Here is a 70,227-nt window from a genome sequence, read left to right as displayed (position 1 = left end):
GTTATATGTGGGAACGCAACATGGATTGCAACGGTCTAATCAATCTGATCTAGAAACGTTGATACTGTAAAAATACATTGACGATTAGTTCATACATGTCATTTTACAAGTTATTACACCTATATGAACAAATATCTACTTACCAGATTTGATGATGATTGAAGAATCAAAACACCTGCCGATGAAATCTCCATAGCATGGCCGACGAACATCTCCCGCCTCTTCACGCTCTAGGAGATCTCGCGATAATTGTTTGTATGCTAACCTTACTGGTTCAGCAAAAGTTTTTAAGTTGAGTCGACACATACTCTAGTTCAGTCAACTTGAGACTAGTTGAGGCAGTGAAAACTTAGCATGTTCAGTTATATCAACAAATAAAAAAACTGCAAGTTGTGTCAACTTACAAAATTATGTTGAGAAAACTAAAATGCGGAATCATTTTTTACAGTGCATGTTTAGAAAGAGTTTTTTAGCTTTAATTTGCAGACTATCAACTATAACTGTTAACTGGGTTATATGTGGGAACGCAACATGGATTGCAACGGTCTAATCAATCTGATCTAGAAACGTTGATACTGTAAAAATACATTGACGATTAGTTCATACATGTCATTTTACAAGTTATTACACCTATATGAACAAATATCTACTTACCAGATTTGATGATGATTGAAGAATCAAAACACCTGCCGATGAAATCTCCATATCATGGCCGATGAACGTCTCCCGCCTCTTCACGCTCTAGGAGATCTCGCGATAATTGTTTGTATGCTAACCTTACTGGTTCAGCAAAAGTTTTTAAGTTGAGTCGACACATACTCTAGTTCAGTCAACTTGAGACTAGTTGAGGCAGTGAAAACTTAGCATGTTCAGTTATATCAACAAATAAAAAAACTGCAAGTTGTGTCAACTTACAAAATTATGTTGAGAAAACTAAAATGCGGAATCATTTTTTACAGTGTAGGGACAACAAAAAGCATAAGCGCAGTAAAACTGGTCTTATATAGCCTACCACAGTATACAAAGCTAAGGTTTTTTTTATATAAGGATAGAAAGAGTAGAAAAGAGAAAGAAGTCAAAACTGATCAGTCAGGTGCTGACGGAAGAGATGTGTTTTCAACCGATTCTTAAAGATGGCTACAGCTGCTGATCTTGTAGCAGCGGGCAGATCATTCCATAAATGTGGCACAGATCCAGAGAAGGTACGTGAGATGTGACTTTTTGGAATGGCACTACAAGACGTCGTTTGGTTGCAGAGCGTAGGGATCTGGCGTGTACATACGTCTGTATTAGCGAGTGAAGATATGGGGGTGCCGAACCAGTGGCGGTCTTGCAGGCCAAGAGCAGAGCTTTGAATTTGATGCGAGCGACTATAGGGAGCCAATGTAACTTAATGAAGAGAGGAGTGACGTGTGCTCTCTTCGGTTCATTGAAGACCAATTAGTTTTCAGTGTTAGTTCATGTTAGTTGATGTATTTACTAATGTTAACAAATACAATGTTATTGTAAAGTGTTACCAATGCTTGTCGCAAAATTTCTTTGCGACATTATGCCCAAACGACTTACTCAAATCAAACCACATGTACATTTATGCAGGTATATTAGTGTAAAAGAGTAGGGGGGGCAGGTTTAGGACATAACTCAGGCCAGAATTGAACACAGGCCCAGATGAGGCAGGTCAGGCAACAATTACATATTAAAGAATGTTATTATATGTTAACCACATGCACACCCACCATACCACAACTTAAACACAAGTGGTACGTTAGGTATTGTGTTCGTTGCCTACTTTAGGTTTAATGTAAAATCTGAGTTCTAATGTTTTAAACATTCATTTTTCATCAGTAAATAGAGAAGAGAACTGGTGGGAAAACAGACCTGTTGCTCTTAATGACATATTGTGTATTTGTTTCTATAACAGAGGTAATTGCTAAGTGCTAAAACGTGTGGGCAGCAACACTTGTTGTAATTTTTCCACGCGACAGATTGCTGAGTGATTTCTGCACAGCCTCTTAAGTTGGGTTTTGATGTAAAGCCTATCAAGTCTGTGAAGCATCAGGTGTGTATTTTTCTCTTAAGGCAAGCTCACAACTACACAACTTCTAGTTAAATTAGCTGTCTAAGCTCTGCAACAAACAAATCAAATCACTTTTACGGTCAGTGAAAAGCTTGGGAGCGTGCCCCAGACAGAATACAATTGACATTTAACAAATAACATACACGTTTACAATACATGTTTAACAAATAACATTATACACATTTATACATTTTACAAATAACAGTATACTTTCATATACAGTATACTAAAATAAAACAAAAAATATACAACATAATACACAATGCACAAGTGGTTGTAGATGTAATGGTTGGGAACGCCTCAAATCATGACCAAATTGGTACTTGTTGCTGTAGACCATGCTTGGTATGTTAAAGGCATATTTCATCCAAAATGGAAATTCTTTCATAGTTTACTCATACCATTTCAAACCTGTAACTTTCTTTCTTCTGCATAGCACAAAAGAAGATATTTTGATTAATGTTGGTAACTAAAGAAAATTAACCCTTGTTGACTTCCATTGTATAGACAAAACCATTGAGACATTCATACCTTATGTGTAGATATTAAAGAAATATTACTCGCACACAGCTCAATTTGTAATTGCCTGCATATACTGTTGTGTAATAAATAAATATAAATACGCACAATTTGCCTTCAGTGTATTATGCACTTTTCATAACACCATCTGCACAAGCCAAAAGATAAACAAGTAACTTATAAATTAAAAATATAATGCCTGTCTAATAATCCTCTCTATATTGAATATTCTATCTCTCCCTCCCTATCTCAGTCTGTCTTTGCTCTAGTCCTTTGGTAAACTGCCATTTAAGTCCTGGCATCATCCCTTCCAATTTAGTGTCCCGCTAAGATAGACATGTTTGCTTTTTTGCAGCTGACAGCTTTTTGCCTCAGAGTAAACTGGCAATTAACTAAACTTTCTATCCTCAGGTTACTTTGAAACTCAATAGTTTTGGGCAGCTATAGTTCTACAGTAACAATACATGTACGTAGTTGATCTGGATGACTCGAGTTTGAGAAATTGGGGCACATCTGAATCATAAAACATCAGAATTCATGCACGTTTGAGGCTTTTTCCTATGTTATTTTAAGTATGATGAATACCTAACTAAACTAGACTTTACCCATCTTTAAATAATGTCATGTGCGATTTTGCGTTTTCTTTCTTGGCCACTGGCAGATATATTCTGTATGTGATATGAATGAACAGAAAAAAAAGGCTAAAACAGAGGAATATAAAAGATCTGTGAACGCAAATATTTTGATAAATGGCCCCTGGCCATATGCTTCCTTCCGAAGGTAACTTGCGAATTATCAAAACCATTAATCTTGCCAAATACTAAGAATTCCCTTTACAGTTCTCTGGTACCTTTTAGATGAACTTTTAACCCACTTACAATAGTAGACCATAGCAGACTTTTTCTCCAAAAACAAATAGGAAAGAAAAATGACATGAATGAATTTCTTATACAATATTATATCTTAAAATTAGGGATGCACCGATATATACATTTTGGCCGATAACGATAACCGGTAATTCTTTAACATTGGAAGACGATAACCGACATATTGGCCGATAAACAGTATCTAAATATTAATATAAAATTCCCTAAGACTGAAACAAAGGGCAAAAAGTGGACAACAGCTTTTATTTAAAAACATTGACTGCAGAAAACAAGGTAACCATTAGTTCTCTTTTTTCCCCTGAAAATCATGTACCAACCCTACTTTACACTAGTTAATAATTCTTTAACCTTCAAACTTTTCTGGTATATATTTTTTTATAAAATAAACAAATTGAAGATGTTCTCCCAGAGCAACCCAGAAAAATGTTCTTCAGCCATGTCACATGTACCTACATCAACAATATTTTAATAAGTGAATGATCATGACAAAAAGATAGTACTGTACTGAGTGAGTTAGAAGTTGTTCAACCAGAGGAAGTGCTTTATGATTTATCAGCTAAAATATATCGGCCTAAATTGTATTATCTATTATTGCTGTAAACAGATAAGTAGGCCTGGTTGTAAGATATGAAAATAAGATATGAATATATTTTAAGTAGGGATGCACGATAAATTATCGCATTTTTAATGTAATCGTTATCGACCGATACCGATATGGCCGATAATTTATCGTGCATCCCTACTTAAAATATATTCATATCTTGTTTTCATATCTTACAGCCAGGCCTATCTGTTTACAGCAATTGCAAAAAAAACCTCTATCATCATTAATTGAACCACATGTTGTTCATATACTGTGTCTATATGAGTTTATTTTCTCGAAAGAACACAAGAAAATGTAATGCAAATGTATTTTCTTGTGACGAACAGAAGAAAGTAAATCAAAATCAAATACCAAATTTTTGATGGTGAGTAAATGGTGACTGAGTTTTCAGTTTTGTATGAACAAACATTTTTGGGCAATTCCATCTTTATGGATGTGACATTCTCAGTCACAACTTGAAATGTTACCACTATATTGAGTCATCGGTTTATATTTTTACTAAACCCCTATTGTTAGAGTCAAGACATCAGAAAGATATCATTCTATGTGAGAATAGAAAAAGAGAGATTTAAAAAGAGAGAAAAACACATGCGTTACGGATGTGACAAAAAGGATGCAGTAACATACTTTGTAGGATTTATGTGAATTTTATTGTCATTTTCATGTGCCCATTTACTGTATAAGGAATATGGACTGTTATGGATGTGACAACTCAATTGACTGACTATGGGAAACTATGCTTTAAAAACTTTGAGATGTATTTAAACAAAATATTGACATCTGACCTAAAGTATAATATTTTTTAAGTACAATCAAATTGGTTTTACATTTTTAACTTACAATTTTTTTATGTTTTCCATTCCAATACACTTAAACTTATCAAAGTATGTTCATTTCAACCTTTTTTAAGTTACGGCAATTCACCACTGGCCAAAATCTAGAATAATAAGTTAAAATGACTCATAAATGTAAGCGTACGTTAAACATGCAAGTGACTTCTAAAGGAAACTTCATTGTAGCTAAAAAGTGTATGTTATCTTGCTGAATGCTAATAAAACGGACACAGAAACAAAACAAAAGTGAGACAACATGATGTGTTTGTGCACACAACAGCTCGAGCACTTTTACACGTTTGTTAGACGAGCACGTCACGGTCCGTCTCATCTCTAGCCGAGCTTGACCGTAGAGTCGTACCCCACTGACAGGCCTCACTGCTGGGTGGCAGTCAGCAGCATTAGCCCCGTTCGGCTCGACTCATCTCAACACTTGCTGCCCTGTGGGAGTCTGCAGCACAACCCAACATTCCAACTCTTCATTACGCATTCATGTGGCTTATTGTGGCAGCCAGAAATGGGAGAGGATAAGAGCAAACAAAACAAGCACTTCCCTCTTCTCCTTGCACCATCTCTCCCTACCTTCCCATCAGTGCCCCAACAAAAAGCACTTAGACTAGTAGTGACGGCCCCAACAAGCTACAGATCAGCACATGCTGGTGTGAATTACTCCGTTGCCTTAGAGGGTTCACGGCCAGGCACATTGCAGCCAAACGCGAGCTTATTTTCCCCACAACCTGCTTTCACGACTCTGCTAGGCTTTGGGGACTTTGATGATAGGCAAATGAGAACAGGAGGTCCATTAATAGCGTTGGCAATGGAGAAAACAGTAAAACGGCTCTGGTGGGATCGAATTCTAAGAAATGGTATTCCAGGGAGGTATGTCACAAAGAATCTTAAATATATTCAGGATTTCTTTTTAGATAACAGGCTTAAGTGAACCGCAGTTTCCAATCCTTACGCTCAGCTCTATGACATTACAAATGCCCTTGAGCAAAGGAACAGCAAAGCGACTGCAAAGCTATGAGGCTCAGAGCAAATTTTCTGAGGACAGAATCCAGAATGCCGCTTCGAATAATGTATAATGTTGCCATGAAACTGTTTGTCATACAAAGTGATGGCTTGTCGTGGTTAGTCTCGCAAAGCCAGACCTTCAGACTGACAGCAGAAGGTCTGGACTGCCTAGCAGTTTTCGTTGGCCAAGCACCACCCAAGTGGATGTCAGACTGACATGTAAAGCAAATCACAGTTTGGCACTGATTCCAGCAATACACGGCTCCTGGTATGTTGCACGTATGCATGAGATGGCATAAATTGTTTTTATCACGGTAATTCCTGGAACTTTTTTACGGTAAACGTATATTGCAGTTTTGAAATTTGATACAAGAACAGGCTCAAAAACTTCAGTGTTGTCCTCTTAATAACAAGAGTCTTGAATATTTAAATATAACAATTATATATTTTTAATAAAAATGTATAACGTAATGATTCAAAGGCAAAAGAACACAACTGTAAAAAACAATAATAAAGTACATTTTAACCAACATTTTCTGGGCTGATATGTTTCAGTTTAAATAAAATATTTGACTTCTGTTTTACTATAAATCCATCTTATTATGCCTTAGTCACTCTCATGTAATGTCTGTTTCATTTACTTGAAGCCAGAAGCATTGCCATATAACCTTGTATACACAGCACACCCACAGTGTTGTAAATTTGAACTGGCTGATAAAAAAGCAGCCATTTTGTGTTCTCAAACTATAAACAACATATACTCGGATTAATAAACTGTACCCACGAGTTTCCAATCCGTGCTCTCGGTTTTGTAAACCGTCCCCTCAGTTTTTTTAAATCTGTACCCACAAATTCATAATCTGTGCCCACGCTTTCGCAATCCGTTCGCACAGTTTTGCAAACTGTAGCCTACTTGCGGAATTGAAGCCTCTGTCAACAGAACAAGCTCCTTCCTTCAGGAATATTAATGAATATTGTATACTGTTTTATTTTAGATTATATTATAAATTGTCTTAATGTGTTTACACACGAGCGCATGGCGCATATAAAGCATGCGTTCATTGGCATGTTTCACTGGCATGAAGTTGGTTTGACATTAAACTTTCGATATTTGTGAATTTAGGGACCATCTCTAAAGTTACATACACATTAAAATACCTTTTTCCAACTTCAAAAGCATTTAAAGGGATTGTTTTATAGCCACAAAACTAACTGTACAGTGTTCATGTGTGTCAGATATAATGCACACTTTTTAGATTATTTATATTTATTATAATAAACCATTAAATCAAATGCAAATATTCCTATGTGTTTCACTGCTGTATGGGTTCATACATAAATATACAAATTTTAAATCTCAATAGCATTTAAAGGGAATGACTTCCCGGACTATCTGTAAAGTGTTCATGTGTGTGTCATCTGTTATGCACAACTTTTAGATTATTGAGTAATAAAATAAACCATCAAATCATATGCACATATTCCTATACGTATATTGAGCTTTAAATAATGGTATATTTGTGCATGAGACCATTATATAGGAATGTTTGCATGTGATTTGACGGTTTATTTTAATACACATCAATAATCTAAAAGGTGTACGTGTTTTTGTGTACGGCAGAACAGCTGTGTTTCTTTAAGAGGTTAGATGTTTAGTACTTTGATTAAAGTCCTTGAAATAGAACAAAATTGAACTGTAATTTGTCACTCACTTCATTGTTACAAGGACTCCACTATCCAATTAACTCAACATCCTCTCTAATCAAGTAATTAAGTAATTTCGATGCAAATCTGAGTCTGTAATTGGGTTTGGGAAGAGGGGTGGTAAATTAACAGATGCAACTTAAAGCAACTCGTCTCTTATCTCGCTTGCTTACATCTGCATCAACGGACGAACGAAAGCCCGGTAACAAACACTGTCTGGGGCATAACAAACCATGAAAGATTTAGTTGATCTCATAAGCCAATGAGTGAAGTGACTTACGATGATCATTCAGATATTGTTAATCGTGCTATACTGGATTAGTTTTTGTTTAAGTTAATCAACAGAAAATGTTAATCTACAAGAAGGATACTGGTGCACTTTTCCCAGTTTTGGGAGTGAGAGATCAAGCCTATTGGAATTTCTGACTTTTAAAAACACTTCTGGCAAAAATGCTGGGATTCTGTCAAGTTTGTAATTCAAATAATTTTATAGCAGGTTGCTTTTTACATGCTTTTGAAAATGGACGCAAAAAGGAAACGTTCCGGTGTTGCCTGGGTTACATTTACAAAATGGAAAAGAGATTTTTTAATCATTCAAATCTCAGACTTGTAGCAAACCTGGCGAGCCCACAGTGCCACACACGGTAAAATGATGTTCTTTAAAGAAGTATGGATTAAAAGACCCTTTAAAGCAGACACTGTACAAAAGTACTTAATAGGCTAATTTGGTGTTCACGACTACACGACTGTTGAAGTATAATTCAATGACTGTGATTATTCTAAAGCCGGGCTATTCAATTGGCGGACCGTGGGCCGAACCCGGCCCTCGATGTAATTTGTTCTGGCCCTTCAAGTAGCACAGTGTGAAAAAGAATCTATAAAATTAAGTTCAGTCGGGAACGGACTGACGCGCGTCTGTTCCGCACGAGCTGCAGCAGCACAGAGCAGGAGTCACGTGACGTTAGGCGAGAGGCGCGACTCGCAAGCAGCCTCTCCTGTGAGACGCGGTAAACAGGACGATGACGGACTAACTTTTATTAGTTTCATTTCTGACATTTTGCTAGCACGAATAGGACCACCATTTCAAAAATACAGAGGCAAGGGCGGAGAATAGCGCGTCGGAGAACAGCGTCTCTGTAGGTTAACATTGTTTCACTGAATTTCTCTTTGTTTGTTATGCAGTTTAAAATACAACATCAGCACGTTTAAATGTAGAAAAAAAACTGTGGGTATCTTATGGGGCAAAAATACAACATACGGACTCCCATAGTTAACTTAGGACCCTATGATTGAATCGCGGAATCCAGGCATTGCTGTATAATGCGGAATGGCACAGAATATGGCAAATGTATTATTTCAAAAAGTAGCACCGAACAGCTAACACAATTCAAATTGTGCATGAGTAACTTTAGAAATATTCAGATGGTGTGTACATATGTAATCTGCAATTGTTTTGCTTGTGCTCGTGGAGCTTTAAGAGAACGCATGCACATGACCTATTTCTGTGAGAAAAGCAACTGTCAAACCAAACACCCTTTGCGGCGACCCGTCAAAATAAAAGTCCGGTTAACTTGAACAAGTTATAACACACCCACATTTTACCACACCCTCCCTCTTGATTTTTTTATAGTTTAACCGCATAATAACATTGCACATTTCTGTGTATGATGCCTTTCTGTCTACAAGTCACAGAAACACAGAAATATTCACCAAGGTCAAATTGATGTAATTTATCACTGCGAGTAATATATCTGCATCTGATTTAGATCGCAATGCACACAAAACTGCACAAGACTTTTTATTTCAATTATTCACTTTGCTTGGAGGTTACACTCATCAAAACCGAAGAAAATCTAAAAGAAACCACGGCTCAAAAGTGCTATGTGCCTGCAGGTGTCAGTATAATGGCAAGGAAAATCCCCTAGGAGTGTATAGAAGGTAGAGCATCATTTCCATTGTGATTTAAAGCAGAGGCTCTGGTCTGATGGATAAAAACTGAGCTGATGTTATTCATCAGAACATAACGGTAAAAAAATCCTATTCATACATTAGAGTAGAACAACGTAAAAGAGCTCATAAAAACTGCCAAAGAAGACCAAAGAAGCTGTTCTGTGTGAAGGTGCGATAGCTAACAGAGTATTTTTACACATTCGACTGGTGATAGGGGGATAATTCAGGAAGAGCGCTGCAGATTTTTTGCAGGCAACATCAGTACGTGTCGAATAGTGTGTGTGAGACAAGAAGAAAGAGAAAAAAGACAGCAACGACTGTGTCTCCAGAAACCTCATTCTGTTAGTGTGTACGTGTACTGTATACAGTAAGTGAGTGTGTGTGTGTGGCAGAGAGACAGCTCCACCCAGTGGCCATCAAAGTGTCCTCTGAACTTCCTTTGGCATCCCTGCCATCGAATGAGCAACGGAGAGACAGACATTTTTGCTTCTAATTATCTAAACTCTCAAAGCGATAACAGCAGGCAATTGTGTATCCTGACCACCAGAGCAAAGCAGATCGGACCGCTAAGTTTCTGGGCCCTGCTGTTTACAGTGTTGCAATACATAACAACAAAACCATGAGATGATCACAGTCAAGCATATAAAGCATGCTGTGAGAAGCTGTCTTTGAAAGAATATAGAATATATGCACGCACATTTGATACTGCCTGGTTCATTTTATCCATGTCTACGAGCAGGTCTAAACACACAAAAAAGCGCACTCGACAACAAGCCATTCAACCGAATAAGAGCTGATATTCAGGTACTGTAAACATTGCTTTCAAGATTAAAGTGATAGTGATTAGTAGAAAGCTCTAAATGTTCTCAATTATAAATAGCTTTAATGAAAGTTGGAAGTAAAAGGATGTTCCATCAAGCTACATCAAGGTTTCCTGTTCTTAACAGCGGCTACATCTGTACAAATGATGTAGCCTGTCAACAAATATAACCTCAGCGTATTCTCCCACAAAGAACACATGTACAAGTTAAGAAAGTACTTCCTTTGTATTGTTAAAGAGTTTTCTCTTTAAACAGTTTTAAAGGAACAGGTAAATAATTCACTGCGAACCTTCTTGTATTGTGGTGAAAGTGAAAAAATGAGGGGCACAGTGTGAACACTAAAGTCATCTTACTATGGTAAACCAACGCAATGCACGGGGGCTAGTGTAAACTAGTAAATAACGTCTTAGATTTCTTTAATAACAAATCACTCGATTATGTCCTCATTTAAAAGGTGTACAAATAAAGAGCACTAAAATAAAAAATAAAGATCAGGGTGTGCAAGCCACAAAAACATATTATACTGAATAAGTATGTCCATGAACTTGTTGTTAACGGAGCATTTCGCTTACATTTCTACCTGTTTTCCCTGAATATGTTTGGCAATGTTGAGAGTCCTTATGAAATTATCAAAGATGTGTGAACGTAAGGTGAACCTTGGTTGTTATCCAATAAGTGATTAAAACAGACAATTGGAGAGCCCTTGTTGGAACACCAATTCTTGGCATGTCTATGATAATGTTTTTTTTCCTAACAAGTAGGGAAATATTTGCCAAGCATGTCTTTGCACTTCTTTCAAGGTTGTGTTTTAATGAATTACTTTAGTAAAAGAAGCATGCCTATAGTGCACTGCAGATGTAAATAAGGTAAGCTGATAACACACCTGGGTTGCTTAAGAATATTGACTCTGAAGAGACCGGCGAACAGATTTGACCTTCACTCTTTCATGCAATCCAACAAAAGATGAATGCGAGTCAATCCAAAGGCAACTGTTATGGCTGCATTGCTAGACGCTAAGTACACGTCAATGTTACGTCAATGTACTGTTAATCAACGTGTTAACATACACTGACAAAAATTGCTAGTGTGATATTGCTTTAATAAACGACAGTTCAACGGACATTGTGTTAAAGGACAAAACGAAGAAAATGGTCTGAAACGGTTACAGTTATGTTTCCACGTGAGCTTGGTTCGACACGGCACGATTACAAACTGTTCTCGGATCGGAATTTTCTGCACAGTTGTCTAACCGAATGTCTAATAGAATGCGTGCAGAGACGTTATGGCCAAAGTCTGTTTACGGAAGTCATGTTTGCAACGCCTCTGGGCATCTATTTACTTCATAGCAAGTCCACAGTCCTTCTACTTGAATGGGGCAAGGCAGATTAAACAGCATATTTCCGATCAATAATTGAAAATATGACACGAACTGTATTGCTTGCTAAACTTAAATTGCGATAAAAATCACCATTTTCGATTTCGCCTCATCTACTGCACCCGCGCACAGGCTGGCACGAGAGCCCCGTCCCAGAGAATCGTCAGTCTTTATTGATTGACGACTGGCACGTTTTACTGGAAGGCGGGATTTCCTTCGCTAGAGCGGCCATATTGAGCGTTGCATTCCTCGCCATTCATTGTAACGGCAGTGGCGCATCTTGTTAATATTAATATCTTTGTTATAGCTCAGTCTCTTGTGTTACCAAGGCAACACGTGACACGTATGTGTTTACATTCTAAACATTTCCGTTATCAGCCCTGCGGTGGAAAATGAAACCATTTATGTACCGGTTTGAATTTATCATTCAGTGTTTACTTTGGTGGACTGATACCAACAGAGGATATCCCAACAGGCACCGCCCACGAATACCCAACAACGTCCCAGTGCTACGGTTTGGTCCATATCTATGGTTTGGTCATTGTTGTATAAATAAACAGTGTAGGCTATATGTATAAATCAATAACAAAGTGGCCTGGACAAAGCACCAGGGTTCATTTAATCGCTCTTTGTTATGCTAGTGATAAATATAGCTAAATAAATAAATGTAACAAATTATACATGATACGTGTACATTATTGAACGCATGCATTGAGGGTAAAATAAAATCTATATTAATGAAAAAGGATTCATTTTTATAGAGGTACCACGGATCTCAGTTAACAGAATCAGTTAAAAGGCAGAATATGAGAAAACTGAGAAAATTGAATCTGACACATTCCTTTCACTTTTAGTAAAGCATGTTTCATTTAAAGTTTTGCCACAGCCACTTATACTGTATATGAAATCAGAACTGGTATATAATTCCAAATGGCTTCTCTCTTTTTTATTGTTTTAAAGACAATGTGGCGTCTTTTTTATACAAGTACACTAGTATCATTTAATTTAGTAATACATAATAATTTTATGGCGTATATCCACAACACTAAAATACAATAATAAAACACAATCAATAATATATAGCCTGATATGACTAAAGCAGAGGGGCTGTTTATCAGAAGAATGGCTCAATTGTTGGTCTGTTCCTTATACAAGCTTGTGTATGGCTTCAGAAGGTGCTTTTGTCATTTTAGAGCCACGTGTCAGGTCCTCATATTAAAATAAAAACAAGACTCAAAATTCACCTCTTCCTAAAATTGTCATCCTTACCTTTGCTGTTATCAACTGTATTTTCTTACCAATACTGTTCACGATTCCTGACAGACTACATACTGTAACTCGCCTGTGTGTGAAGTAAAGTGTCGACTGCCACTGTGTAGCTAAACCAGTGACAGAATGGACTACAGGGTTTGGGCTTGGCAACAGTTGGAGCTCAAATTTATTGACATTCCCTTCAACTCCCTCAACATTATTGCCTGAATTATTTAGTAAAACAAGTCAGATTGCCTGAGCCAGGATTAAATATGCAAATAAATGTAATACATTGCCGTCCCACAGGTGGATCAGCCCAGCAGGAACACACAGCTCCAGATGGCCAGTCTGCTATACTGTCCCCATTGTCATTTTCAGTGTAAGTCTGTTCGTGACGTTAGTTGATCTTTGTTCATTGTAGCATGTTATGACACCTGCTGAGATTATCACAAAAATGCTTCATATAGTTTATCTACCCTCGTTACCCTCCGACGAGCAGTGTCAAATAAATACAGAGTGAAACTGGCTGAAAATCCTTGCATGTAAAATATGAAGAGCGGCATTATACTACGCGCATTCAGAATGGGTATAACACGTTGGCATCGATTATTAGCTTAGATGCAGTGGTATTATTACATTAAAAACCTCTTAAGATACTAAAAAAGCTTTCGAACAGAGAATGGGTGCACAAGAGATTGCCTCATACATCATGTCAGTTTCTCTCCTGCGCTGCCTCCATTCAGATCTTCTCACAGAGGCTGAGAGCATTTGGTAAGAGTTTAAAATACTTGGAATTCTGGTTGAAAAATAAAACTGTTAACAAAAAAACTGTATTTCCTCGGCCAGTGTCATCTGAGGGGAAATATGCACAAGCTGCTCTTGACAACATCTGCATTTTCATGAATGAATTTGATGTGCCAGAACAATGTTGGAAATGAACAGAGTGGTGTAAAAACATCCTGATGATACTTAAACATATCTACAGTACATGTACATGCATGGTATGTAATTTGACAACCAATGATAAACATGCATTTTGTAGAACAGCTTTGACATTTTGAATTAACCCCTTTATTTCTTTTCAAACAGTTCACGTGACAATTTAATTCCTCACCTCTATTCAATTAATAGTTTAACCATAGACATCTTTCGTCAGAATCCTTTAGATCCATCTGATATATTACGCTGAGATAATGCTGAGACCATAAGTAGATAACAGTATGGAGATGATCTCTATATTGATGCACTGCACATACAGAACACTATTCTAAACTCTGTGAGGAGGAATGAATATAAATTTAAATTTGTTTTGAGACGCTTGCTGAATGTATAATCCAATCACGTTTGTTGCCAGTTCCTTCACGCAAGAATTTCCATCGAAGGATTTCCACAAACATTTAAACACACGTGGCATTACAATTTGCACGCATCAGTAGTCAGAACAACCCACAATGAGCAAGGTTTTACCCTTCTTTTCATTCCCATTCCGGTTTATTTATTCCCACTCGTTTCTTGTTTACAGATACACAACCATGTGATTTGAAAAATGTCCTGCTTCTTTGAACATCCTCACCTCTCCGATAATAGAATGCATGATTTTTCCCGGATTGGAAATGCTAAACAATTGCAGACAACAAAGTGGTTTGTAAAATTGATTCTAGTCTCTCTATTGAAGTATCACTAAGGTTGGGTTCTGTATGCCTGCTCACAAGCGAACACACAAACACGCACATACACAATACACTTGAGTGTGGATGATTATATCCTAAGTCTAAATGTGAAGAGAACACGAAGAGATAATAGCACAGATGCTATAAAACATGACACTACACATGCTACCTGGACTTCAAAGGCCACGGCAAATGTTTCCCGATCAAAATCGCATGGAATGCTGGATATGTTACAAAAGAGGAAAATATTCATCGTGTACCGTCTTGATTTCACCTTTGCAGCCAGCAAGGCAATAGAAAATATATACATAAACACAACCAAGTCATTCTTGCTGCATTTTGATATGACATGCACATCAAGTGCAAAGCGGACGAACAGAATAAAGTCTTCAAATGCATCAGTCATTGTAAATTGAAATACCAAGTTAGACTACAGAGGCAGGGGGTAAAAATGATATTTCAGGTGTCTAGAGACTTCTGCGACACGAAGATGCTATTGAGAAAATGAGCGATGGGACATTTTTTCTCCCTGATACCTTGTCTCCCCGTTTTCTTCGTGTTTACTAAAAAACAGTCCTGACATTTCAATATAGGCAAAAATGCCTTGGGGGGAAATAAAGAGCAGAAAGTGAGATGAGATATTTTGCGTTGTCCAAAACTGAGGTGATATTTCTTGATATTAACCTGCGTTGTGGGTGGAGGTCAAGGGCCACTGAGAGAGAGATTGGTAGAAGAAGGGGGAGTTGGAAAAGGGGTCTTAAAGTCTCTTTGTCTAACACAGGTTTTTTGAAACACAGTGTGAGACGAGACCGAGCCAGCACGACATTGGTTAAATTCAACTTAGATTTGACAGGATGCATTTAGAACGAATGCAGGGGGCCCGAGTCTGACTTGTTTCGACTGGCGGGTCGTCACGTCCGTCATGGCTGCCCCAGAGTGAGATAATCGGTTTCTCTCAGCGCAATGCCACCCGGGGTGGTAGACGCCATTTTCGCAACAATTTTACACCGGCTTCGCTTTAGTGGACTGGACGGCATGAGACAATCCATATTTCCTCTATGAATAATTTCAATTATAGCGACCCATGCGGGCACTATGATCTACATCGCAGGTGGAAAAGGTGTTTAATCTGGCATTAAAAAATGCAAAACATCTTGGCCGTTTACCAACATTGAGCACAAATAGACTTGACTAAGGATTCGATGATTGACGTGAATGCTTTTTTCTGACAAGCAGCGGAAATCAGATTTTCATACCTGACATTTTTGTTTTTGGAGAAAAAAAAGAAAGGGGGAGTTACTGTATGTCATTATAAAAATTGAATGTTAAAGTAGTGTAAACAGCCTATGAATTTAACAAAGTTAGCGAAATGGTATTGTATTAAAATACATGCTATTTCAATACAACAGGCCCTGAGATGTTAGCATGCCTCTCAATAAACTATATAACATGTCTCTTTTGATGGCTGTTGTTCGCGGCACAATTCAAGAGCCAAGATATACGGACGTACATAACATAGCATAGGCTTGTGTTGCAACCACTATTCAAATTCAGACACATTTATGATCTCAGGTCAGCGGGGAAGCACTGATGGGCCGAGCAATAGCAGAAGTTTCCGGACAAGTCTCCCACAATCTTATCAGTCCTGAGACTGACAAACAGTCCCTGTCAAAACGTTAGCAGTTAATGTGACTCCAGGTGGCAGATATACTAGCGAGGCAGTCTCGTGTGTGCGAGTTAAGTTGTGTTTTAGTAAGACTGGTCATCTTGAACAGGACACCGAGGATCAATCTTCTTTATGTGGAAGACGCACGCCCGTTTAACAGGCTTGAAACTGACCCCCAAAGCTCCAATGGAGATGTTATCTGACAACATACATTGATGTGACAATAGTGTTGGGCAAGTTACTTGGAAAAAGTAATTAATTACTAGATACTAATTACATATTCAATAGTGTAATTAGATTACTGTACAAATTACTCTCTCCAAAAAGTATTTAATTACTTATTACTAGTTACTTTCTATATCCTACATCAACCTTGATTAGTTAAGTGATTGAAGGATAGACATGAAACGGCTCTTTTAATTCATTCAAATAAATAATATAAAACTACATAAAGTAGTATTATTAACTGACCAAAATATTACAAATGTGAGGATTATACATTAAAGCACGGATTTTGAAGTTAAACTTTGAATTTTGATGTCAATTCCACTACTGCACACACATATATTACACAAAAGTATTTCATTTAATTACTTCAGAAGTAACTGTAATTAAATTACAGAAAAATTAGAGTAATCCCTTACTTAACTTTTTCAAGGGAAAGGTAATTTAAATTTAAATTACAGTAACTAATTACACCCAACACTGTGTGACAATCTGTAAAATGTGACCCTGGATCACAAAACCAGTCTTAAGTAGCACGGGAACATTTTTAGTAAAAGACAAAAACACATTGTGTGGGTCAAAATTATCGATTTTTCTTTTATGCCAAAAATCATTAGGATATTAAGTAAAGATCATGTTCCATGAAGATATTTTGTAAATTTCCTACCTTAAATATATAAAAACTTTATTTTTGTGAGTGGATGGTCTGCCACAGTGCCCCTGATTAACAACTTCAAAGGCAATTTTCTCTATATTTTATATCTATAGAAAGTTTATTTATTCAGCTTTCAGATTATGTAACAATCTCAATTTCGAAAAATTGACCCATAAGACTGGTTTTGTTGTCCAGGGTCACTAAAATGGGGAATGGGCTTTAAAAGGTCTCCATTTATGAGACTGTACATGATCCTACTGTATAACTGTTACGATTCACACATAAGGAGGTTAGTACATTGTTTTACACAAATAGGTGGAATTGTATTAAAACCCTGTCATTCCAAACATGAATATGACTCCTTCTTCTGTGGAATACAATAAATGATATTTAAAGAAATGTCTCAGTGGTTTTGTGTCCGTAAAATGGAAGTCAATGGGGTTCAATGTCCAAAAATATTTTGTGTTTGCAGAAAAAAGAAAGCCATACGTGTTTGGAAAAATATGAAAATAATTTTCACTCCCTTTGAGAGGCTTAATGCCACTCTTTAAATATTAAGATTATTTTGTATTAATCTTTATTAATGTATTAATGTTAACACTTACAGCACAGAAATGAAATGAAATCACATGCTGTTCAAATAAGAAAATGTAACTTCCGGCAATAAACACAAACCCAAAATCCAAATAAAATAAAATAAAATCCTAATAAATAAAATAAAATAAAATCCCCAAAAATGTAATCCTAAAAAGTAAAGTAAAGTTTAGTTAAGTAAACATTACATTACATTACATTATTTAAAAGAGACAAAATTAAAGAAAACGACTAAACAAACCAACAGACCAAACAAACAAGAACAGCTGGAAAGACCCATTTTGAAGACCTGAAACAAAAATGAAATCTACTGTAAAATTGTGGTATCTGGTTGCCATCGGTTCAAAGAAATACATTAGGTGTAGTCTAGACATGTGCAAAGCAAGAGTTTAGGACTGGTAAAGAAAATAAATTGTGACGTTTCAGATTAGTGCTATATGCTTTATGGCCACAAGTCGAATTTGCCAAAGATTGAGCAAGAGACGAAATTTGTTCTTTGTGCTTTATGGCAAGAGGGAAGGATGGTGGGTGGAAGGAGAGAGACAAATAGATCGAGCGAAATGCCTTGAGGGAGAGATGGGATGCAAACGTCTCTCTAGGTGGGTTTAATGGTTTATGTAGCAGCAGTTCTTCACTTTAAATCAGTTTGATGGCTGTAGCATGAGTCACTTGTAAAACACACCACAGGCCCATTCCCTATGGTGAGAGATTTGTTTGCCTCAAATGCAGAGCTCGAATTGACCCCCATAAGACTTTTTTTGGTGGGGGTTAGTCTCGCAATATACCGTTTATACAAAATACACAATATATTTGATCATAATATGCATAACTAAATACTATTTATTCAAAACAGGCTTACATAAAAGAACAGTCTTCTTTTACTGTATTTTGGATCAAATCAATGCAGGCTTGGTGAACAGAAATGACTTTTGAACAGTAGTGTACGTCCAACAGAATAATTCTAGCACTATATTCCAATGTAGTATTTACTATTTTCCCTAAAAACAACTGGATGATTGACACTTTGTGATAATAATGTTTGTTCCAAAAGACTTGTTTAAATGCAAGAAACTAGTTTATTAGATATTAAAAATATAAATTGTGACAAGACCGGCTGTCAGTCTTGGTGTTAGTGTTGTGGGGATTTTTCAACGATTTCAGTGCAGTTTACATAGTTACGTCCAGTAGGTGGCGGCAAGGGACTGTTATGAGTGAGTGAGTCTGTCAGTCAGCAGACTATTCAACCATTTCAGTCTGCTTTATTCAGGAACTAACTATGGCTATCAATATGTCAATCATAGCTATTTCAAGACTGAATCCCGCATTTATATGCCGATGTAATTCCCGAAATGTTGCAGCGTGTATGTGGCCGTTGGTCTTAGCAGCATGAAAAACAAGTTTTATACAATTCTGAATGGATTATATATAACGTTAGGCCTACCACAGAAACCGCACAAGGAGCACTCCCTTTATAATTACTCAAAAGCTGTCACTCATCTTCATCGAGATCTCTAGCACCCCAGAACCAGGCCTAATAATAATTTACGCAAGGAATACAAAAGCCCCGACATGGAGTTGATACATATAGTGGAAAGATATAGAGAGAGAGAAAATTACCCCTCAAAAAAGTAGAAGCTTCCTCTTACCGACTGCGAGTGGAGGTTTATTATTCTCCATTTTTTAGCTGAAGTGAGCTGCACCGGAGCGATGCCAAACAAGCAGTCATGTCAACGATGTCCTGCGCTTAGCGGTCTTTAGACGTGTGCCATTTAAAATTTAAAGAAACGTGACAACTAGCCCATAAACAAACTTAATATAAATTATTGTAAATAATTAATTCACAAAATTTACCATATACATTGCATGAATTTAATCACATTTGTCATTATAATTTTTATTCAAATAAAAATATCTGAGGGACCCCCCTAAGTCTATTTTTTACTTCTTATGGGGGGTCCCTAATGCCTTATACTTTGTAAGTGCTGTTGCCTGCACCTTTGAGATGGACTTCTGGGAAGTGCTCGATTATTCCTGAAATTCATGAAGCTGTAAATTTCTGACAAATAAATTGGCCCACATCTCCCTAAAGTATTTTGGATGGCGGTACCAAGCAGAGCAGGAGCTTTAATATGCCATCTTGGTGGAGGGTTGAAAGCAAACAAGAACTCAGCAGGGGTTTTTACTTTTTCTTTATTTGGGTTAATCATTTTTTTGTTTGTTTCAGGCTGGTTTCCACAGAACAGGATGGAGGAATACCCAGCTGCAGAAGCTGACGAGCAAAAATGAAAATAGAAAAGGAAAGCAAGTGCAACAGAAGAGGAAAGAGAAGGGGCCATTTAAAGGTACAGCCGCTGAGATAGCCGGCTCCCTTCAGCTGAAGCACATTTCCTCTAACTTAAGTTGACAATACAAAATATAAATTTACTATACTTGTACTCTGCATTTCTTTCCGCCTCCGAGCTCTTATATTTAGGGTGCTTAATAATTGATACTGTGTGGAAACAGAAAGTGTAAATTCAACACATAAATATATTAAAACACGAAATACACATTTATATCTCCCTGTCAAAATGTATTACACACTGTTCCCAGTACAAGTGCACTAATAATGCCTGATTCTGAGATTGATATTCATTCGGAGACTTTTGTCGTTCCCAGAACACCAAGCGGTCAGTTTGTTTCACCAAGCTTGTAACCCTCCCCCCTCAAATCCTCCATTTTCATCACGGTGAAGTGCATTCAGGGGGAGACGTTGGCTCAACGTTTCTCAGAAAGACTCTTAAGAAGTAGTTGCCCTGTCACGAACGCTGCAGGCAAAGAGACAATTTTCTCAAATATCACACCGAATCATGGGATCAAGAAGATCTAGCCACAATAACAAAGCTCAGACCAATGCACTTTATTCTGAGCTCTTACCTGACATTTAAATGTCTGGCGCAGCAACAAGCTCAAAGAGCGATGGGTCAGAATATTTCATTCAGAATTTTTTTTTTGGACCAAACTGACTTTTTCAAAGCTGATCCACATACTACTACTTTACAGTAACTAAATGGAGAGTTTTAGTTGAATTGCTATTTGCTAATATATTTTTTTATGATTCAAGGTAAGGCTGAAATTAAAAAGTGTTGCTTGACACTTCAGCCTTCACTTTGAATACTGCACTTTTCTCTTTATGACTTGACTTGCAAATTAAAAGTTGGAAAGTGATCATTAACAATGTGAATTCAGGACCTGTTTAGAAATTCAGGTGCATGTCTGACAGCTCCTATAGAGGTATCAGCGGCAACAGCATAAACGTTATGGGGTGGTTTCCCGGACCGGGTTTAAGCTTAGTCCCAGACTAAGTTAAATGTAAGAGGCTTCTTGATCGAAAACGATTTGTACTAACATATCTTAAAATATATCAGTGCGATTGTTTTGTCTCAAGATGCACACCAGGAATATTTATTTGTAAAGTATGTCTTTAAAAACAATTTAAATTTCCTAATCTAACAAAGGCCTAGTCCTGGTTTAAAATAATCCCTGTCTGGAAAACCGCCCCTGAGTGACCCACATTGCTTAAAGGAGCAATGTGGAGATTTTAGTGGCCTGCCGGCCTCTAGTGGTGAGGTTGTGAATTGCAATCAACGGCTCACTCCTTCGTTGCCCCTCCCTTTCGAAGCACTATGGTGGCTGACACAGAACTAAGATGTCGTTACATTTTCGCTTCTTTGCTGAAAGAGATAACGTATTTACAAACCACTCTGTGTAGAGCAGTTTGTCAGTTTAGGGCTACTGTAGAAACACAACATGGTGAATTCCATGCAATGGGACCCGCAGTGTATAATATTGTGTAAAAAATAACACATTTGACCTTTAAATCGAAAAATATAAATCAATGGATGCAAAATCTCCTCACTTATTGAACTAAACCTGTGTGTGTAATGTTGAGTTGGTATGCCAGACAGGACACTAGTCTTGTCACATTTGTGTATAAGAAGAAGGGAAGTCCATGTGGAGAACGAGTAGCTAAGAGAGAGAGACTGTGTGTGTGTGTACTGGTAAAGTGGCTGTGGTGGCAGAAGGATGAAAATTGATTTATTACAGCGGTGATGAGGAGCGGCGTGCGGGCGGCTCTGGGGAAGCGGATTGCGGCAACATAAAACAGCGCTTTTGATAGTAATTGCTGTGGGGGTCCCTGAGGACCTGCTAACATCGGCCAAATTTATGCATCCCTGACATAGAACCCCTCTCTAATTTTGCTTCTCTAAAGTTAGTGCTTCAGTATCAGAGTCTCTCTCTCTCCTCTACGTCTCTCGTCCAATACCGGTGTGACTGAGGAAAGGAGCTGTTTAACGATTCTCTCTAAGGCCTGCTATGCCTGACAGAGATCTTAAACGGCCGAGGCAGTAATCCAATGTCCACTGCATTTTACAGCCCCAAGATTCAGTTACACTGGAATGTAACATATTTTTTATGGAGCATTAGATGTTTACTGTATATAAGTCTTTGGCATTGTTTGTGGGTGGAGCGGCTTTGTAAAAACATGTAGCTGTAATAATAAAGTGTGAATTTATGGCGGTGAGTATCTTTGTGTTTATGCGGAACAGTGAAGGATGTGATTAAATATATTCAATATAACACATACTGCTGCCTTACTAATGTAATCGTATACTTACTAATACACTAAAAATGTCACTTCTGTTTTTTTGTTACCATCAGCTCTTAAAACGGTCCCCTTGGCACAGCTTTTAATAACAAAGGCTAGGTGGGTGTTTGGCTTTGGCAATTATGAATTGAAACCTAAAGAGTATTTGTCCATAACTATAAATCTTGCGGATACTCTTATACAGAGTTTTTATGACTCTAAAGAGCTTCAGGTAGTGTAGTCATTATAATGCAATGCCAGATATATTTTGTCTTCTATCAATGACACTGTTGTATTCACAGCCGGACATTATTAATTTATTCTGCCATTATTAATGCCATTCATTTATTCTGGTGTTGTAAAGGGACATGTTTTTCTGTCATCTTTTACTCTTGTCATTTCAAACCTGTATGACTTTCTTTCTTCTGCAGAACACAAAAAAAGGTATTTTGAAGATGTTGGTATGTTGGTAACCGAACAATGTATCCATTCACTTCTGTCGTACGAACACAAATCCAATGTAAATCAGTTGCCAACATTCTTCAGAATATCTTCTTTTGTGTTCTGCAGAAGAAAGTCATACAGAGGGTAAATAAATAATGACAGAATTTTCATTTTTGGGTGAAACTATCCCTTTAATGTCAACTGATAGGAATGTAGTCTTATACAATCTTATATATCATACAAGAGTTTCCCTACGTTTAAATGGTGTGTATTTTTGTATGTGTAAAGCTTTTTCTATAAAAAGAAGTGAACATGAGATCTGAGAGCACCTTTAAAAAACAAAACACTGATGAACTTGTTCTCTTCCATCACATTATCAACCTGTCGGCTGCGGCTCTTATGTTTGATGTGATTTAAGAGGGGCCATTTTACAAGCCTTGTCTCTCGCTATAATGCACTGCTCTGGTGTTCTTTACCATATCCAAGCTGTCAATACCACTGAATAGGGAACGCTACATCCAACCAGGGCTCTAATGTAACACCAGGCAATGTCATTTTAGATACTGGCCATGAACTATATAGCATAGCTGAGGACATTTACTCTGTAAATACTGTAAATAGAATTATGTACAGTGGCAAAAATTCTGTCATCATGTATTCACATTTAAGTTGTTCCGAACCTATGTAAATATCATTTTGGAAGATATATGGAAGAATGCTTGAAACCAAACAGTTTTGGGGCAATATTGACTTCTGTAGCAGAGAAAAAAATACTATGGTAGTCAATGGTGCCCCAGAACTGCACATTCTTCCAAATATCTTCTTTTGTGTCCAACAGAACAAAGAATTTTACACAGTTTTGGTAAGGAAATGATGACAGTACTTTCATTTTTGGGTGAACTATGAAAACAGGTACATGTTTTGTATATTTTAAATTTCATTTAATTGGAGTATACAGGTATGTATTTGTCTGTATGTCTGTCTGTCTGTCTGTCTATCTATCTACCTGCTACCATTAATGGACACTGGATGCTTGTTTACATTTAAACTGATATCAACATCCTGTTTTGGATACAGTATGTAAGAGCATTTGAATAGTCCATAATAGCAGCAAATTGGTCAATTTGTGTTTTATAACACATCTCTGGATCTTTTTGAACACTGTGAAAGCCAAACCGAGCTGAGAGAACTGGGAGAACCTGCTCCTGAAATCACTGTCTTTCGATATTTCATCAAATTTACTGCATGGTCATCGCTATGGAGAAGGTAAATGAATAATTAGGATTTGGTTTATGAACTAGAGAGATATTTTTAAAGGAACAAGTTCAAAACATTAGTCTGTATAGATTTACTGTTTGCTGTTGGCAGACGCTTTTATACAATGGGAATAACAGCGCATTCAAGGTATACAAAGAATCAGTATGTGTGTTCCCTCAATCCCATGACCTTTGTGCTGCTAATGTAATGTACCTATTGAACAACTACTCACACTCATAGTGCTGTCATTTTTTAAATAACACTGTGGAATACAGCCTTAGAGGAAGAATGTTACCTTCTAAGACACTGAGGGATTACCAGCTAGATGGAGCAAAAACAGACAGAGGTCACAGTCTCACGCCTGACAACTCTGAGGTCTGTTCACCAGCACTTCACATCACACATACAGTGCATCCAATGCACCTAAGAAAACAAAAACATTCATTAATAACATGATTTAAACATGTTTTTATTCAATTACTCGTAACAAACACATTTTAATTTTGTTATTCAATTGACTAAACAATTATGATCTAGACTACAACAGAGAGCATGCAGACCTTAGGTGGTTCTTCAAGAATGCTGCAGAACTTCCAGAGCTCTGCCTAGAACCCATCTCTGCATCTGCCTGTACAAAGACAGCCTCTGTGAGCCTGCCGCTGCCATGTCCTCCGCTCATCATAGTGTTACTGAGTATAAAAACATCTATTACTCGTCGCTGGACCCTCTGGTCACCACATTATCTGGTCAACTCCGATCCTGCAACCTGACACTAGGGCAGAAGATAAAACAGCGATTATGGGATGCACTGGACTGTCCCACCCTCGTCGCCAAATTGCAGCCTGATAGTACATTCAGCATCACAGAGACCTTCAGTAAACCTTCTGTGAGGAGACGTGTTCCTCATCTTGACATTGACACCAGCAGGGAACTGACGCCTGAGCAGCTAAAGAAAAGGAGATGCAGAAACTGATTTCACTGGATTGACATCATATACAGTTCTGAAATGTTTTCTTGACTACTTGTATTATTTCGTTTTTCCATATTACTTTATGAAACACAATTTATCGCAATTCATTACATCCCCAACATCTCCAAAAGTTAACTAGTTAACAGTTGTTCAGCCTCAGGACCTAAACCCCTTAAATTTATTCACATAATAACAATATTACTAATAATTGGGAGAATTTAAGTCTCTATGACCGTATGAAGTTAACCAAAGTTTGATGCTCCAATAGGGAGGCTCAGAGATGACGTATTTTTGTATGCAAAACCCGGAAGCTTGTTTACATTTTAGGACTTTTCGGTTCCATCGCTCCAAAGTTTATGGGTTTTTTGGATGGGTTTTTGGTAAATCGCCTGAGTCGTCTGTGAAATCGCTAATCGTCTGTGGTAAACAAAACCTCTAAATATTTTTATGTTTTATTCTATGACATAAAACACAACAATAACCTTAACAATAACAATAACCAAAAAGCCTTATTGTGTCGTAAAAACGGCGGTTGCTAACAAGTTGCTTAAAGTGACTACTTCTTTTGGTGGGGACGTTAGACGTCATCGCGCATATAAAGCTCACAAATAATGCAACGTGGCACAAATCTCTTAAAACGTAGATGCGGAGTCATTCACGGAGTAATTACTTACCAGGGAACACATTTTTAATAAAGTTTGAAAGAGTTGTCGGAGACGTTAATATGTGTGTGTGGTGACGTTGATATCGAACGACCTTAAGTGTAGTCTGTTTATAGCATCATGTTGGCTTTTTACTTCTGCCGATTGTATTTCGGCTTCAAAAGTAAAAAATGTGGTGTTAATTTGTAAAGATTATCTGTCATGGTTCTGCCTCACTAGTCTTGGATTTCCTGGTCCTGAGGCAGAGCCATGACAAAGTCTTTGGTTTTGTGTGGGAAAACCATGGTGTTTGTCTTTTTGACTCTCCATGTGTTTTCCGTGTCTTGTCATTGGTCCCGCCCCTCTCGTTTCACGTATTGCTTCCCGTCCGTGTTTCATTACCCTCACCTGCCCTGTGTAATTATCCTTCGTTTGTCTTCCCTTTAAATAGTCCTCATGTTTCATTGTCCTGTGTTCGGTCATTGTGTGTGCGTGTGCGTGCGTGCGTGCGTGCGTGCGTGTGCGTGTGTGTGTGTGCGTGTGTGTGCGTGCGCGTGCGTGTGTGTGCGCGTGCGCGTGTGCGTGCGCGTGTGTGTGCGTGTGTGTGTGTATATGTACGTGTTCGTGTACCTTGAGCTTACCTGTATGTGCTTGTGTGCCAATTTATCGTTCCTGTACTTACCCTTGTGTCCGTTGGATCTTGTGAGTGTTTCCCGTTTGCCTTTTGTTAATACATCGTGTCCCGTACGATTTAGTTCTGTTTCTTGCCCCCTCGTGGGAAGTGTTTTGTTTTGATTTCTTGTTTTCTTTCCGTGTTCTTAGTTCCTGTTTTGTTTTGCACCCCATAGTGGGTTTTTGTTTTGAATTATTAAAGTCTTGTTTTGTTAACCCCTTCACGCCTGCCTGCATTTGGGTTCTTCTCCACGTGTGCTCGTGACATTATCTTGATAGACAAAACGTGTAAATATCATAAACCTTCGTTAATCACAGAGCTTATTTTTTGCGATCTTCCAAAAGTCTATGGGAAAAATGCATAGGCTTTCGGTCGAGGGAACCAGTGCAGTGCAGCGCTTACTTCCGGGTTAGCCTACAAAAATAAGTCATCTCTGAAGTACTGGATAGGACAACAACTCAGAGCACATGTAAATCAACAACAGAATAGCTTTGACAGACAAACATTGGCCTTCTGAAGAAGCCCATTCAGAATCCTGACCTCAAAACAATTGAGATGTTTCGGCATGACCTCAAGAGAGTGATTCACACCAGACATCCCTAGAATACAACTGAACTCCAAAAGTTTTGTAAAGTGGAATGATGAGAAATTTTCTGTTCACCATCGTGTAGGTCTGATCTGTGATCACAGGAATCATTTGGTGGAGGTTATTGCAGAATCTCAGTAAAAAGGTTTGAAAAGTTTTCGTTCATAGAATGCAATTTGAAAGTTTAGTCACTGTGTGGTCAAAAAAAGACACTGTCTGTGTGTTATACAGTCGTTTGTGTCTAAACTGTTGACCTTTTGTTATGATGTAACCGAAGATTATAAAAGGCTTCACATACTTTTCCTGCAACTGTACAGTTTTTTTGTGAACGTTTTCTGTTGAGTTCAGTTTGTTCTGTTCAGTCCTTTGATCAAATGGTATCGTCACTTATCATCATCAGTGTCTTTAAACAAACCTTGAGGTCCACAAAACAGAAATACAGGATAATTACTTACTAGTTTATTGTTACATTAATAACTAATGCTTCAATGTCGCAGTTACAAATGCTCTTTTAACAGTACGCATTGAAACAGAGCACTTTCTACCAACAAACCTGCTGTGTTGCAAAATATTCTGACAGCTTTAATGTTTGTCACACACACACAAACACACTTAAAGGGGTGCAAAACAAAAGAAGAAAACATGCCTGAAGGCAGCAGTTTGGAAAAGCAAAAAAGAGAATCTAATCAAAAGGAAATAAAACGCGTTAGTGAAATTACCAAGCAAGCGTCTATGGCTGTTTTTCTTAATATCAATGGCAGTATAATCCAGGCCTCCTTTCAAATAGCCAGTGATGGTGCTGAAAATCTTTTCACGACAGCAATTAAAAGATAATGACTAATTAACTGTCATTCTTTAGAAATTGCAGATAAATTATTAAGCATAACAAGTGACCGTCAAGGTTCATGCACAGAATGGAAGATTGTGCTGTGTTGTAGAATTCAAAGATATCCGTAATCCTGCAATGCTTCTATAGTGCCATCTCTGTCAGAAGATGAAACAGCAGCTTACTTTACATTACCTCAACTCAAATGATAAATCTTTATTAGAAGCTTACTATTGCAAATGGGAGTAGGGTAAGGAGATAGTTTTGAAAACTGTTTTACTATGTACTTGCTTAAAGTCACCATGAAATCCAAATGACTTGTTTTTAAAATTATTGGGAACAACTAGAAGTTAACAAAAATATTTTATGTTGCCTCAGAAATATACTAAAATAGTCTACGGCACTAAAATTATAATAATAAACAAAAATAAAATTAATTAATCTTACATAGCAACATAAAAAATAAACAAATAAGTAATCAAAATGACAAAAACATATAACAAAATTTCTGAAAATGTAACTAAAACGAACAATAAAACTAAAAACAAAACTATAATAACTATAATAAGTTTCAGATGCTGTTTTATTTGGATATACATCACAATAGAGAAAGAAGACAATCGCAACTTCCATTTTTGCCGACTTTAATGACCCGATTTTTGATCATTTTTAACCAAAGTTACACATTGCAGCTTTAAATTATGCACCCCAAAAAGTATTTAAATACTTAGAAATATTTTTAATTATCTACTTAGCCCGTTACAATCCTGTATGAGATTCTTTCTTCCATGGAACACAAAGGAATTTTTTATGGTTTTCCATACAATGAAGTAAAAGGGGACCACATCTGTTTCTGGGAACATAGCAGAGATTTCCTATCTGAAGTCCTAAATTAAGTTCTGACAAGTACAATGTTCTAAATGGTTCCAAGCTGAAATCACCATGGTTACTAAACAGAATTTTGGGTAAGAATGTTTCTGTAACACAGCCCCATCACTTGCGGATTCTATTAAACATCATGTTCCATACAACAAAGAATGTCATACAGCTTCAGTACGGAATTGTTCTTTTTTGGACGGATGAACCCTTAAATAAGCATTGTCAGAGGGATGGATAAATATCTTGGATAGATATCAGACTCTAGTCAGCCTGAGAGAAAATTAGCAAGGTGGCTAATTCAGCAAAACGGTGACTCATAGAAAACTAGGCTTCAATAATTGATGTTCCTCTCCTCTATAATCAGCGAAATGTAGGGAATCAAACGCCTGAGTGAGAAGAAAGTGTGTGTGTTTGTGGGGGTGTGGGTGCAGAAAGAACGAGAGCGAGACTCTGTGTACCAAGACTAACCAAAGGTTTGACGAATGTACGACAAAGTGCTTGGAGAAAGATTTATCCCTTCAACATCTCCACATCTAATAAAAGTTCTGCAAACTCCCATGACTCATTCATCACAGGTCAAAATCGAAAGCGCATGGGGATTTGTTGTGTCTGGAAAGCATGATACATCACGCCGCCTTCGTAAAAAAAACATCAAAGCATTCGCTGAGAAACAAGTTCACATTACACTACATAAGGGTTTTGTCTGTGAGGTAAAACTCACATTGTCAAGGTTCCATTCGGAGGCAGTGAGGCGCAGAGGCGTTATTGCTTGGTTAGATGTGTTCAATTCAGGTGCTAGGGCAATGCCAACATAAGCGACTACTGCTCAGTGACCGTCCATCACCTTGCCAGGTGGCTGGCATCGGTAGCCTATTCCAGAGAGATGCCTGCCTGTCAGGCCTTATTAAGGACCATTACTAGAACACAGCTTCTCAGCGAGCTCAAGGTTCTGTCACATAGGAAACACAGGTTAACCGTAAGCCACATTAGTATTAACGTAACCGAATTTTCACCTCTCATGAGCACATAAGCCACTGAAAAACAAAGCAAAGATAAAAGGTTAGCTTAGGATAATAATAGCACACATAGGCCCGGTTTCACAGACAATACTTATCTTAAACCGGGATTAGAACTTAAATTAGGATATTTGAGGCACTTTTATAAAAATGCCATAGAAAAAAACATTACTGGTTTGCATCTTGAGACAAAACAATGGCACTGACATATTTTAAGATATGTCATGGCAAGTTATTTTCAGTTAAGATAGGTCAAACATTAATTTTAGTCTGGGACTAGTCTTAAACCTTGTCTGTGAAGCCGGGCAATAGTCTTTAGTTTCTCATAAAGTTTCCACAGAAACTGTACAACAGGGATGGAAATAAAAAGCTTGCAAAACAATGCGTGCAAATCAACCATTGACTTTGGCATAACCTTCCCTACATTTAGTACATTCGTAAGCAATTTCCAGAAGAGCGGGGGTCGCCGTTTCACCGCAATCACGCTACATTTAGCCTTTGCACATATACTTTGATCATCCACCAAAAAAGTTGCCGTATCAAGAGGAAGAACAGAGGATAGTTTTTTCACTGTTGCCAGGCAACAGCGGCTCAGAGTAACTGGGTTTTGACAGCAGTTCTATTAATGAGAACTCATGTGTAAACTTCATACAACACAAGGGTTCAGTGATAAGGACACAGACATGCAATAATGGGGTTGCATTTTCTATCTGCCATAGATATCCCCAAAGGAAAACAGTGTATGAAAACAAATAACTGCAGGCCATATCGATTGTACAGCTTTGGTGTGTATGAGGTAGACAGAAGATGCAAGTGGGGGTTTGTTTTCCACCTCCCAGCAGAGCAGCCCAGCGCTAAAGGACTTTGCTTTGTGACAATGTTTATGCATCAGTCGCCCCATTTCTCTTCTCCTTCCGCATCTTTAGATTAAGGTCTCCATCTAGTGACAGCTTCTCAATGCAGCGGGGAGAAGGTTTTTGCGCTGCAAGTGCAACGTGTTAATTATGCAGAGGAAGTTGGACGCAGGTGAGATCTTATTGCGGTGCTCTTCGAGGATACTCATTCTTGGAGAAGGGACTCAAACACAGTAGCTGAGCTAGTCCACAGAAAATCTGCATGACACTACAAGCTACACAGCAAAAGTATAGATACATTTTAGCTGATTCATAGTAAAAAAAGAAACACAAAAAGGTCATATTGTGTCATAATAAATCACAGAAATAATAAAAAGCGTAGTAAGTCGCTTTGAAAAAGTCTGCCAAATGCATACATGTAAAATCTAATAATCTATAAAAGAAGTACACTGTAAATTATGCACATTTTCCATCATTTAAAAAAAAATGATGTAAACAATTTTAACTGCATTTTGTATATTATGTGAAAAGCAGTTAGATTTTTGAAGTCAGTTTAATATATGTGACCCTGGATCACAAAACCAGTCTTAAGTAGCACGGGAACATTTTTAGTAAAAGACAAAAATACATTGTGTGGGTCAAAATTATCGATTTTTCTTTTATGCCAAAAATCATTAGGATATTAAGTAAAGATCATGTTCTATGAAGATATTTTGTAAATTTCCTACCTTAAATATATACAAACTTTATTTTTGTGAGTGGATGGTCTGCCACAGTGCCCCTGATTAACAACTTCAAAGGCAATTTTCTCAATATTTTGATTTTTTTGTGCTCTCAGATTCCAGAGTTTTAAACGGTTGTATCTCAGTCAGATATAGTCCTATTCTAACACGCATATATCTATAGAAAGTTTATTTATTCATCTTTCAGATTACGTAAAAATCTCAGTTTCGAAAAATTGACCCATAAGACTGGTTTTGTTGTCCAGGGTCACATATACAGTATATATTAAGTGACTTGTATAAGGCAGCTTTTGGACTAGAGTTTTTCAGTTTTTTTTAGAGTGTACATAAGAAAGAGAATGGAAACCCATAAGAAAAATTACAGAAGAAATTTCTCTACACCAATGAGATTAAATAGAGCAAATTGTTTAAGTCTCCTGCATAGGTATTTTTCCTGAGAAAAAGAACTTGAGATCTCACAAATGTTTTTCGAAATCTTAACAATGTCACAGACTGAGCTCAGATTCGCCAAGTCTGCAACAGTATATGAATTTTCCAATCCAATCTGGAATATTTTACAAACAAATCACATTTATTATCACCACGTGTGGTGAGTGAAAGTCTTGGGTGCGTACTCCATACAAAGTAGAATGCAGTTGGACAGACAACTGCATGACTATACAAACTTGTATTGTAAGTGACAGTATGTGGTGCAGACAAACAGCGCAAAGTAAGAATAGACAGAAAAAACACTATACATTATACACATATGCACAGTATATACACAAGATATACACTTGAATATACACATTAAATATGTAGGTGTTCACATGAACGTGTATGTATAATGGATCAACCATATAGTGCACATAGTACACATTAATTTCACAGCCCCATACTTTTAATATGTTTACTTTACAATTGTCCCATTTCCTAACCAATTTTAGGAGAAACATCTGAAACAGCTGATACATAAATGAAACGCAACCAGAACTCCATCAAAAATCTCAGCGCAACCTCTGAGAAAAAAAGGGAAATTATAATATAATTTACTTGTAGGTGACTAAAGATGAAGAAACTTTATCTTTAAATGAATTGCTTCGCTATTTCTAGCAATACTACTGCCCCAAGTTATAAACTGTCTGAAAAAAAATGTCAAAAAATGTACCCAAGCTGTCACTGGGGCGATAACCTTTCAAAATGTACACATGCATATTAGTACCTCAAAGGTACATACTGGTACCAAAGAGTGCATATTAGTTCTATAAACGTACATTCTGACACGTTAAATTTCAAAAATTAAAGTGTCGGAACAAAAGATGCTTTCTCTCTAAAAGCGAATGCTCACCCAGACCTGCCTGAAACTCCTCGTGTAACCACACCCCCACAAATCTACGTCAGTTCGTGGTATGATTGGACTAAGACCGCCCAAATGTATACGCAAGTAAGGTGGGCGTACCTGTCAGTACTTGGAACCTGATTTTCCAAATATGGTAAGGAGCGTTACATTTCCGTCACACGCCTGCAGTATTCGACCAATCACTATGCACTGGTTAATGGCCAATCATAGCACACCTCGCTTTTCAGAGCGATGAGCTTCGTAAAAAATCTGCGCGTTTCAGAGAGGCGGGGCAAAGAGGAGATACAAACATGCACGGTATGTGGAAATACAGCGTTTTTGAACCTTAAAGATACATAACTAGGGATTTTTAAGGTCCTACTTTGGTTTATGGAGTGTCCAACAACAAGTTTATGTACATAGAAGGTGTAAAAACACTATTATTTCGTAATAATAGGCAGTTATTCTTACCTTACTTCTTGATTGACTCTCAAATGATTGGTTCCGCGATTCATCTGTCTAATCCCATCCTTTCCGCTAGCCTAGTCTGATGTGATTGGTCAGATGGTCTAGTCTGCTGTGATTGGTCTACTGTGCATGAGGCTCACGAGCTACAGTGTTTGGGGGAGAAGAGTGAAGTTTTCGCGGGCAGTCCTAGCAAAACGTAGGCGGGACTATATGCAGTGACGTAAAATCGCGGCGGTTCGCAACTCGGACTAGGGACGACTTGTTTGCGTGATTCAGAGTCGACTCCCTTTTTTCCAAGCCAATAACATTTGCTATTCATTCACCTTCGGATTTATAACTTGGCAGACTGCTTACTTTCAAACACGCCAACATTACACACTGCATGAAATGTCATTTTCATGATCTCATGTTATGTACACTTTAAATCGTGTATACGCATTGCATTACATCTAAAACAAACGATAATATTCGTTTTAGCTGTGTCATATGACCCCTTTAAAGATAAATTAAAATGTTGACATTTTTTCCTGACAGTGTAGGAATAGTATGTGCAAAAGTGTTTATTTAATTTTTTATTTTGTGTTATGTGGATACAGTAAGCTGAGCTAACAATAAAACAAAGGCCAGTCCCATTGTGAATGACACATATTTGCCTTTGTAAGCGTGAATGTTTGTTCCCTACATGTGTGGTCGGCTTCTCTCTGCCTTGTCAAAACATCAATATGAAGGTACTTCATTACACTTTCTGCTCGTGCAAGATGTCTTTCAGAAACTGACGGAGAGCCGAGCCACAAAAAAAGAAGCTCAATCCCTCTGCAGTCCTCTTGATCTCTAATGAAATTTAGAATGTGCAGTCTATCTGCCGCTCCGCCAATCTTTTCCTTCATCGCAGGTGTTCTTGTTAACCAGCAGGTTTAATTGCATATTCACCCCAGCAGTCATAGCAAAGCGTGCATCTCAAGTTAAAGTCGACTTGCAAGTGGGAATTGACCCGCCACTGACAGACAGCGTGAATACTGCTCAAGGTAAATTTGATGAGATGCTGTGAGTTTACGAAAAAGCATTCTGACATTGCATACAGTACAAATATCCCCAGGAATATTGTTGTTGAAAAGATGCTTTTTTCTAGTAAATTCATTTTTCTCTCAGAAAGCAACGGATTCCAATTATTGCGTGCACTTTATGACTTGCTCAGAGGAAATTGTATCTCTCACAGATTGATCTTTCACAGCTTAGAGACCTTTGAGTTACAGCTAATTCGAGTTGCCTCAGATGCTTTTTTAAAATGTTTTAGAAGAAATAAAAACAGACAAAAATGAAACAGTCTTTGGCATACAGTAAGAGTAGAGTTTAGAATGAAAACAAACCGCATAGGAATAGTTATTTGGTTTGAAAGAATTTAATGAGAAATGGTCATGTTCTGAAATCTCAGAGTTTTGATATAGACCTCAGTGTAAATGTAAGACATTGACAAGTGAGACGTCTTTAAAAAGTCTGGATGACACTGGGGTCTGTTTTTTGCTTGTTTGTTTGTTTCAAAAGAAACTGCAATATTAAAGGGATGCTCCACCCAAAAATGAAAATTCTGTCATGAATTACTCCCCCCAAGTTGTTCTAAACCATACATTTCTTTGTTCAGTTGAATACAAAGAAAGATATTTTAGAAGAATGTTTGCAACTTACATTTCTGGGACATCACTGACTAGTAGGAAAAATTAAAATGGTAGTCAAAGGTGCCTTAGAACTGGTCGCTTTCCTTATTTCCATAAAATATCTCATTTTGTGTTCAACAGAACAAAAATAATAATAATACAATACTTTTTCGTACTATGGTAGTCAATGATGTCCCAGAAATGTCAGTTGCTAACATTTTTCCAAATATATTTCTTTTTTTATACAGGTTTGGAACAACTTGAGGTTGAGTAAATGATTACGGAAATTTCATTTTTGGGTGGAGTATCTCTTATAAATGATCTTCATGCAACGTTCATATATCTATTAAAAAAATGGTTGCATTTAATCGTGATGCAACAATCAGCATTACGTGCATGTTTATCAAAAAATCAAGCAAAGCTTTATGAACTAATTCGCTTCATGCACGTTTCATGACATTTCCATCTCAATGACTTCAGACAGAGTCGCTAACTACCCAACTTGTCGAAATGACCTCTTCGAATGAGCCCTTGTTAATCAAACCTACATTCTCACCCGACACAATGACAGATGCCTCTCGTGTCTTTAAATCCTGTCCTATTAGCAGCAGTGGCACATTGTAAAGCGATGTGCGAATATAAGACGTCAGTTCTACTCGAGAAGCATGAGGTGATCATTTTAACAGAGGCGAGACACGGTGAAGGTAATTTATTCTGCTGAGAAGTGTGCGATGAGGCATATTTTGGTGCTGGCACTCCTTTAATGTCCCTCTATTAGTATATATCAGGGTGATCTGTCTTTATCTATACCGGCTTCAATGAGAGAGAATCAAGCTTGGTGACCTTGAGAACATAGGAAATGTCACAGGCTTGATCTTCTCCCCACAGGATCTACCTCTGGATGGCTGCTCACATGAGCGAGTGCCAATATCGATTTAACACAGCAGGCAGTCGTATGATGTAGAATTATAATGGTGGCCAATGTAATTTCCATCTGTCTTAGCGGATCACTTTTTTATTTATTTTATTTGACCATTAAGGAACACAAAGCCAACAAATCGCCTAATCTGCTGATAACGAAGAGCACACATCTGAGCGCCCTACAGTACAAGACGTGCCCCAGTTGCATTATGGGTATTGCTAACTGGCACCTTTTCAGAATGCTTTTGAGAGTTTCACATCGCTGCTGAAACCTTGTATGTCCATATTTTGTGATTTTTATTTTTTGCCATGAATCATTATTATTAGTCACCCTTTATGTTTGTCACTGGGTCTTGCAAATATCTAAAATCAATAAAATGTATTAAAAAGTGCTTTGACAGCACAGTATTTAGTTATTTTAAAAGTGCAGTGTTTTTACCATTTCCTAAAAAACAGCAAATATGGACATCTGAGGTTTCGGAAAGGACAGTGATAATATGCATGTCTAATGTCATTTGACTGTTTTTAGTGCTATAGCTTAAATCCATATTTTGTGTCGCTATATCGCCATCTTGAAACATAAAATTGCAGGTTATTTATCTTCACATGGGTTGAAGGCAAATGACGTCAACCTGACAATAGACTGATTTCACTCCACTGCCATGTTGAAATCGAAACCGAGGCAGAGGCGGGAAGAAAAATGGAAGGACAGATAGACTGCAATGGTTTGGACTACCATCGAGTGTCTGTGACATGAATAAACAAATGATGCATTTTAAAATAATGTTACAGTAGATGTGTGTGCACGAATGAAACCCGCTTATGGCAGCTTAAACAGTCACTACTATGTCATGGTACAGCTAAAGTGGTCAAGTAAAACAAGCTAGTGTGACATGCATCCTATGCTTATATATTGTCCTTCCGTTTTTCTTCCCACCTCTGCCTCGCTTTCGATTTCAACATGGCGGCGGCATGAAATCAGTCTATTCCTAGTCTATCCAACAGATCTTTTTTCTATTTTTTTTATTATTTACCATTGTGAATAAGGGTAAGCTGAAAAGACTTTGTGTATTTGCTCAATAACTGATTTTTTAACCAAAAAATTGTAACTAATTTCAGTAATTACTAAATAGTTACTAATAGTTGCTATAGTTTTATGTAAACTAGTGCTTTTAGGTGGAAATGATTCGAAATCAGAATGATAAGAATCATGCCCTTGGAATAATAAGAAAAACAGAATGATAAGAATCATTCCCTTACTATCAATAACCTCACCTGATCCCGAACACACACTTTAAAGTTTGATGAATCACCTACTGGATTAATAGATGTGCTCCTACATGAGGAAGGAGGAGTAGTTTAGTATTGACCCTTCAATTATACAACACACCCTCAGCAAATCAGTACATAATGAGCAAACCTCTTACTAAGAGAAGATCAAGAGAGATGGTGCTGGTCAATCTGAACCCGAGCACTTTCATCTATGCACCTGTGGGGCCGATTAATACAGTTAATAATACAGATAATAATACAGAATTTCCTACTTTACATCGAGGATCAGATGATAAATCCACATGATGTGATATATTGCAACAGATTTTTGACAACACATCGGTAAAATACAGTAATCCAGTTTTTACTGTCTCACGTTTTTATTGAAGACCATACAGTGTGTTGATGATTACGTGAATCTATTTGAACTAAACGTTTAAAACTGCGAACTCTGAGCACATTCAGTATAGTGATGTTTAATGTTCGTTATCTATTTGCTTGAGATAAGCGGTCCACATTTTGAAGATCGTCTTTTAAAAACTCTACAGTCCCTCGCAGGAGCAGTCCGTCTTAACTTTAGATCTGTTAGTGAAGCGCTCTTTTTTTACAACTTGAAATAAGCTTTGCCTGGTTGTAAGTGCAGCCACGAATTAAAAAAGCCTTAAAATGTCTGCTGATGTCATGGTGATGAAGGAGGCGTTTCACTGCTGAAAAATGTGTGTCCAAAAATGTCATTTTCTCAGCATACATTGCTCATTTTGAAAGGCTGTCAATGGGGAAATATGCATTTTAGAACCAGATTGTGTAGTTATAGAATTTACCCGCAGGGTCAAACTGGGCCATGCTAACCAGCCAAACCCTGACCCCATAGATGTAGCCGAAAATCTATTTGTCTACCAGTGTCACCTGTGCACAGGAGTGAATGTTTTATTTAGCCCAACAAATATTCATTATGGGCATGTCTGTTACACATTTTCTTGGCAATTTGATGTGATAAGACTTTATAGAACTCTGGAGAAAATGAGAAAATGAAAAAGCTGGCAGCAAAGGTCTGTTGTTTAAAAAAAATGAGCTGTATCAATACCACCCTTCTTGTGTTTATGCAAGTCACTCACAGAGAAAGAGCTTATGGGATATGAGCCACACCATATCAGTGGAAGATACTTTAAATAGTCTGTTTATATTTTAAATGTCGCTTTGGGCAAAGACAAAAGGGGTTGAATGTGTAGATTGCTCCATCTAAAGATTTTCATGCAAGTCTGACTGGTGTGGTAAATCTGAATAGTTAAAGTGGCAATTAAATCAATGTTTTTGAAATCAGTCTTGTCCCGGAGTGACAGTTAGTTTGTGCCAAATGCTTTTTTTTCACATTAAGGATGCAGAGGATATTTGCACATCAGTACACACGACACTGCGCAATACAGTAGCTAATATCAAAAAATGAAAAGATGAACTCCGTTGGAAGATTTGATCAAATGTGTTCTTGTAGCTCAACAGTCAGAGAATTTCATTAGCAATACATGTGAGTTTGATGCAGAGAACATACATAGCCTACTGGAAAAATGTATACATTAAATTAGTTACTAGTTTTTTTGTGGAAACTATAATTTGGGATTAGTACTTATTATATTATTGCCCCTGTATGACATATCACTTTATTGCTCCCTGAACTCTCTGTAAGTCGCTTTGGATAAAAGCATCTGCTAAATGATTAAATTCCATTATCCCTCTGCTGCGCGTGAACCTGAGGCTTGTTTTTCCCACAAATGACGGTGACGAAAGCTCCCGCACAGAGGAGACGGCATCCTATTGGACCAAAACGAAAAATGCCTGCGTCATTTGCCGGAAAAACAAGCCTCAGGTTCACGCGCAGCAGAGGGATAACGACATCAATGTTAGCGCTGTCAATATGGATATTTCTCTTAAACAAACGCATCGATTTCCTTCAGAAGACATTAAGACCACAGAGCCGCGTCGAGCAGTTCTTTGATCGATGGATGCATTTTTTGGAGCTTCAAAAAATCGATGCCCATTCACTCCTATTCTACCGCTTGGAAGTAAAACGATACATGGTATTATAACTTCGACTACATTATTCTTCAAGAAGAAAGTCATATTCAGTTAGGATGCCTTGAGGGTGAGTAAAACATGGGGAAATTTTGTTTCTTGCCTGAAGCATCCCTTTAAGGGTGAGTAAATACATACGAAATGCACCGTAAGGCATTTTAGATAAAATTACACAATCACATGGCAAAGACATGATGATTATAATCTAAACTGAATGCTGATATTCATTATAAAAGCACTGTGATGTGTTTTTCAACATTAACTGTTTACAGCAATTGTGCGATTTTTCTTAAAGGGATAATTCACACAAAAATAAAAATTATGCCATCATTTACCCTAAAGTTGTTCCAAACCTGTATAAAATTATTTCTTCTGTTGAACACAAAATGATATATTTTGAAGAAATATAAAATGTTCAAAATGTTCAGCAAAACAACAAAATTCATACAGGTTTGGGACAACTTAAAAGGATTGTTCACCCAAAAATGAAAATTCTGTCATGATTTATTCAACCTCCAGTTGCTCCAAACCTGTGTAAATGTATTTGTTCTGTTGAACACAAAAGAAGATATTTGGAAGAATGTTTGTATATTTGGAAGACTCCCATTAAAATGGTTGTCAATGGTGCCCCAGAACTGTTTGTTTTCCTAAATTCTTCAAAATATCTTCTTTTGTGTTCAACAGAACAAAAAATATACAATAATTCATTCTACTATGATGGTCAATGGTGCCCCAGAAATCTCAGTTGCTAACATTCTTCCATATTTTTCTTTGTGTTCAACCAAACAAATAAATTTATACAGGTTTGGAACAACTTGAGGGTTAGCAGTTTATGAGTTTCTTTAAAGATATCTTGTCCTATAATACAGCATTAGCTTTGTTTCCTCACAGAATTATGCGCAAGTTAAAACATAGGCAGGATTCTGCTAATCTTCATAGCAATAAGCAGTAGGTTATAAGTTTCATAGGGAAAATGAACGGCCCTGTTAGAGAATGAGATATAGCAGAAAAATGCTGTGATTGCAGTCAAAATGAGACAGAAATTAAATTCAGGGGAGTGTTCATCTTTTCTAAGGGTGATGAGGTGTGGAAATGTTACCAGTTTATAACTTTTAATGAAAGCAGGAGTGCTATTTAAACAGCCTTAATTTGCAGATATTTACATATTTACAAAACACGTAAAAAACTAAGCCCCTCAACCCGGGAATAATTTGTGCTCTCCTGTTTTGAGTCGTTTAGAGCTGAAAACAATTGGTGCTTTTTTGCACCTTCCAGATGGTGCTTAGAAATATCAATTACAAGCTAGTTCAACTGTTTGCAAATGAATGAATGCATTAGAAGTCTTGTATAACAGGCTGAGAGTTCGTACTAAAGCACGTGTCTGAAAATCATGTCTGTCAGTTAGAGACCATGCAGTAATGTAAATCAATTAAACAGACGCAAAAGAAAGTTTTTTTTTGCCAAGAAACAAACCTACAATGGGGCTGCTGCATATACTGTGTGTTTTCTATTTTATCATGCACAGAATGTAATAAATAAAAAAGTGGTTTGGTTTGGTTTGTTGCATTTGCTAAAATAAAGATCTAATGGTTTTGATGTGATATTTTTTATTGGCACATCCAATTGGCACACTCTTAGGCACACACCATTTGGTTAGCATTCTTCTTCAGATATGAACAATTAATGTCACCTTCAACAAGTTGTTCAAGGTGTTAGTAAATGCACTTTCCCTCTTGTATTTGTTTGCATAATTTGCTTCCTCATTCCGATTAAAACAACTTTTGTTTGTTGTTTTGTGCCAGACTCCCCCTGAAGACCTTAAGATTTTTTTGCCTCTGGTGTTGTAAATAAAATTTGTTAACCAAATTGTAAGCAGTGTCTGGTCTGACAGGTTATGACTGGAGAGAGCTTTCATATTTTACATCCCTGGCCTAATTCGGTTGGTAATGCAAATGCAGACATTAAAATTAGCGTACGGTTGATATTCAAACTACCTTTGTTACCTTCGTTGATATGCAAAAGTACTTTTTCAGACTTGAAATGCCTTGGCCCACATCAAGCATGTCTTATTGAGAAACAGATTTTTAACAAAGTGCATATAATGTAGCTTACACAAAACCGTGTTTAAAAAGCTATTCTGTGGCCATGAGGGATATCCGAGTTGGTCTGCATTAAATCAGAAAGTTTTATTTGATTAAGCCTAGTTAGTCAGTTTATAAAAACACATGTTATGATAATGAATGCATGATGGAAGCTGTAAATGAAAGAATGAAGGTGCCACAGGATCTTTTGATTTACTTTGTAAATGGAATGGCTCTTCCTTTCTATTGAGTTGAGTTGAGTTGAGTTGAGTTGAGTTGAGTTGAGTTGAGTTGAGTTGAAATGAGCTGAATTGAATTGAACGAATAACTTTTTTCACAAGACAAACACTGGCCCAGAACGTGTTGGGCTATAAGATGCATTGGCCAAATGGCCAAATTTAGAAATACTGTACGATAGTTCAATTAAGTACATTAACCTTGAGTCCTTTGCATTCACAATATACATTATGAGCAACCTGTGCTTCGGACATCAGAGATGGTCTGATGTCTGAATTGATTTTAAGTGTTCACAATCCGAAACTCTAGTAAATTGCTCTCTTCCGAACAGTTCTGGGTGTATTCAAGTGTCCCCAGAGGCTGACAGAGACTTTAAGTGAGTGTGACATGACTGTGCCTCGCATCATTTATGACAATACAAGCATCATGAATCTAGAAATGGTTCTCACCTGCATCATCTAATCTATGCAGACATTGACTCCACTTGTAAACTTGGCTTAAACAGAATATTTAGTCAAAAGGTAAAGTATATATAGACCAGCCCACTAGTTGACCATCACATAGCAGATATTGTACAAAGAACAAACAGATGCACCATTTATTTTTAAATACCATGTAAAAAGAGGGACACTGTATCCCACCCTAGCTGTTATGAAAGCAACATACAAAGTTTAAGCTAAGTAGGGTGTATAAATACTTTATTTAATAGAAAAATAAATTAATAAAAAATAAGCACAAAAGAAAAGTTCCCCCGGTTTTCCATGAGATGAGACTCTACATATTTCTCTTTTATCTGGCCAGTTTTGATTTATGGAACGTGTGCAATATGGGCAGAACACCATTTCACAACAAGACCCATATCACACTTTTAAAATGTGCTTCTCTCCTCATCTGCTCTTTTTTCTCTGTCCTGCTTTCTCTGTTTTACAGCGCTACAGGCTTTGCATACTTTTAACCTTCTGCTCCTCTCCAGATGGCCACTCAGCACCGGAGATATCCAGAAGCGTGGCCTCTTACCATATGTCAGACTCCACCGGTCTACCGTAAGTGCTCCAACTTTAAATAACCTGTAGCCACAGAAGGCCCTGATCGGAATGAATCAGCATCGCGCAGTCAGGGGTGTAGCTTTAGAAAATATTCCTAATGGCCGCTTTTATGAGAAGAGATACGTCCTTTTCTTTTCTACTCTTTGCTTTAAGAGCGATTGGCTTTGAGAGATTGAGATGATAATGCCAGAGGATATAAATGGGAGCGTTGAGAAATCTCATTTAAAAAGCAAGGGGAAGCGCAGCCTTGTAAACAAAATTCTATTTCACATTGTTAAAAGGTAATTTGTCTCTTTCGTGGCAGGCAGGGCCTTCATAAATAAAACAGCAAGCATTTCAGGTGCTTCCCCCTCTTTTTCCATTTCTCCCTCGCCCAAACTTTTTGTTTTGTTTTTTCTTTTATCGTCTTTGCAGGCAGAGCGGAGGATGAGGAGATGAGCGACGGGGTGGGGAGGGGAACATGAAAGAACCTGAAGAGATTTAAAGAGTTCCTGGTGAGATTTAAAGCAGAGGCTTTTAACCCAAACGTTCTGTTTGTAAAACCCGTTTGAGAGACTAGAGTGTGATTATCAGATCTTGTTGTTCAGGAAATGCAGTCCTGCGATGTGATCTGGGTTAATGTGTATTTAAATGATTTGCTGTTGGTGGCAAAGGTGTCTTTTAGTTAAATTACTGTACATATGATATTTGGGTGTTTCCTTAACTACAGTCACTATTCACCATGGGTTGACATTTATTCATGTAGTTTATAGACAGTAACAAACGTTAATGCACATGCATGATTTTGTGGCTCGAACGTATCTTCTGGTACACGTCCGCAAAGAGTTTCTGTAGATTATTTCTGATAACAAGCAAAAGAAACTGCAGAACTGTTACTTGGCTAAACTTGGCTAAACTCTCCAATATTTCGAATTTAAACTGCGATACCAAATTCATCCGCTAGATGTCAATGTCCCATACGGTTACACGACCCATTCCACAAATTGTTTATTTAATAATATTAACATACAACAAAATTCAACAAATTGTTTATTTAGTACAATTGTTATACAATCATATAATAATACGAGTTAATATTAATATAAATTAAATAAAACAGTTACTTTATTAGCAACTAAACAGACCGATCAACACAGCATGCCTGTTTTATAATCAACAATATTTAAACATCAAACTTCCGTCCAATGTTACACTGTAAAAACCATAATTTTACAGAATGTTTCTGTTATTTTTTACAGATTTTCCAGATATAATGTAAAAACCCGTAATTTTTTTTTTTACAGATTTTTCCTGTATTTTTTAATATGGTAAAAAAAATATAAGTACAGAAATAGACACAAATTTACAAGAAAAATGGGGAAAAGATGTAATTTTTACAGGGCAAAACTGTTATTTTTCGGTTTATTTCTGGCGCCCCAGCTTCCAGAAAATGTCATTTTTTTCCAGGAATTATTTTACAGTTTATTTTGTAAAATGCGGGCAAAAAGCGTAATATTCAAAAAATTCCGCAAATTTACAATAAAAATGGTGGAAACATGTAATTTTACAGGAAAAATACTGTTATTTTATGGTTTATTTCTGGTGCCCCAGCTACAAGAAAATTTCAGTTTTTCACGGGAGTTTTTTAGAGTGTAGTTCAACTTACATTGTACAATCATTAAAACAACACTACCTTTACACAAGTAGAATAACTCCCGTATCAGACTTAGCAGCAGTGCTATTACAGGAACCGGTGGGGAAAGCTAAAGCGGAGAACGCAGAAACATGGGCAAAGCCATATCTTCTGGTATCCATCAGAAGAAGCTGACAGGTGCAGACACAGCTCCTCCAACTCCAGCTGGAGTGGTTGAATCGTTAAATACTTCTCACAAGGTTACCCAAAAAGCCCCATGTATTTTACATGCCCTTCCGTACTGACACAGCAACCACTGTCTGTCTGTAGTGTGCTGATTTAAAGCTTAGAGAGTTAATGTTGCATCCAGAGCTGAATCCATTCCAGTTCGCCCAACCCCGAAACGGAGCTGTAAATCAAGCTGGGCATCTACATGCAAATTCAATTAGTGAGATTTATGTGGCTAACGTGGTGGTTATGGCGCTGGTGACAGTGGGGGCTGTAAGACATTGGCCTACAAGTTCAATAAAGATTCTGAAGATGAACAACTTTAAGAAATATTATATTGTTTTAACTGTATATTTGGTGTTATTATAATTGATATTTATTATAATAAGAAGCAGTAACTATATACATTTTATACAATATAAAGTTTTGAATTGTGTCTGTGCATAATCACTACATGACATTATCTAATAAAATTATGCTCTGATTTATTATAATCCCAAAATGTAACGGTCCTTTTTCATTCTGTTTATTCAGACACATTTCAGTTGCATTTATCTCCCATTTTGATTACATATTTACATCATAAACATTCTATGAAATACAAGAAGCAGGTAAATAATTCAACACCTGTTGTTAAAATCTATTAGATTCACATCAGCTGACGCTTTTAGAATTTGTTGAGCACCTTGGGAACATTGGGCACATTACGCTGCTGGAACCCTTTCATCTGTACACTTTGTCTTTTTTTATTTAAGTTTAGAAAAATCATTTTTTAACCTCACGGGCACAGTGGAAACAAACCAGTGGAAATCGTTGTTGAATGTTCACCAGGAAATCCTTTTTGAGATGGAAGTTACTGCAAAATGGATCGAAGTCAGTGGAGAATTTTTTGGTCCTTGGTGGCCAGAGGCCAAATAAGATGCCAGTTCTAGTTGGCAGACACAAATTCGTAAATGCTCTTGGCTGATGTCATCACTGTCTGCATTTAGAGAAGGTGAAACAGAATCTGCCAAGTACAATGCTTGCATGAACAGACCAACAACAGTGGAAAACAGTTTGAACATTAAGATGGAACGGTTACCAGGCAACTTGAGCTATGTCAATACTTTCAATCTGTTTCTCAAATCTGATCCTTCGGACTGACTAAACATTCTGCTGTTTGCAAGGGATCAAACAAGGTCTGTGTGTTGAGTGTGTGTAGTCATTTTCTGACACATTTATATTGGTGGCAACAGAAACGTGGAAAACATCAGCATGGTGCCAAGACTTTTTTTTTGAAAACTTGCATACAGAAAGGTTTCAGTATGGTGAGAGAACACAGATCACAAATTAAAGCTAAAGTTCAATTAAAAGCACTATGATTATTAACATTAGCATTCTCTAGTTACCTGTATATAAAACACTATGCATTCCAAACACTTCCCTATAGGCTATGAGGTCAAAACGTGATATTTAAAGAAATTTAGCAGAATTTTAAGAAAGTGAGCTTGATTGACACAAAATAGCACATGTGACATGAGAAACCTTCTACCAGTGTAACAAGCCTAAACAACTTCAAGGAAAGTGGTTTATTAATTTTTAATGATATGGTTGTCAGGACCCGGCCTCGAACTCGGGTCTCTGGTGTAAGTGATAATCACTACACCAGTCGAGCCACGTGGTATTAGATGGAACCCAGAAGATATAGGCAGACACAGCAGATTGAGTATTCCAGTTTAATAAAATAAAAAGCCAAAAGCAAACGCAGGGTCTTCACAAAAGTAAATAATCCAAAAGGTGGAGAGGTAAATCCACAAAGTCCAAAATCAAAAAAAACTCGTGATCAAAAATAGAACAAACTCAAAAAAGGCAGGGTTCACAGGGGAACAAACACATACCAAAAAAAGGTCACAGTAGAAATCCAGTCTCGGGAAGCAGGCAAACAAGCAATAGTCCACATGGGTAGAACACACAAGGTTGAGTTCAGACATACAAACTTAGTGCAAGGAACTGAGGAAAAAGTAAGGTTTAAGTACTACACGGGAAAACAAGGCACAGGTGAAAACAACTACTCAAATTAAACAGGGATCAAAACCAGAACACAATGGGGACTCCTAGTGGCCAAAACAAAACATGACAGGCAGAATGGTGACAAAATCCCCCCCTCTAGGAACGACTCCTGACGTTCCCACCGGGTCTATCGAGACCACGGGCCTTGAACTGTCGAATAAGGTCCGGGTCCAATATATCCTTGGCAGGAACCCAGGAGCGCTCCTCAGGACCATAACCCTCCCAGTCCACCAGATACTGCACGGATCGTTGCACTCGGCGGGTATCCAGTATCCGGCGGACGGTATAAGCTGGTTGGCCCTGGATGATGCGAGGTGGAGGAGGGGGTCTGCCTGCCGGGACAAAGGGAGAAGACACAACAGGTTTTAGCAAGGATACATGGAACGTGGGGTTAATCTTAAGTGAACTAGGCAAGTATAGCCGGTAAGTAACAGGGTTTACTCTCCTGGCTACCCTAAAGGGTCCGATGTATTTCTGGGCAAGTTTGCGGGACTCCACTCGTAGGGGCAAGTTCTTTGTGGCGAGCCATACCCTCTGACCAGGGCGAAGGGTGGGACCGGGTCGGCGGCGTCTGTTGGCCTGCCGTTGGTAAGACTGAGAGGCACGTAAAAGATTGTGACGGACCTTTCTCCATGTGAGTCGACAGCGTCTGATGAATGATGTAGCTGAGGGAACACCAACTTCCACCTCTTGGTCAGGAAACAACAGGGGAGCATAGCCAAACTGGCATTCATGGGGAGACATCCCAGTGGCAGAAGAGCGTAGGGTGTTGTGGGCATATTCTGCCCAAACAATGAATGAAGACCAGGTGGAAGGGTTGTTCGAGGCCATGCACCTGAGAGTAGTCTCCAGTTCCTGGTTCATCCGCTCCGTCTGCCCGTTAGACTCAGGGTGGTACCCAGACGACAGACTGGCTTCGGTTCCAAGGAGCTGGCAGAATGCTTTCCAGAATCTAGAAGAGAATTGGGGGCCTCTGTCCGAAACTATATCCTGGGGGATACCGAAAACCCGAAAAACGTGGATTATAATCAGGTCAGCAGTCTCTTTAGCAGAGGGTAATTTGGGCAAAGGGATAAATCTGGCTGCCTTGGAGAACCTGTCAATGACGACTAGAATCACTGTGTTGCCTTGGGATGAGGGAAGACCAGTGATGAAGTCCAGTGAGATGTGGGACCAGGGCCGATGGGGAATGGACAGCGGATGGAGTAACCCCTGAGGGCAGAGACTGGAGGTCTTATTCTGGTTGCATATGTGGCATGCCTTGACGAAGGTGCTGACATCCTCTTTGATCGTGGGCCACCAGAACCGTCTTCGGAGGAACTCGAGGGTGCGATCGATGCCAGGGTGGCAAGTGAGGCGGGAAGAGTGTCCCCAGAAGAGAACCTGAGCACGTACAGCCTTAGGGACAAACAGACGATTGGGAGGCCCTCCTCCTGGATCCGGTTCCCTGGCTAGGGCTTGTCGCACTGTTCTCTCAATAACCCATGAAACGGGTGCCACGATCTTGGTGTTGGGGATTATGGGTATGTCAGTGTCGTCTCGAGTGGTGGGAGCATATACTCGGGACAGGGCGTCAGGCTTGAGATTTTTAGAACCGGGCCGAAAGGTTAGGAGAAACTGGAACCGGTTAAAAAAGAGGGACCAACGTGCTTGTCTAGAGTTCAACCGTTTGGTTTGTTGAATATACTCTAGATTCTTATGGTCCGTGAGTACTTGAAAAGGATGTGCTGCCCCCTCGAGCCAATGTCTCCACTCCTCTAGAGCCAATTTGACCGCCAGGAGCTCACGGTCTCCTACGTGATAGTTCCTCTCTGTGGGTGTGAGCCGGTGCGAGAGAAAGGCACAAGGGTGGAGTCTTTTGTCATCACCTCTCTGGGACAGTACTGCTCCAACCCCCACTTCAGATGCATCTACCTCCACAACAAAGGGCTTGTCCGTATCAGGAAGCGTCAGAATGGGAGCAGAGATGATCCGCTGCTTAAGGTTCACGAAGGCTGCCTCAGCTTCCGCCCCCCACCGAAACTCAGCGACGCCACCCTTGGTAAGGGCAGAGAGGGGAGCTGCTATAGAGCTGAAGTTTCTGATGAACTTCCGGTAGAAGTTCGTGAACCCGAGGAAGCGTTGGACTTCTTTGAGAGACGTGGGGGTGGGCCAATCTGCTACCGCCTCAACCTTCTTTTGGTCCATCTGGATACGGCCAGGTTCCACTACGAATCCCAAGAACTGTACTCGAGAGGCATGGAACTCACACTTTTCGGGCTTGACGTACAAGTGGTTATCGAGAAGACGTTTGAGGACTCTTCTGACATGCTCCGTATGTTCTTGGGCGGAGGCCGAAAAGATGAGGATGTCATCCAGATAGACGAACACAAAGAGGTTGAGCATATCCCGGAGCACATCGTTAATAAGGGCTTGGAAAACAGCCGGGGCGTTGGTCAGGCCAAAGGGCATCACCCGGTATTCGTAGTGACCGGTGGGAGTGTTAAAAGCTGTCTTCCACTCATCGCCTTGCCTGATCCGCACAAGATGGTATGCATTCCGCAGATCCAGCTTGGTGAAGAGGGATGCTCCTTGCAGTAACTCAAAGGCTGTGGCCATGAGGGGTAGAGGGTACCGGTTACGTACTGTGATGCTATTGAGCCCTCGGTAGTCGATACAGGGACGTAGTCCCCCATCCTTCTTGGCCACAAAAAAAAAACCTGCCCCTGCAGGTGAGGTGGACGAACGAATCAAGCCCGCTGCTAGGGCATCCTGGATATAGGAATCCATAGCAAGCCGTTCTGGCGGAGACAGAGAAAAGATCCGGCCCCTGGGAGGGCAGGTGCCTGGAAGCAGATCAACGGTGCAGTCGTAGAGCCTGTGGGGTGGTAACGTAGTGGCCTTCTGTTTGCTGAACACCATCTTAAGGTCATGGTAACACTTGGGGACTCGGGACAGATCAATGGACTCTAGAACCTCGGGAGAAGGGTCAGGGGAACTCGAGAATAGGCATCTGGCATGGCACGTGGGGCCCCACTGACTGATGGACCCCACAGCCCAGTCAATGTCCGGATTGTGATCACAGAGCCAGGGGTATCCAAGAATGAGGGGGAACTCGGGAGAGGGGATGAGATGAAACCGTATCATCTCCTTGTGTCGAAGGATAGTCATGTGAAGAGGGGTAGTAGCTCGGGAAACTAGGCCTGGCCCCAGAGGTCTCCCATCCAGCGCAGTGACCTTCAAGGGAAAGGTAAGAGAGTCAGTAGGGATGTTGTTTTCTTTGGCCCAGGTACCGTCCATAAAATTTCCTGCAGCACCAGAGTCCACCAGCGCTCGTAGGGGTAGCTCTTGATTGTCCCAGGAGAGGGTGACTGCAAGAAGGAAGCGGGAGTTGGACGGATGGGAGGTGCTTACATTCCCCGTTACAGTTCTCCCTGGTCTGCACGGGTTGGGGCGTTTCCCTGAAGCTCGGGACAGGCATGACGGAGATGACCGGGTCTGCCACAATACAAGCAGCAACGTTCTCTCATCCGACGGTCTCTTTCTGTCTGGGAGAGGCGAGTACGTCCCAGTTGCATGGGTTCTGGAGGTGCTTGTGAAAAAGATGGATGGAACTCAGGACTGGGACCGGTGGAGAATGGGCAGAGAGGTCTGCGATGAAATTCCCTTTCTCTCAGTCGGTTGTCAATGCGGGAAGCTAGTTTTATCAGGTGCTCAAGACCTTCTGATGGTTCCCGGGTAGCAAGTTCATCTTGAATTGAGCCAGAGAGACCGTTCAGGAAGCATGCCATGAGTGCCTCATCATCCCAGCCGCTCCCCGCTGCAATCGTCCGGAACTGGATGGCGTAGTCAGTCACACTGCGATGGCCCTGTTGGAGATTTAGTAGCTTCCTGGACAACTCTGGGCCACTGGCAGGGTGTCGAAAGACTCGCTTGAACTCCTCCGAAAAGGCAGAGTAGCTGGAGCAGCAGGTACCTTGAGCCTCCCACACAGCGGTGGCCCAAGCCAGGGCTTTTCCAGACAACAACGTGATGATATATGCAATCCTCGACCGGTCAGTGGGAAACGCGGAGGGCTGCAGTTCAAACGAGAGTGAACATTGGGTAAAAAAGCCTTTACAGGAACTCGGGTCACCTGAAAATCGCTGAGGTGGTGGAAGGCGAGGTTCCACCCCGGGGTTTAGTACCATGGGGACTTGGATGGACTGGACTTGAGCGGCAGGCGCAGCGGGAAGTCGATCCGACATCCGTTGAACGGACTCCAGCATCTGTGACAATAGCTGGGAGTGTTGCGCCATTAAAGTCTCCTGTTGTACCAGCATGGCCTCGTGGCGTTGAAACGCCCCCTCGTGGCGAGACAGTGTAGAGAGGATCTCCTGTGAGCTGGCTGCCTCTGGGTTCATGTTGGCACTAAGTTTCTGTCAGGACCCGGCCTCGAACTCGGTCTCTGGTGTAAGTGACAATCACTACACCAGTCGAGCCACGTGGTATTAGATGGAACCCAGAAGATATAGGCAGACACAGCAGATTGAGTATTCCAGTTAAATAAAATAAAAAGCCAAAAGCAAACGCAGGGTCTTCACAAAAGTAAATAATCCAAAAGGTGGAGAGGTAAATCCACAAAGTCCAAAATCAAAAAAAAACCTCGTGATCAAAAATAGAACAAACTCAAAAAAGGCAGGGTTCACAGGGGAACAAACACATACCAAAAAAAGGTCACAGTAGAAATCCAGTCTCGGGAAGCAGGCAAACAAGCAATAGTCCACATGGGTAGAACACACAAGGTTGAGTTCAGACATACAAACTTAGTGCAAGGAACTGAGGAAAAAGTAAGGTTTAAGTACTACACGGGAAAACAAGGCACAGGTGAAAACAACTACTCAAATTAAACAGGGATCAAAACCAGAACACAATGGGGACTCCTAGTGGCCAAAACAAAACATGACAGGCAGAATGGTGACAATGGTATGTAAGCTTCTATAGGTATTATTGGTGAAATATATTAATTAAATATATTAATAATGGGATATTAATAACTGTATTTGATATTGTGTTAATACACATATGATAATCTCAATATCATAAATAACTGGCTGATAATATATAAATAATCTCTTGTTGACATTCCAACAGTACACTGTAAAACATTGCTGTAAATTCGCAGCAGGTTTTCCAGTAACGTACTGTAGATTTAATGTACAATTTTTTTTTGAAGCATAAACTTATCTAGTTTATATATTTTTCTTTCATAAAACAAGACTAAATATCTTGGGTCACTTTTCTTGTTATGTAAATGTATCGTAATTTAAAAAGTTTTAAAGCGGCCCTAACACACGCGGTTTCTGCCAATCTCATAATAATCTTGAGTACCTATAGAGTAGTATTGCATACTTCGTATCTTCGAAGAGGATTTAGTTTGATCACATTTATAAAAGATAGATACAGCTGTAAGATTATTTCTGAAAGCAGGGGGAGGGGTAAGCACGTGCGCACCCATTGCCAACAAAACACAGACATCAGTTTCACTCACGGTTCATGTCCGGCATCTTTTAGCGCTGAGACGGCTCCATATATCAGTTTCAAACAATCTCCAAATCCAGCGTTATATCCACCGTTTATATAACATTCATCACCCAAATGCAGTGAACAAACAAACACCTGAACTTCGCGAACGTATGCTCTCTCTTTCTCTCCTGCACACAAGTGAAAGTGACGTCTGCGCATGCTCCTTCTCCTGCTCTCCTTGCTACCGCATGGGCATGCCACATGCTTTGCCGGGAGAATTGTCCAATAAGGGACTAAGAAAAATTGTTACGCAAACAGTTTATATGTTCGAAAAAAAACTTTCCGAAACCTGTACGATCGCTGGAGGAGTGTATCGAGCACAGAAATACTACATAATACGCCCAACTCGTTTTTTGACAAGTTGACCATGTTAAGCATGAGAACACAGCACGTTTAACATTGTAAAGAAGTCAGAATGCATGACACACCGTTGCACCACCCCTTTAAATATTTTTACAGAAAACAAGAGAAAAATGCTTAGGAAGAATGTCAGTTTTTGCAGTGTTGCTGTGCTAATGCCATAGTCTCTTTTTGCTCATTTTGAAGTGTTTTAATTTTGATTATAAGTAATTGAAAACAGTACTAATTGGAAAGTATATTAAGTAGTAATTCAATCTACAGTAAGTTACTGGCAAACCTGCTGCAAAAACTACAGCAAGGTTTTACAGTGTAGGTATGTGTTTACCACATATTACAATAATACAGTTATTGTGAAATGTTTTTCCAAAATATTTCATCTATTGAAAATCTGATATTCCAACAGCCTTAATCCCAATATGTTTGGCCATGTATGTTAAATACACTTCAGGTACATCTACTGTCTCTCCTCAAGATCTCAGTCATGTATTGTTTGACATCTTTTGAGTGAATAAAGAAGTGAACTAGAAAATGTAGTGATTTCCAGACTGATTAAGCAAAAAGCAATTCCCTTGACGTTTTTTTGCCAACGCCTTTTCTGCTCGTCTGAAAACGGCAGCAAAAACGAATTTCCCACAAGCCTACCAACTCTTGTTCTGACTCTCAGAATCAGAATGGCGCACTTAAGTGTCAATCCTGCTAATACATTGCATTCGATTAGATCTTTCCAGGCGTCAATCACAGAATGAACTGGAAGCACACCAGTATTCTCTGTGGGATTAAGCCGCGGTTAAATTGGCTGCTCTCCCGAAAAATGAGCCATGAAGCAGGTGAATAAAGCAGAGCCACTGAAAAGCAGGTATGTTTGAGAGAGTGAGAGAGAGAGAGAGAGAGAGAGAGAGACGCCAGGCCTGGAGAAAAAGTAAGGCAACGCGCTGTTTAAATGAGAGAATTACTTCTCTGGCTCTATGGAATGGTGGCAAACTTGAGGGAATATTCACTGAAGGATAATTAAATGCCCTGTGAAACTTTAAATAAGCTAAATAAATTGCTTTTCTCAATTATACTTGACTTTTTCCTTACACCTTCATGTTTTCCCCAAGGTTTTCTCATGGGACAGTGTATAAGGTGGCCCAGAGAGGCCTTCATATATGCATACTGCAACAGAAAAAGAAAAAATGACAACACAATAATACAAACACAAAATAAACATTCATTAAAAATAATACATTTAGTTTAAAATTATCATAGCACAACATTACGTTACAACAAAAAAACATATGTTTGTTTGTAAGCTTTTCAGACCGCAAGGGATTTCTTTTTAAAAAGAAACTAAAATAAACCAATTTAGCAACACCCGGTCACTGTTAATGATATGAAGAAAACAAATTTATGACCAAATGGAACTATATTTGTTGGACAACTTGGTGACAGGAAAAGGTGACAGGAATAAAAAAAAACTAAAGCTATAGAGGGTTTGCACGTGTCGTCACTTTCCCACGTGAACACGCCGGAATGCGCCCGCTTGAGTGGTAAAACACTCGGCAAAGTGAATGTTTATAATATAAGAAAACGCAATTCCGCGCAACATTTGAGTGTCCAAGAACACCTGATTCCTTTGTAAGTCGTAAGGATCACCGTCGAGTCCAGCTGCTTGTAATTTCAGCAATTAATTGCATGTTTTAGTCCCGGTTTCTTTGTTTATCCTATTGAAAGCAGCCATTTTGCTGCGTGTTTTACCACTCAGGGGAACGCGTCCTGGCGCTTAAGGGGGCGTATCCCGGTGTGTTCACGTGGGAAAGTGACGTCAATGCATACCCTCTATTAATGATGGAACAATGCAAAAAAATGAAGAAAAGTTGAAGAATAGAGGGGAGCAGAAATTGCAGTTTAGGCGCTATATGGATGTAACTCAGAGCCATTGGTTTGAGAGAGCAAAATATAATTTTGAGACTGTAAATATATGATTATGTGGTTTTTGTGAATTGTGGACATGGTAAAGTCAGAGAGAACATTTCCTTTAGACATCTGCTTATTCATCATTCCAAAATAAATCATTTGAATCATTGAAATCATTTGAATACAAAATAACACTGTTTTCTAATAGACTTATCTCTTGCTCGTCTTGGCAAAGTAATTTCTTTTCATGAATTAAAAATACATGGGCTCAATACCCCAAGCTTTGACTAGCCTTGGTCACGTTTCAATAATACACCAGTTCATATTCCACAGTTCATTTAGACTTGCAAATCGGATCTGCTGTGGCACTTCGATTGGGTTACTAACCCTTAGCCCTTCTATGAATTATACAACCTGTAGTTTTATATTAAAAATGAAAAAAGACTGAATTATAAAGCTCTCCTGCAAACCAAGGGACAGTCAAAAGGATAACTTTTGCATAATTTTAGCATTTTTTCCTTTGGAAATCTTTCCCCTTAGTCTGGAGCCGGAATGGACATTTTCTTCTGCTCTGTTAAATATGGAATATGCATATCTCATAAATGAATTCTCTGCTGTCCTTAGTCCTTACTAAGCCCGTTTCCACATTCGGGATAACAAAGTTGTAACCCCTGCGTAACTCCGTCCTAATGCAAATGTCAATGTCAATATGGATCGCTCACATCTTTGTGAAATAAGAAGATCAAGTGGCAGAGTTGAATTCTGAGTTTAGAAATGATCTCCCCTTTAATTCACAAAATTAAGTTTGTAACAAATAGATACAAAGAGGAATTTACACAATTGCACGTCAAAGAAATTCAACATAGTCATGCCACAAATGTTTTAGTCCAACACAAGCTTTGTGTCCAAACTAATTTTGACCAATTACTGATATGAGACTGATTACTGATATGAGATAATCTCAATATTTAGACTGTAAAAATGTAATTTTATGGAATTTACTGTTTTATTTTACAGAATTTTCAACTGTGGTAAAAAATAACAAATTATAGAGAATGACTGCAAATTTACAATGTACTGTAGGCGTAAAATAACATGAAAATATGAAAATTTTACTTAAAATATATATATTTTACGCTTTTTCTGGTGCCGCCAATGCCAGAATATTTTTTCTACAGGTTTTTATTACAGATGTAGATAACATTATAAAAGCCAAGTATGTAATAATAAATATTGACGTTTAAACCGTTAACGTTTTTTTACAGTTTAAAGTAAAGCTGCTATCTGTAAATTTTCCCTAAATATTGTCATCTCTGTTTGAAACAGAAGGTTGTAGGTTACAGCCCCAGCAGTTTTTATCATTTTTATAAAAAAAATGTAATGCCCCCAGATTATTTTCTATATGGACATACAATATATCATATGCAGTGAAAACATGGAAAACCTAAAAAACCTTTTCATGATGGAAAGAGTTGAACAAAGAATTATGACAATGGAAGGCAATCGGGTTAAAAATATAGATATATTATAAATATATTGCCGCTGTCCTTCTGAAACCTTGTATCGGCATATTTTGTGATTTTTATTTAAATAGTCAGCCTTTTTGTTTGTCACTGTGTTTTGCAAATACATAACCGCTAAAAAGTATTAAGAAGTGCTTGTCAACTTTGACACCACAGTATTTAATCATTCAAAAAGTACAGTGTTTTTTCCATTTCATGAAAAACAGCAATTATGGACATCCGAGGTTTCAGAAGGACAGTGACGATATTCATGTGTGGCTCTACTTTGAAGCAGTATGCAGATTGTATGAGTGTACTGTACTGTAACCATCTTTCACGCCACCTACGCTAGTCGACAAGCTAGTCGACCAATCAAAAAGCAACAATTTCTCAGACAAACCACAGTAAACTGAGTGTTGTCAGGCAGCAATTGGATGACATGTCTCATAATTGGGTGCCATTTCTTTATAATTTAAACCTGGCTAGTTTTCATGCGAAGAACAGATGCGCAGTGACTTGTTTTTCTCAATTCCCACGTGTTGCTTTAGATATCTCTGCCCGTCTTCCCAACTCATTTACTTCTCCAACTAGCACATGAAGATCTGAGGCTGACAGGTAAGCGTTCTCCTTCCCATGCACAGCTTTTTTTCATTTTCCAGCATGCACTCACCACCTCTTCCTTTCTTCATGTTTTAAAGAAGATGTTTCAGCAACAAAAACCTCTTCAGGGGAAAGAATCTTCACTTCAAAGAGCCGTGCATCCAATATTTTAGTCAAACGCTAGTTCTAAACAAATAGCATCACATGAATCGTAAAGGATTGAGGGAGAAAACAAGAAATAAGAGGCATTAATATTCTTTTACTCTTTCTCGTCACTTCGTTCACGCAAGCTGTCCTCAAACCAACATAAAATTGTCAGGTTGTTTAATGTAATTTGCCGGTGGACATGTAATTTCCCTGAGGAGAGCGAGAGGATCTGACTTCTGTTATGTATGCTGGTGTGGGTTGTTACGTTGAAATAATCTGAAGTGAGAGTGTGTGCTTCATATGGCCCAATACAATTTTGTGCATTTGCTATTGTGATAATGTTATGTGGGGATACATGATAAAATGTCATGTTAACATTCATCTGCAGATTTTAAATATTAAAAATGAGGCTCTGTCCACAAATACCTGCACATGCACATCACTGCTAACCCACACTGAGAATGTTAAATCTTAAATGTGTAGTTCTTTAAAATTGACAATGAAGACGTGATATTTGTATGATAGAGTAGGGGTTAAAACTGACACTTAAGAGTATGGACCTCACAAAGGCTGCATCAAAATTATTATTTCCTTGCAAAATGATATAGGCTATGTTCACATTTACCAGAAAAAATTGACAACGGCAGCATTTGTGCACAAAGACAGCCCAGAGAAACTGATCCGGACAGGCTTAATAGGCAGCGCAATGGAATTCTATTTAAATTATAAACAGAGAGCGTCTTTGAAGAAAAACTGATTCTTCTGGGAACCATAAATGGTTCTTCCATGGCATTGCTGTGAAGAACCTTTTGTAGCACCTTTATTTTTAAAAGTGAATGTCTCACATGTGCTGTAATTTCATTTGTTATTTAAAAATAGTGCAAACACTTGAATATTACGACCATTTTGCTTTGTTTTTTAAAGCTTTGTTTTAAATTATTTAAAACACTAAAAATGTCTATTTGTCTGAGGTCAGACTTAAACTCAAAGTCAATATTTGAAAGTCGTCTCATGGCTTTTTTACCCCACTGTACATGCAGTGCTTTTTTGTAGAATCTTTTAGGAGATAGCTGCTGAGACACATCGGCTCACGGCAGGAGATGCAGGGAGTTTGGCCATATGACACACATGAGCGCAGCGGCCACAGCATGGACCCCTCACCACACACGAGGATCTGGGAAGAAAACCAAAGAGAGAGTAGAGAGAAAGAGAGAGGAGAGAGAAGCCCCTATCGATTTCAGATAGCTCTCTGTGATGGAGCAAGCAGCTTAGAGCCAGAAAGCCGCCATCAATAATGTCAGCCCAAAGTTCACATGGATCAATTTGGGGACTAAATAAAAACTGCAGGTAATCTCCCTCGGTGCCCCAATGAACACACCATCAACTTCCAGCTTGAAGGGCTCTATCAAGGTTACCTTAGACAGCAAACACAAATATAAAGAATTTAATGCACAATGGTCATCTATAAAACAAATCGGTTTTGATAAACTGTAGACATTCTTGATGTGCGGATCTGTAGTTTGACCAAAACGATGCTCAGCAAACAATGAAAACCATGTTATTATTTATTTACCCCCAAGTCATTCCAAACCTTATTACATTTACATTTATGCATTTGGCAGACATTTCAATCCAACGCAACTAACATTGCACTGTAGTATAGATTTATTTCCAAGTATGTGCAATCCCTGGGTTCAAACCCATGACCTTGCCGTTTCTAGCGCCATGCTCTATCCACTAAGCTACAGGAGTTATTGTTGTTGTTTTTTTGTTACAACAAATTTTGATGCATCTTAGGGCTCCACTAAAAATAAAACAATAGGGACAATAGTTTGCAATGAAATAATGGTTAGTACTATCTATCTGTTTGTTTGTTCAAAGGGTTTTATGATAGGGAGGCATCTGGATATGCAGATCACCCTTTACATTTTACAGTCTCCCATTTTATCAAAATATCATTTTATAAAACTACATTTCAAAAATAAATTATGTAAATTACAAAGATTGTAAAATTTGATTTAAGCAGATGTTGGTGTTTTTATCATGCCCCATGTGCCAATGTGCTAAAAACTGAAATAAATCCTATTTTTTCTTTTCTCTGATCCAAATGTTCAGATCAAATAATAATGTTTGCAATAATATTTTTTTTATAGTCCTCAGTTGTATTTTCTGTATCCTATAAGTCTTTTGTAATATCCCCCACTGACTAGTAGTTTAGTTTCCTACACCCTAAAAAACGTTGGGTTATTTTTGTAACCCAATAGTTGGGTTAGAGATATTGGGTCGTTTTGTTGGGTTATTTCTGACGTTCATTGGGTCATTTCTGTAACAACCCAGCCAGCTGGGTTAAAATGTGTGTATATTTACAAAAGAGAATATCTGTTTATAGGTTGGAACAAACATCATTCAGTTTCAGGAGCAATGGAAGACTTTCATGTTCTGCAGCTTGGGGATAAAGCCGGTTCCTCTTAAGTCTTCGTTATTGTGGGAAGAATGATGCTGGAGGAAGACCGTCTTTTACAAGCGGCTGATATGTGTTGTATATTTACATTTTAGAGTATGCCAAGCCTGGTGGTGCTGTAACTTTTTATAATTGTATAAGCTAGACTAGCCTCTGTTCTGTTTATTTATTTGATTCTTGTAAATTGATACTTAACTGCTAGTAACATTATGATCAAAGGAAGTACATTAATAAAACAACTCCAACCAATCTTATTGTATTGGAAATAAAGAATTATAAAGGTATTTCTATGTTGTGCATTATTTGTTTACACCGCAATCAAATAATAATAAATAGGATGGCCAAAAATAATAAACAACAAATATAAGATTAATAAGAAAACAATAAATAACATGTTGGCAAAAATAACCCAACAAATGAGTTATTTCATAACCCAACTGATTGGGTAAAACTTGCAACCCAATATATTGGGTTAAAATAACCCAACGGGGCTGGTGCTATAGTAACCATCTATGGGTTATATGTTGGGTTATTTTTAACCCAACTGTTTTTAGTGAGTATATAGTAGACAATGGTGCAGTGTACAGTGTTACAATAACATTAAAACAAGTTTGAAGCAACTTCGAGGCTGAGTAAATGATGACAGAATTTTCATATATTTGGCGACTATTCCTTTAATGATACCATCCTCCAGGAAGTGACATCATTTCGTATTAACCAGGGCAGTACCCCACTTGTCTGGTTCACCCTCCTATAGACATTTCTTGAATTTCAACAAAAAACAATTACAGAGGTGAAAAGATGCTGCATAACAGACATGACAGCCACTTAAAAGTGTGAATGACTTTAACCTAGAGCATTTTCAAAGCTGCTAATAAGTTCCCAGTCACAATCTCAATATATCATGTTAATCATCATTTTAATGAGAAGGAAGGAAATGACCCCATTTCAAGACTTCAGCTTGAAATCCTGAAACCGAATTTGGCAACTTTGAGAATGTTTGGATTTCTAACTGCCATTGAACGTCATTATGGAGGACGTGTTGTGCAAGAAATGAATGCGCTCGTGATTCTCCGAGGCGCATATTTAGCATGCAGCGAGACCCTGAAGGTAAGCCAAGCAAGTATTAAGAGAACAAACTATATGACAGAGGCCCATCAGAACCATTACCGGGCCGATTATACGGAATGTAAATCACAGTAAAGCATCGCAGTCTGCGGAGAGGCACCAGACTGACCAATGACCATTAAGCCGACAGAAACTAATTGCAGTGTAAAAACAGCAGCCGTACTCCACTCGTTTCTCCCCAGGCTGGGTGATTCATAGCCTCCCAATCATCTCTTTCTCATCTCACTTTTCCAACCTCCCTATACCTCTGATTAAAGGGCACTTTTTAATATCCTCTTTAAAGCAGTGCCAGGGTCTTTAGGCTAGACACTGTAACCGTTTTTTGGCAAGAGCAAATCCTTGTTAATCTTGGGGGAGCCATAAAACACGGCAGCAAATGAACGTGTTATTTCTCATCTAACGATACAGTCACGACGGATCGTAATAGAGGGCTATTGATTAATGAACAAATAAATGACAACAAAAGCAAAGAACGATTAGAGTGGAATAGTGACCTGGACGGACGTTATGTGCCATCTGTCTGCAGGGAACAAATAATTGTCTCTACATATCAGGCCAAGCTGAGACATCTAGCAACGCTTGTGAATTTAATTTACCCTCCACTAAATGTGGCCAGCGTATTGACTTGGATTGATAGTGGCGCCCTGTGCCAGGTAAATCGGTCTAGGAATAAAGTCAACTCCAGCGTTATGGATGTGACATTTTCAGTCAAAAATTTAACTTATAAATTCTCAGTGAATGTATTTGTTACCAATATATTTAATCATCCCATTTATATTTTACTAACCCTGTTGATAGACTCCAGACATCAGAGAAATATCACTCTATGCAAGCGTTTTCTACAGTATTTTAAAAGAGAGAAAAATTCATGCGTTGTGGATGTGACAAAAACGATGCATGTTTTTGTCAGACAACTTTGTAGGATTTCTGTGAATTAACCAGATGCAAAAATACCCAACAAATGGAGAAGGGATCGCTCTTCATAGCCCACAAAATAGTTATTTTATTTTTATGCCCATTTATGAGGAATGCGTACAGTTACGGATGACAATTCACTGACATGACTATGGAAACCTGTGCTTTAAAAAATGCTTCGTATTTAAACTACCAAATATTGACATCTGACCTATCAGTATGGTAAAAACCTTTGGTAAAAACGTCATCTTAATTCATTTTTTAAGGTCGCATTTGTTTATCTTCCCAAATAGGTGGAAGATTAACAAATACATCAATAAAAGCTAAAGATTCACAAATTTGGAATGTTTTACAAAAATTGAATAAAATCACAAATAAACAATTCAAATCACAAATTATATTGTATATGTTTTACAAACATCAAGTCAAGTAAAATCACAAAAGTTAATTTATATTTAGTTTTCTGCTAAAAACTGTTTTTAATTAAATAAATATGTATGAACCAGATCAGTCTGTTAATTAAATCATCTCATTCACATCTGGCTATTAAATAATGACTGAATCTGCATTTACCCGATTTCAGAAAATCTTCCTATGTAGGTGTCTGAAGTGATGTAGGTAAAATGACATGCACTTAAAACTTTGTGAAGTAACATTTTCTGATCTAACCTTAAATTTAGAGGGCTCTCATTTGTGAGAAAGGTCAGCAGAGACGTGATTTAAAAAACTTAAAATGCCACTAGGGAAATCTCTCTAAATACTTTTACACCAACTCAAGCTTAAAACTTTGACCTCTGGATTTGCAGCGCACAACCTTGGTGAGATAAATTGGGTTCTGTCCGCTTGCTCAGTGAGAAGTCATCTTAATTTCACAGCAACAGTTTTTCGGTCTCAATCTTACTCACTTTAAATGACTTAGTGTGTTGTTTTAAAGGGTCCGGGTCATACACGCGAATACGTGTTTTTATGTGCTTTGGTGTGTTATAAGTTGCCCATGCATGTATTAGACACGTAAAATTGCGAAAATTAAAGTGTCGGAACATAAGATGCATTCTATCGAAAAGCGAATGCTCACCCAGACCTGCCTGAAACGCCTCGTGTAACCACACCCCCACAAATCTACGTCAATTCGTGGTATGATAAGACCGCCCAAATGTATACGCAAGTAAGGTGGGCGTATCTGTCAGTACAAATGCTTTAGAACCTGATGTTCCAAATATGGTAAGAGACGTTACATTTCTGTCACACGCTTGCAGTATTCGACCAATCACTACGCACTGGTTAACTGGCCAATCATGGCACACCTCGCTTTTCAGAGCGATGAGCTTCGTAAAAAATCTGTGCGTTTCAAAGAGGCGGGGCAAAGAGGAGATACAAACATGCACGGTATGTGGAAAATACAGCGTTTTTGAACCTTAAATCATGTATACACATTGCATTACATCTAAAACAAACAATAATATTCATTTTAGACGTGTCATATGACCCCTTTAAATCTCTACACAAGATAAATTTAAACAAGCAAAGTATCTTGCTTGTTTTAAATATACCCTTCAGCAATTGTGACACGATCAAGCGTAAAGTCACGGGAAAAGCAAAAAAAACAGGTAAAATGTTTTATTGTTGGAGCAAACAATATACAGTATAATATATTTTTATATTAAAAAAATAAATGTAAAAATAAATAATGATTTTCTGTGGTAATCTACATGGTCACAAATACAGTCGATACAGCTATGAACATACCTGAGTGAGGAGAACAATGTATCTGCATGTAAATAAAACATCTAAAATAGTTCGATTACATTTTTAAAAATTTACAAAAAGACATGGTATATGCATCTCTTAGATTCCTCCCTTAAACAGAATCTTTAATTGACTAGACTGTAAACAAAATGTATAATTCAAGATTCACATAAATGATTAAAATAATTTAAATAAGAGAACTGATTCCGTGACGTTGGATTTGTGTGTGTAATTGAGGGCTAAAACTAGCTTTGGTTTGCTGGATATATTAACATTAAAGAGAACAGTTTAAACCCTAAGAAATTCATGGAGTTCTATTTTTCCATGTAGATTTCATGGGGAAAAAATGTGAGCAGCACAGTTTTTCTCCTTTTGTGTTCAGTTTGGAGAATGACGGTGAGAAATCATGAGAAATAATTTGACAGTGTTTTGACCGAATGAACCAAATAACTATCAACAAACTAAAGTTATCTACACCGCTTCCCACACGACAGTCATAACCAAAATAGAGCTTCTCTGGAAACTGTGCCATGGCTAATATTCAACTTGTCTGTTTTCAGTACAAAGCCATTTAGGACATCAGCTCAGTGGGTTGAGAATTCAACTTGGCAGCCCTGAAATTTTACTTTATTTACAAGCAGCCCTTCACCAAAAAAGTTCAATTTTGCTGAGAACAGAAAATGCCAAAAACCTAGAGACTGTCATACATCAAGATGCATTTCCATCAGACGTCATGGAGATGCAGACAGACAAGATCAAAAAGATAAGGAAGTGGAAGCACCAACCAACTAAATAAACTGTGAACAAAAGGGAAAATTCTGAAATTGGAGTGACCAAATCAATTTGAGAAAGGTCCCAAATGGCACTTTTGTGAATCTTTGAAAGGTCATTTGACAAATACAAACAGTACCAGAAAGTATAAGGGAAAACCTAAAGACCTGTTTTGCTCCGCTAAAAATTGTCACAATGGTCAAAATTCAGTTTGTCGATATCAACTTTGCTTCCATGTCTGAAGCCCTAGATAAATGTTAATTGAAAAACTTTAATGTCAAACAATTTTATGGATTTTCTCTTAAACCTCAAAAGATCTCCTGAGCATTGCACTCATTTAACCTGAATGGTATATGAAACAAGACGCTGCAGTTAATAAACAAGTTGTTTTCCCAAAATCCAAGCTTGCTTATTTACTGTACACATGTAATTTTGAATTAATTGGACTGATGGATTAACTGATGGATTTAAGGAACGTGAGAATGTACTGGCCTTCTTCACTCCATGTAATGGAAGATGCTATTTTTCTTCAATTCAATTTTTCAGAGTACCTACAGTATATATATATATTTGTTTTTCTACTTGTAATAGCAGTGAGACTTATATTGTTTCATGACGGTGACAGTTTCTTTGAAATGAAACGTACCAATTTCTTTCCATTAGAAACGTACCCAGTCTCACCTCCTGTTTCTCTAGATCCTGCATCTTTCCTCTCTCTCAACTTTTGTCTTTCAACATTTAACTGTCAAAATCTTTCAGAAGAATAAGCGCAAGCGTTTCTTTGAGTTAGTCTGGGGAGTTGAAATAGAGGTGATTATGAGACTAAACTGAATACACGGAGAAACTGTATAAAACACAAATATTTGTCAAAGACCATTTCTTCAAATTAGGAAATGGACAATATTTGGCATACTGTCCTATAACCACTGACGTGACACATAGTATAGTATTTATAGTATTATAAGTATAGTATTTCAATAATATGCTCCTTTAGTGCCAATTGATTATTAAAATTATTAAAACATCCAAATCCACACAGCATGCACACTATAACAAGTCTATATATCAAAGTTGCAGTTTTGTCAGAACACAAAGGAAAAAGACAGAAAACAACATACATTTATATTCATGATACCACATATTAAATTTTTATTACGTTTTATCCTCTGTGCTAATGAAGGCATCGTTCATTTAATGGAAAACACATAAATGAAAGCTTTCATCTTTAGATAATGACAAAACTTACAAACTAATATAAAAAAGTTTCGCGCTCAAACCGGTCCTTCTTTAATAGCCTCGCCAAAGAGCATTTGGCTTTCTCGATCAAAAAGATAAATGGACGTGTTTATTTTGACACCGTGGTCTTATTTTGAGGGGTGGGAAGTTGGCAAGGAAGTGGCACTTCTCCTAATTTCATGACGTGATGGAATCTGCCTCTCTGCCGCTGACTGACGACCTCATCACGCGGATGGATAAGTGATGGTAAGTAAACTGTTTATAATGAAAAACTGTCACGCTGATGCAAGGCTATTGCTTTCTTTTCGCGAGCGAACAACACAAAGCCATCGAAACGCTCGCCGGGACGGTGATGAATGAAGATGCCTTAATCAGTGACTAGACTGCAAACACTCCACCATCAAATTAGCTCAGGACATCAGGCAGAGAGAGAGAGAAAGCGAAAGTGATAGAGGGAGACAAAGATGAATGACATCCTTGAGGTGAAATGATAGGAGCCCCCTCTCACCATTTCATGTTTTCGCGAGTATTGAAAGACAGACTCGGTTTTCGTTTGCATCATTATTAAGTTGCAGCCCGGGCGTTTTGCTGCTCGATGAAATCAGCACGGATGTGTGTAGAGGTTCAATTGCATTAGCATGCGACTGCGCGGGGAGTCGGACGCTTTGAAATAGGATGTGATGTGTTCCGAAGCTTTGAAACGTTCAGACGTTTTCACTCAATGTAAGCACACCCGGGCGTAATCAGACTGAACTCGGAAACCGACCAGGGGAACTCAAGTACAGCTTTTTGAAGTCTAAAAACAGAACGCGTTTAATCTTATCCTAGCGCCAAGTGAGCAGCAAGGGCCGCGTGCTTTATTGCTACTCTGTGTTATATGAGCGCTTTGCCTTCTCCGATCTCATGAATTCGGAAGGCTATGAAATAAAAATGGCTGGGGAGCGGAGCGGTAGAGCTTTGAAGGCAGCGCCTGGAGCCGAGCACTTTTTAACGTGAGCAGTTAAGACATTTTAGCTTTGAGTGAGATGTCAGCTTGACTGCTCGACCTGGACGCAGAGGGCAAAGCTGTATATTTCCTTCTTGCATAAGAAGAGACGAGGGCTGCAGGATGGACAAAGTTCTGGATCACAGCAGGGCTTGACGTGGACGACGACTGCCCCCACATTAGGGGTCTTGGAGATTTTACTAATGAGCTGATGATTTGAATCAGGTGTGTTTGATTATAGATATGTAAAATGTGCTGTGTTGGGGGTTCTCCAAGGCTACATCCGAAATAGCATACTGTGACGGTACGTACTGAATTTGAATAAGTACCTATCGGCCGTTAAAACCATAGACATATATATATATATGTATATATATATATAACTTGACGTCGCATTGGCCGCTTTGCTCCGCTGCTGCGATACGTCAATAGCGCCGCCATATTAGTGAGGGCAACAGTGCACTAAAAGCCCACTGAACCCAATGGGAGAGCTGCGCTTTTTCGGCATTAAAAGCACAATCACGTTTACATTTCTTATCGTATTTCAATGATTTACGATATACGTATAGAGTACAACTTCACCATGTCACTAGTTGCTTCGTGTTTCGATTATAGCTACTTTAAAATTAATGGTTGTCATAAGGAAATGTGAAATCCATTATTTGTTCCTGTTATTCGGGAGAATCCACTAGATGGCACCATGTTCAGTGATATATTGTAGACAAGACAAGCAACAGAATAAATAACCACGTTATAGTAGTCGAGAATAAAACCGACATGTAGCCTAGAGATTGTTTTTGAGATTTATTTGAATCATCGAACAAAACACCCAAGGTAATGTAGTTTAATTTACGTGGATGGGCGGAGGGTGAACAAACTCCAGGGTAAGGCTAAAACAAGCTTACAATATTAAAACACATAAACAGGTTTCCTTGCACCTGGCTGTACCATGAAATAGTTTCAATGCCACGTTGCAACAACCTACACCAACCAACACAAACGCTCTGGATAAATAGCTTTGCTGAAAGCGGCTACGTTCACAAATCAATGTTAATTTTAACACAAAAGCAAGCAAGCATAGCGTACGCGTAATTTGGCATGGCAGCCAATATGAAAAATAAAAAACATTGCCTTACCTAATGCAGCAACATCCTGCGTTTGGACTTCGCATGATATGCGCTAATGATGTCTTCAATATTTAGTGCTGCTGTTATGTCACTCTCAATATGCAGCAGGCTCAAAGATGAAAGTCTTTCCTGGCACATTGTTGAACGCATCCAGTTCCTGACGCGTCGCATAGCTGAAAACGATCTCTCACATGTTGCCGTCCCCACAGGTAAAGTCAGTGCCAGCTTGAAAAGTTTTTCGAAGTTTGGATTAAATCCAGTGGACAATGCCTCCTTCACAAAGTCAGATGATGTGTGTTGCGAGTTCATTTTGACTAAATTCATCTTGGTATAGGCCAATTTGGGGTTGATAGAGAGGGCGGTTGCATATTCATTCAAAAGACATTGCGCGCCTTCTGGGTCGCATTTTAGCACCGCATCAACACTCCTTGCTATTTCCATGGTCTGGGTGGAAAACCGGGACTGACACTCACCGAGCAGAGTATCCAAAACAGGAAAGTAGAGCCTTTGGGCCCATTTCTCTTTCACGCTTTGTGTTGTATTGCTTTGGTATTCCCTTTGTCCAACGGAACTCGTCACAACACAGGAATCCAGCGCAACAGTTCTTTTCATAGGTCGCTTGTGCGTGTGTTCGCGTTCATCTTCATTTACTTGAATGTCGAGTGAATTACAGAATGCTTCAATCTCCATCCATAGTTCCTCCCACTTGTCACTGGTCCTCATACTCTCAAGACTTTTTATTGTCAATTCCATGACACTTGAGGCCTGAGAAAGTGTTGTATCTTTCTTTTGGAGTGCCTTGTGTGCAACATGGATCATACTAAGAACGTGGTAAAATACCACAAGGCACACACAGAACGCGGTCTTTTTGAGATTGCTTAAAAGACCAGATGCTTCAACGAACCTGCGAAAGGGCAGCACGGCGAATTCGGAAAGAGTGGAGAGCAGGGCTCTCATTGAACTCTTTACAGCTGCTATGTTCTTCCATCGACATGCCCATCTCGTGTTGCTAAGAGCCGTCAGTTCAGCTTTAACTCCTAACTCCTTTTGGTGCTTCTGGTATGCATGGTGTGTGCCAGGCTGTGAGAAAAATGCATACAGACTCTCGATGATGTGAAAAAACGTGTTTGCTGTACGATTCACCTTGCAGGCATCTACCAAAACCAAATTCAACTTGTGGGCCATACAGTGTATGTACACTGCACATGGATGGTCTTGACGCAATTTCTGCTGAACTTCGTTTACATGACCGGACATGACAGCTGCTCCGTCATAACTTTGTCCAACAGTGGGCAAAGAGTATATCCCACACGCACCCAGAAAGTGCTTTATATAGCCATAAATTCCAATAGCGTCAACTCTTTCAGAACAGTCTACAAATCCTAGAAATGGTTCCTTTATCTCCAGCTTTTCTGTGTACCTTACACACACGGCCATTTGTTCCTCTTTAAAACTGCGTGCTTCGTCCACTAGAACAGCAAAAAAGCCATTCTCTTCGATGCTGTGGATTATCTTGTCTTTTACTAAATGAGCAGCTATTTCTAAAAATTTGTTTTGTGTGTCAGGACTCGTTAGATTGAACGGGGCATTTAATCGAGCACTGAAAGCCCTGTCATGTCTGGCATACCAGTTGCACAGCTCTAAAAAGTTCCCACGATTTTCTGAAGTTTCTCCCTCATCGTGCCCTCTCAGTGAAAGTCCTTGTTTTCCTAAATTGAGCAATATATCAACAATGGTTTCTGCATATTCCCTATTGGCTTGCACTGTGGTCTTGTGAGATTCACTTAACAGTGTAGCAACGGAACCAGTAGCTTTGGTTTGCTCAAAGCAGTGCCACTGCTCTGTACACTGGCGATGCGGTGCTCCGTCTGCGTGTTTCTGTAATTTTGCTAATATTTTCTTCCAGTCACGTACTCCATTTATAACAAAAGCTGGATCTCTATATGCGGCGCTAGAACTGCACTGAAACAATCGACAGGGGAAGCAGAATACCGCATCTCCCTCTTTGCTGTATTCAATGAATTTATATGTCTTGTAGTATTCTGACGAAAATGACCGATTCTGCTTACTGAACAGTGTTTTGGGGTATTCCGGTAAACAAGGCTGTGATGGTCCAGTGTCCTTAGTGCCTAAATCCACGGGCGTGCCTCTTTTATTGGTAACGTTACCAGAGTTATCCTCTCGACCCTGACTGCTGCTGCCAGGCCCAACGGCTGTACAATCCGTTGGCAACTCTTCTACATTTTCGCCCGACTGTAGACTTGAATTTGACGTGTTGTTGTTCAAATCAGTAAAACATGAAGTCTTCGACTTAAAAAATGTTCTTCTGTCCATTTTGTTAAATTTCTAAAGGCTGCCAGCACAAAAGTAAGCTGAAATTAGCGCAATCTATTGCTCTCACCAACCCATGTTTTTAGGCGCGTAGCTCCCGGATATGAGAGACTCATAAAATAGTTGTATTCTTTGCACATGCGCACGCTATGCAATTACGTTTCCCACAACTGCTGATCTAGGTTTTCTCATTATTTGCATTTTGGGTCAGAGAAAACCGATCCAACAGTTGAGCGCAGCTTTTCCATGTAGAAACAATCAGAACTATCAGCAGGCAGTGGTCGTTTGCGCGTGAAAATAATTCCACAGCGATTTGAATCACTCGTCTCAAGTCCGTGGCCAGGCCACCAGCAGCCTTACACATGCTCCGCCCATGTTTACGTGTTATGTTTTTCACTGTGGAAATGGCTTTTTCTGTAGTAATTTTAGACGATAACAAGATAAAAGATGTTCTTTTATTTATCCGGTTAACCCGTTACAGCAGTAAAACATGACGTATGTGATATAGTAAAACAAATAACACTGCCGTGCATTGTAAATTTGAAATAGCAGTATATAGTCATACAGTAAAGATGAATTGTTTTTATTTTTCCCATGATTTTAAAGTGAATGAGCTGTATTCTGATCATGTGCATTTAATCTACCTTAAATTATTTCACATTAGCGATGTGTACACAATTATTTAGTCTAAATGATTGCTTGACAAGCCTGAGTTTTAACAGTTCCGTATGACAATAAATACATTTTCAAGTCTAACCATCTTTAACTGGAGCCAAAACGTTTCTGTACTCCACGTAAATAGAAAAGTATTGAAATTAGTTGAGAAATGAAAACGATGTTGTGCTTTTATCCAGATAACTGGAGCTCCACCATTCACTCGTATGTCTTTGTAGTCGGCTTTTGCCCTCACCAATATGGCGGCGGCGTTGACGTACGATCCAGCGGACAATGCAGCGTCTAGTTATATATATATATATATATATATGTCTATGGCTAAAGTAGACAGTACGTTCTATATAGTACGAGTGGGAGTAGTATGAATACAATTCGGACATACAGCATCCGCCATTTTTTATGGTCATGTGACCCATATGCTCTTTTTACCTATGACGTATTAACCACAACCTATACGTGAGCGTTGATAAAAACATAATTTAGTCACAAGA

At 38.5% G+C, this 70,227-nt stretch overlaps 1 protein-coding gene across 1 annotated transcript; it reads right to left on the bottom strand.

The window, feature by feature from the left end:
* Positions 1-66,739: 66,739 nt before the first annotated feature.
* Positions 66,740-69,064, bottom strand: LOC130553036 (zinc finger MYM-type protein 1-like). The gene has a single exon (XM_057331774.1). It carries the CDS (start codon positions 69,062-69,064, stop codon positions 66,740-66,742), a length of 2,325 nt encoding a protein of 774 aa, XP_057187757.1.
* Between the last annotated feature and the right edge of the window lie 1,163 nt (positions 69,065-70,227).

Source organism: Triplophysa rosa, linkage group LG4 (assembly GCF_024868665.1).
Source record: "Triplophysa rosa linkage group LG4, Trosa_1v2, whole genome shotgun sequence".
NCBI lineage: Eukaryota > Metazoa > Chordata > Actinopteri > Cypriniformes > Nemacheilidae > Triplophysa > Triplophysa rosa.
Note: the sequence above shows the minus strand (reverse complement) of the source record. Positions and strands in the feature narration are given on the sequence as shown.

What these genes read in the sequence shown, in the direction of transcription:
- LOC130553036 (XM_057331774.1), bottom strand. Translation starts at nt 69,064, where the DNA reads ATGGACAGAAGAACATTTTTTAAGTCGAAGACTTCATGTTTTACTGAT.